This window comes from Giraffa tippelskirchi, chromosome 1 (assembly GCF_054371585.1).
Source record: "Giraffa tippelskirchi isolate mGirTip1 chromosome 1, T2T-mGirTip1v1.2.pri, whole genome shotgun sequence".
Taxonomy (NCBI): Eukaryota; Metazoa; Chordata; class Mammalia; order Artiodactyla; family Giraffidae; genus Giraffa; species Giraffa tippelskirchi.
Window position 1 is genome coordinate 128,098,235 of NC_137275.1, and position 60,948 is coordinate 128,159,182.

General features: G+C 41.3%; 2 protein-coding genes and 2 long non-coding RNA genes across 10 annotated transcripts; 3 read left to right on the plus strand and 1 right to left on the minus strand.

Annotated features, from left to right (window-relative positions):
• The first annotated feature begins 2,754 nt into the window (after positions 1-2,754).
• LOC145508278 (beta-defensin 43-like) lies at positions 2,755-9,708 on the plus strand. Its single transcript, XM_081495567.1, has 2 exons — positions 2,755-2,812; positions 9,554-9,708. The coding sequence occupies exons 1-2, from the start codon at positions 2,755-2,757 to the stop codon at positions 9,706-9,708; spliced, it is 213 nt and encodes a 70-aa protein (XP_081351693.1).
• A 696-nt stretch (positions 9,709-10,404) lies between these two features.
• Positions 10,405-59,632, minus strand: LOC145508237 (uncharacterized). 6 transcript variants are annotated; one of them, XR_014055444.1, is made up of 6 exons: positions 59,501-59,632; positions 47,560-47,726; positions 26,168-26,300; positions 19,192-19,249; positions 16,646-16,801; positions 16,059-16,185 (listed from the first exon to the last, which is right to left on the minus strand). It is a non-coding gene; the product is annotated as an uncharacterized LOC145508237 (long non-coding RNA). The 6 variants fall into 6 exon arrangements; XR_014055447.1 differs by lacking the exons at positions 26,168-26,300; positions 47,560-47,726; positions 59,501-59,632 and adding exons at positions 10,405-10,653; positions 45,376-45,785 and having other exon boundaries at positions 16,023-16,185; XR_014055445.1 differs by lacking the exons at positions 26,168-26,300; positions 47,560-47,726; positions 59,501-59,632 and adding an exon at positions 45,376-45,785 and having other exon boundaries at positions 15,271-16,185.
• Positions 33,780-41,820, plus strand: LOC145508294 (uncharacterized). Of its 2 annotated transcripts, XR_014055451.1 has the most exons (4): positions 33,780-35,077; positions 35,567-36,129; positions 37,700-38,040; positions 39,007-41,820. It is a non-coding gene; the product is annotated as an uncharacterized LOC145508294 (long non-coding RNA). The 2 variants fall into 2 exon arrangements; XR_014055450.1 differs by lacking the exon at positions 39,007-41,820 and having other exon boundaries at positions 35,567-37,441; positions 37,700-38,228.
• DEFB136 (defensin beta 136) lies at positions 52,074-52,757 on the plus strand. The gene is made up of 2 exons (XM_081573631.1): positions 52,074-52,128; positions 52,585-52,757. The coding sequence occupies exons 1-2, from the start codon at positions 52,074-52,076 to the stop codon at positions 52,755-52,757; spliced, it is 228 nt and encodes a 75-aa protein (XP_081429757.1).
• Positions 59,633-60,948: the final 1,316 nt, after the last annotated feature.

Below are 60,948 nucleotides of genomic sequence, written 5' to 3' on the forward strand. Positions count from 1 at the left end.
GGTGGTAGAATAATGCATTGTGTTTATTACCATCTTAATAATTTTATGAGTTTTCCAATTTTAAAATAAAAATCTATTATTTAGGAATCAGAATAAAAAACTATAAACACATATAGTATATAGGTATCTATGTACGTATTTATATGTATATCCAGTACTCTTGCCTGGGAAACCCCATGGATGGAGGAGCCTGGTAGGCTGCAGTCCATGGGGTAGCTAAGAGTCGGACACGACTGAGCGACTTCACTTTCACTTTTCACTTTCATGCATTGGAGAAGGAAATGGCAACCCACTCCAGTGTTCTTGCCTAGAGAATCCCAGGGACGGGGGAGCCTGGTGGGCTGCCATCTATGGGGTCGCACAGAGTCGGACACGACTGACGCGACTTAGCAGCAGCAGCAGCAGTATTATATATATATATATATTTGATTTTATACAGGGGAAAATTTGTTAGTGATTTAGCAAAAGTATATTCAGTACAAAGAGATGTCAGAAATCTTCAGGGTAAGAAGTTAATTGAAAGAAGTGGAAATAGAGAACATATTATTATTTTCCTGAGACAAAAGGGGAAAACTTAGAGCCTCACATAAAAAGTAAACTAAATAAAGGAAGTTTACTGTATCTGTTGCTTTTAAAGCCCAGGAACTTGCTTTAAATAATAATGTTTCAATACTACTGAGTACAGAAAAGGAAGGTAAACAACGAACACTTGATTATAAAGTATCTGAGTATCTACTGCCCTTCTGGAGAGCTAAATTCAATAATAAAACTCAATAATTCCTAAGTCTAATTTATTATCTCATGGTAAATTAACTCCTTTCTCCTGCTGTGACAGTCTGTACTTTGATAGCTTGATAGCTGATTTTCTTCTCTGTGTTCTCCTAAGGAAAGGCCTTTATCAAAGTGCTTTCTGTTTCTGTGCCGAGGCCCTGAGCAATCTGGTGATAAGCCTCCTTTCAACACTCACTAGTGCCCACCAATCCACCCACAGAATGTAATGAACCTTCTTCTGACCTTCCCTTTAATGATGTCCCTGACTACCAACCCATGGATCACTCAATGTTCTTGGGCTTCCTGGGCAGCCTTCCAAGCCCATCCCCTGGCTCCAAATCTGTTTGGATGAGAAATAAATTTTATAGAAAATGATAAAATATCATTGAAGATTCAGCCCTTAGCATTCCATTAGGGAACTCAATGATTTGTGTTCATAAATGTGATTCCTTTGCAATGTAAACTATACTTCCAAAGCCTTTCATGATTGGAGGAGCTGAAGATTCCCAGCCAGTCAGGTTTAAGTAAATGGAATAGTCATCAGTAACCAGCACACTCCCCTGACCTGAACAACCCCTCCATGAGTTTTTAGGGTGCTGAGAGGGGCTTGTCCCCAGGTGCCACTGTCACAGCAACTTCAGAGGAGAAAAAATCCTGAGCCCAGGCTTAGAAAAAGCCATCCCCAGAGCTTTTGGCCCCTACATTGGCCCTCCTCAGGCTAAGGCCTGTGAAATTGGCCTCTTCCAGGACCTCAGTCCCTATCTCTCCACCAATCCTCTGTCCCTGATTTAGTTCCTGATGTCATTTTCAAGGCATCCATCGCCATGGAGGGCCTGCTCAAAGAGTGTGACTACATGCTTCATTAGGAGTGGAAGGAGTATCCAGAGGAAGCCATGGAAGAAAGGAGCTTTCTTCTGGACACTGACAACTAGAAGGAAGTTACTCAATGTAGAGTAAGAGCATCTAAGAAATTGTGAAGACCAAATTAGATCATGAATGTGAACGCACTCTGCAGCTTCTAAAGGTGGCATTCTTATTCATGTTTTCTTTAATCATTCCCTAGGTCATCCAAACTACTCCAGTGTTCCTCTGTGCTCATTCCTTAGTGTCCACAAGGTAATTGCTGAAGGAGGAAATGGGAACCCACACCAGTATTCTTGCCTGGAAAGTTCCATGGACAGAGGAGCCTGGCAGGCTACAGTCCATGGGGTCCCAAAGAGTCGGACATGACTGAAAATGCATACACACAAGGCAATTGTGCCACTTTGTCAGAGACATGCTCAGATTGCATTGCCATTGTCACTCCTGTACTATTTGCTTTCCCAAATGCACCTAAGTTCCTTTCTTCCTTTTTGGTCTCCCTCACATTGCATATGACAGTGATGTATAACAATGTGTGTTCACTAAGATTCTAGACATAAAAATAAGCTGATCTCATTAGTTGGCTGGACAAAGAGACAACCAAACTTAAGCTTCTGTATATCTCACAAGCCTGTGTATGGTTTCAAAAACAATTCCATTGCTGAAGTCTGCTGACATACATTCCCCAAAATATTAATAAATAAGTATGTTATTATATCTAGTGCTTCTTTTATTGTATTACTGGGGAAACAAATAGAATGTTTATAGTCTATAAATGTTGCCTTAGCATAGCATAGCATAGCATAACCTCCAGGAACCATAAGACAATGATTTTTCAACAGAATATCCCCTCCTCCCTTTATCATGGCTGCTATTTCTCTGTAAGTGCTGTACATTCCTCTGTCACTGCCCACACCCTGCCAACACTTGGCAAATGTCCTGTGAATGACTGATGGTCACGTCCATTGTGTGGTATCTCCTGATATGAAGGCTCATTGGAACACAGAAATGTTCTTGCCACTGAAAGGTTCAATAATCAAACAGCAACTCACTTCTTGAGTACTGAATGTAGAAAGAAGTTTTCTTCATCCCAGCTACAGATTCTCTCTGACTTATTCAACTATGAAGGTCTTGCTTTCCCTCCTTGGGGTTCTTGCCTTACTGTCCATAGTTCCTCAAGGTAAGATGGAAACCTTTCATTCCAAAGTTATGAAAATATAAGTGAAAGAGAATACAAGGTCTTTCAAGAGTTTGAAAATAAATTAGACAAGAGCAGATTGTACCATATAACGAAGAATGGGAGAGTAGTGGAGAGTTGGTGGTTAGGGCAACAGCCGTAAGGTGGTGCCCTCCAGTGATTTAACCTATAAGCTCTTACTTGAAGATTGTGTTTGATCTAAAGAAGGTGGAAGGAGGTTACAGAACACAGAAAATTTGGGGAACTGAATAAATGGTAAATGAGTGGAGATTAGAAGGGCCAGCGTGAATAGGAGGCTGCTCCATCATAATCTGTGGTTTACACAACACTCCGATCATTGATCTAGGTAAGGGCTTATGTGGAAATTACTTTATGTATGGTGGGACTTAAGATTCCATCTTAACACTTAACCAAGTAACCAATTACACAGGCCTACTTATTGAATAATCAATCTAACCCTCCCAAATTAACTTTAAAATCCATCAATACTATGTGTTAAATATATATTAATTGTTGGGCTTATCAGTGGGATTTACATTACTATCAAGTGACATCTTTTATAATGCACTTACTACTTTAAGATCATCTTTTAATACCTAAAGAAATTCAATAAATTAAAGATTTCCTTCATTATTCTTGTTTCTTTTATGAGATAAAATTCATTCTTTTAAAGTGTACCATTTATGCGATTTTCTATATATTCCTAAATTATTCAGCATCATCACTATCCAATTCCAGAACATTCCATCACTCCAAAAAAGAAACTCCATATTCATTAGCAGTCATTCCCCATCTTTCTCCTCCCCTGGCAACTATTTATTTATCTTCTGTTTCTATCCATTTACCTAATCTGGATATTTAACATAGTTAAACAACATGTAACCAACCCTTCGTGTCTGTTTTCTTTCACTTAGCAACAGGTTTTTCAAAATGTATCCATATTGCAGCATGCATCAATACTTAATCTTTTTCAACTGATAAATAGTATTATAGTAAATGCATATACTACCTTTTATTCATCCAGTCATCAGTTGATGGACATTTGGGTTGTTTCTAGTCTGGATCTTGTATCAATGATATTGCTCTGAACATTTACATCTAAGCTTTTATGTGGATATATTTTCAATTCTGTTGGAAATATACCTGTGTTTTATGGTTACACTATGTTTAAATTTCTGAGGAACTGCCAAACTATTTTTCATAGCTTCACTCTTTATTTTAAAATCCCACCAGCAGTGCCTGAGGGTTCCAATTTCTTCACATAGTCACCAACAGTTGTTATTATCTGTTTCTTTTATTATAGTCATCCTAGTTAATGTAATGTGAAATCTCATTGTAGTTCTAATTTGTATTTTAATTTGCATTTAATTTGTAACATTAATGATGTTGAGCATTTTTTAAGTGTTTTATTGGCCACGTGTTTATTTCTTTGTAGAAATATCTACTCAAATTCTTTACTTATTTCTTAATTTAGTTACTTTTCACTAGTCTGTTCTTCATATATTCTTGACACTACACCTTTAGCAGATACAGTTTTGCAAATATTCTCTCCCATTCTTTAAGCTGTTTCTTTTTAAATATATATATATTTGACTGACATTGCTGTATCACTGGGAGAAGGAAATGGCAATCCACTCCAGTACTCTTGCCTGGAGAATCCCAGGGACAGAGGAGCCTGGTGGGCTAAGGATCAGACACAACTGAGAGACTTCACTTTCGCTTTTCACTCTCATGCATTGGAAAAGGAAACGGCAACCAACTCCAGTATCCTTGCCTGGAGAATCCCAGGGACAGAGGAGCCTGGTGGGCTACTGTCTATGGGGTCGCACAGGGTCTGACACAACTGAAGTGACTTAGCAGCAGCAGCAGCAGCAGCTCTATCACTGAATATGCTTCCAGGCTTGAGTTAGAATCAACTCAGACTCAGTTACCTCCGTGGGCAAATGACATGATGTTATATGTAGAAACCCTAAGATACCATAAAAAACTTAGAACTAGTACAAAAATTCAGTAAGTTACAGAAAACAAAATCAATAAGCAAAAACCAGTTGCATTTCTACATATTAACAATGAACTATTCAAAAGAGAAATTATGAAACCAATCTCATTTATAACAGCATCAAAAGAACAAAGTACTGAGGAATACAACTTAACCAAAGAGGTAAAAGACTTGTACACTGAAAACTACAAAATAGTGATGAAAGAAATTAAAGAAGACACAGATAAAAGGTTATCCCCTATTTAGCAGCTGAAAGAATTAATACTGCTAAGATGTTCATAAAACCTAAAGCAAATAATAAATTCAGTAAAATCCCTGTGAAAATGCCAGTGTTATTTTTCACAGAAATAGGGAAAAAAACAATTTTAGAACAGCTTTTTAAAACTTTTAAACAGCTGAAAAATTTTTTTAAAGAAAGGAAAGAGAGAAGGAAGAAAGAATGAGTCCTAAAATTCTTATGGAGCCACAAAATTCTCTGAATAGAAAAGCAATTTTGAGCAAGAAGAACAAAGCTGATGGCATAGCAATTAATGGCTTCAAAATATATTACAAAGCTATAAAAATTTTTAAAGTATGGTACTGGCATAAATACAGATATGTAAGGACTTCCCTGGTGGTCCAGTGGCTAAGACTCTGCACTCCCAATGCAGGGGGCCTGAATTCCATCCCTGGTCAGGGAACTAGATCCCACATGCTGCAACTAAAGATCCGGCATGCCGCAATGAAGATCAAAGATCCTGAATGCTTCAACTAAGACCTGGTACAGCCAAATAAATAAATATTAAAAAAAAAAAAAGTAAAGACATGTAGAACAGTGGAAGAGAATAGAGACTTCAGAAATAACCGCCCCCCCCAAAAAAAACACAGAGGGAACTGATATTCAACAAGAGTACTAAGACTACACAATGGAGAAAGGAGAGTCTCTTCAACCAGTGATGTTAGGAAAACTCCATAGCCATATGCAAAGAGTATATTTATAGAAAAAAGTCAATTCAAAATAGATTAAAGATTTAAACATGAGACCTGAAACTGTAAAATCTCTAGAAGAAAACACGAAGGAAGAGCTTCATGACACGTCTTTGCAATGATTTCTTGGATATGCACAAGCACCAAAGGCAAAATGAGATAAGTAGGACTACATGAAACTAAAAAGCTTTTGCACAGCAAAACAAACAATTAACAGAGTTAAAAGACAACCTAAGGAATAGGAGAAAATATCTGCAGGCCCTATACTCAATAAGGGTTTGCAAGTTCCTTGGAGAACACATGAGGAGCTCACACAACTCAATAGCCCAAATAATAATAAAGCAATTAAAAATGGGCAAGGGACCTGAACAAATATTTTTCCAGAAAAGATATACAAGTAGCCAAAAAGAAAACAAAAAGGTGTTCAAAGTCACTTATCATCAGGGAAATGCAAATCAAACCCACAATGAGATATTACCTCACACCTGTTACAATGGCTATTATCATAATAATAATAATAATAATAAGTATTGGTAGGTATATAGAGTAAACAGAAACCTTGTACACTTTTGTGGAAATGTAAATTGGAAAAGTAATTATGAAAAAAATATGAATGCTCCTTTAAAAATTAGAACTAGAAACCACCATAAGATTCAGCTATTCCACTTCTGAGTATATAGCCAAAAAATGATATTGAATAGAGATGCTGAAGAGACAACTGTACTCCCATGTTTAATGCAGCATTATTCACACTAGCCAAGATAAAGAAACAACCAAAGTGTCTTGTCAATGTATGAATGGGTAAAGAAAATGTCTTATACATATGTGTGTGTATGTGTGTGTGTATTCATACAACAGAATATTATTCAGCCTTACAAAGAAATTTCCTATACCATTTGCATTGACATAAACAAAGGTCCTGAAGGACATTATGCTAAGTCAAGTAAGTGAGACACAGAAGGATCAATACTGTGTGATCTCATTTATGTGTGGAACATAAAACAGTAAAAGTCAAAGAAGTAGCAAGTAAAATGGTGGATGCCAAGGACTGGAGGGGCAGGGAAATGGAGAGATGTTAGGGTACAAACTTCCAGTTATAAAATGAACAAGTTCCAGAGACTTAATGTACAATACGCTGGCTATAGTTAATATAATGTATTATACACTTGAAATTTGCTGAGAGTAGATCTCAAGTGATCTTATGATACAATAAAAGAGGATGACCACATGAAGTGTTGGATATGTTAATTATCTTGTGGTGGTATCAAGTCAATGTATATTATATCATAATATTGCATTCAGTTCAGTTCAGTCGCTCAGTCATGTCTGACTCTTTGCGACCTCATGAAGCGCAGCATGCCAGGCCTCCCTGTCCATCACCAACTCCCTGAGTCCACCCAAACCCATGTCCATTGATTTGGTGATGCCATCCAACCATCTCATCCTCTGTCATCCACTTCTTCTCCTGCCCTCAATCTTTCCCAGCATCAGGGTCTTTTCCAATGACTCAGCTCTTCGCATCAGGTGGCCAAAGGATTGGACTTTCAGCTTCAACATCAGTCCTTCCAATAAACATCCAGGACTGATCTCCTTTAGGATGGACTGGTTGAATCTCCTTGCAGTCCAAGGGACTCTCAAGAGTCTTCTCCAACACCACAGTTCAAAAGCATCAATTCTTTGGCGCTCAGCTTTCTTTACAGTCCAACTCTCACATCCATACATGACTACTGGAAAAACCATAGCCTTTACTAGACGGATCTTGTTGGCAAAGTAATGTCTCTGCTTTTTAATATGCTGTCTAGGTTGGTCATAACTTGCCTTCCAAGGAGTAAGCATCTTTTAATTTCATGGCTGCAAGCACCATCTGCAGTGATTTTGGAGCCCAGAAAAATAAAGTCAGCCACTGTTTCCACTGTTTCCCCATCTATTTGCCATGCAATATTGCATTGTATACCCTAAATGTATACAATTTTTATCAGTCAGTCATTCCTCAATAAAAGTGAAAAACATATATACACATAAGAAGAAAATGTGATATATATATACAAGACAAATTCAGCATTAAAAAAAGGAGGAAATCCTGCCATTTGTGACAACATGGATGGACCTGGAGGGTACTATGCTAAATGAAATGTCAGACACAAAAAGACAAATACTGTGTGACCTCGCTTATATGTGGAATCCAAAAATGGCAAACTCATACTAACAGGGCCTGATGGGTGGAGGAAATGGGGAGACATTGGTCAAAAGGTACAAAGTTTCATTTATGCAAGACAGAAAATTTCTGAAGTTCTACTACACACAGTACCCACAGTTAACAATACAGAATTGTATACTTAGATTTTTGAGTCTAGATCTTATGCTAGGTATTCTTACCACAGGTAATAACAACAACAACAACAATAATAATAGAGGAAGTGAGAGGAAATTTTCATATGTGATTAAAGTGTCTTATGATCTTGATAGTAGTGATGATTTCATAAGTGTAAACTAGTCACCAAACTTACTGAGTCATGTACATTTCAACTAAACAATGAAAAAGACATATAACTACAGTGTCACCAACATACAACCCTCATTATTAATGAATCTAGCCATTGGGAATCAGTAACTGCTATTATCTCCAAAAGATAGACAACCAGACATTAAGGACCTCCTGATAAAACACACACACACACACACAATCACCAACAACAACTGCAGTACAGCCAGCTAAAGGAATCAAACATGAGTCTGGTCAAGCATCTGAATCCAGTTGCCAATTTGCTGAAAATACACAGGACACAGGAACATGCTGACTTCTCTAAAAGTATGCAATCAGAAAAATATAAACTCTAGGAAACACTACAGGTTAAACATCCCAAGGTCTTCAGCATAAGAACTGTAAGAAAACTATATTAAAAAAAAAAAAAGGATTTGGGAAAAATCTGTAGGTTTAGAAGGAATATCAAAAATTATAAAGAGAAAAAACTAAACTACAGTATCTAGGGATGAAATTCAGGTAATAACACTATTTTTAAGTAAAGAAATGCATGCAAGTGATTCCTATAAAACTTAGGCTTCCTTGGGGTAAAGGGATAGATGGAAACACCTATGATCAAGAACTGGAAACCAAGGTGAGCGGCCATGGCATGTGGGACCCTGTGCAGGTCTCAAAAACCTCCTCAGTAAAGGAGGTAATGGCTCTGAGCCTAAACACACTGGAAAATGGAAACCAAGACCCAACTTCCCCATCCAATTCTCATTCTCAATTGATGATTTCTTTTTTCACCAAGACAGGAAAAGCAACAAGTGACAAAATCCCCATTTCCCCACCACCATGAACCTTTACCTAATTTTATCTCACCCCACCTTCTAAACTTGATACTCTGACCTAAGGCCAACCCCTTCACCTGTACATGAAATTTCATCCCCACTCACTTTCAGAGACTTCATTTCTGCAATTAAATACCCTTTCCTGAATCATGAATCCCCACGCTTAAATGGATCATTAATTTTAGCATAGCCAAAAATATGCTGTGACAGTTCTTATCAGAAACACTGCCCCTTTTCAGCCTCACCTCACTAACTATTCTAGAGAAGAAACCCTCATTTATCTTTATTCAGTACTGCCACTTTTCTCTTCTCCATTCTTTTTTTGTCATTTTTTCTGGGAAAGTTCTTTGTTGTTGTTGTTTTATTATGAAACACCTCAAATATTAAAGTGTTCAAATATTAAAATATACAAACACACAATACAATGTTTTCTCTTTTCAAAGCCAGAAGCCTCCTTTTTCAGGAAGGATGTCCTCCAGGATACTATAACTGCAGAATGAAGTGCAATGTTAACGAATACGCAGTTAGATACTGTGCTGACTGGACCATCTGCTGCAGAGAGAAGAAAAAAGGAGTTAAGGAAAAAAAGAAGTGGTGAAAAGTCTAACTCCATCCTTTTCAGAAATCTAAAAATGTTTAAAACTCCCTTGTCTATATAAGAATAATTAATATGATGGATAAAGGAAACTCATGGTAATTATATACGTAGATGGTCAAGTTAAAGTAAATATTTCATAAAAGCTCACACTCTGTTTTCATGTGTGCACTTTTTCATTAATTTCCTCAACTTATATCCACCACATTGTTATTTCATCTATAGTACCATATCCCAGCCCAACCAGTTTCAAACTATTTGACCTTGGATAAGCTCTTTAGTCTCTCTCTATCCTCAGTTTCCTTATCTATACAACGGGATAACCATGGTACCTACATCATAGTGTTGTGAGAATTACATGAATTGTGTGTATGTGTGTGTGTGTTCAGTTATGTTCGACTCTCTGTGACCCCATGGACTGTAGCCTGCCAGGCTCCGCTATCCGTGAGCTTTCCCAAGCAAGAAGACTGTTGCCTGGATGTGCTACATTTGTGAAATTTGTTAAGAAGGTCACTTATGATTTTTACATTTTTCTGAGTACATGGTATATTTCAAAAAAAAGTTTTTAGGAAAATTTTAATGGGAAAAATTAACAAAGAAGAAAAATATTGAAGACAAGGAATTCGACTAAGGAATTATTTTCATGGGAGAGACAACGAACTCCTCTAAATAAAGAGAAACACAGCCAACACAGAAATATTGATAGGCTAAAGCCATCATTTTAATGGTATAGTACATCTCAGAAGGTCCTCAGAGGAAGTCAGCAGGAACCTCAGATACAACTATTTCCCAACCATTGAAGGCAAATACTTTTTATCAATGCAGCAAAGCATTGACACTTCACAGAATATATGAAATATTTCACCTTTTGTACATGATTTCTTGCAAACACCTTTTGTTCGCCAGCATGTATTAAAGAATCTTCTTATAAATGCATTTGCTCCACTTCTAACTGCCAACAAAAACAGAATTAAACACACAGTGCTTGCAGGGTCATAATGCCTTGGATAAGACTGAAGACTACACTTTACAACTTTTTAATGGTAAATTGAATAGGCTCTAAAGACCCCAGTCATGTTATGGTTGGGTGTCCCTTTTTCAGTAGCTCTTAAGTTATTTCCCAGAGATGTATTATGAGTCACTAGTTTCCACAGTCCCAACTCATGTGAATCACTAATCAACTATAGACAGGTAACAGGGCCCAGCAGATTCACTTGGAACTATTTGCAATGGAAAACATTTAGACCCCAGGAGTCTGTCAAGGCCCCGTGCCAGGAGACATGCAGGATCTCGAACAGGAGCAAGGTAATCTGATTATCAAGTGTCGTTTAAAGAAGGAAAGATCACCAGCACAGATGTACAGAAGCCCCTGGTTCTAGGCCTGCCTCTAGTTGACTTTTTCCTGCATCCCTGACTGCCTGCCAAGGCTTAATCACAGAGTAGTTGAAAGCATTGGTGGCTGGTGAGTTTTAATGGGTCTGGAGTACCTGAGACTTAGATTTCAATCAGTTACTAGTATTTCTCCTAACCTTAAGACCTGGGCACCTCTGGAAGCTGAGGGATCAGGAGGAGTGGTAGGCAGGCAGCTTAAGAGGGTGAGGGTGAGTTATCCTACTGAATTCCCCACTCTTGTGTGTTAAACCTTACCAGTCTCTCCACCCAGCCTGCCCAAGGGCCTTTGTGGTGTAAGAGTAACCAATGTGGTCTGACCAAAGGCCACTGGCAAGTGAATTTGCCTTTCACCCACCCATTATCCCTGGGGCACCCCCTGGGGACAAAGGAGTCCAGTGGAGACATCATGAGTCCAAAGGTCCTGCCATCCAGGACAGCGGCAGAAATCTCACAATTCTGATATGCCTCTAGAATACTTACCTATGGCCCTTAAATGATACCTTTAGAATGTGAAGCTTTCAGACAAAGAGTAAAAGCTCTCTGCAGACTTTAGCAAACCACAAGCAAAGTTGTTGACTTGCCACTTCAGTGACTTAAGTGGACCCTTCTCAGTATTAAGTTGCTGGGTTTTTTTCCATAGGACATAAATTTTGACCCCTCAAACCGATGTTCCATAGGCTCCTATCATGCTTTAAAGTTAATATAGTTGAACAATTTGCTCTATTTATTGATTCTTCTCAGCATCAAATTTGCCTTGGTTTCTAACTGACTTCGAAGTGCAAGTTCTAAGAGTCCTAGAGCAACAGTTCCTCTTCCACCCTCTATGTATCCTCTAAAGGTCTCATGCTTTTGCTCTGCCAATGCCATCAGTTCAATTCCCCCACAAACTTCACAGATTCCCTAGACCAAAATCCAGAACGAATGTCTTCTTTGAAACTATTATGTGTCCTTAGCATCTTATCTCTGTTCCTTGGAACAGCCTGGAGCATCCATCTCTGCTTACATCCCTCCCTGTTCCAATTTTCTTCATCCAAGTCCAGCTTCCTCCTCACTGTTGTAGGAGCTCATACCCTTTTTCCCTTGATGGTTCATAATTCCACAGGGAGGAGATTCCGTTTTACCTGGTGGAACATAGGAGAGCAAGACAAGGACCACAAGGACCAAGAGTAAGCTCCTCATAGCTGAACCAATCAGCAAAGGGACAGCTGAGAGCAGGGGAGAGTCACTCTATATGTAGGTCTTGAGCCATAGTGAGCTGCGTGACTAGTGAACCTTTTAGGAACAAGAACATCTACTTGCTCCACTGAGCAGTTCAATCAAATAAAGGTCTGTCTTTGAACATAATGTCTCACCATTAAAATACACTTCTTGAGTACCACTTGCAAAGTGCCTTACCACTGTGGGAACATCCCTAATGGCCTGGTAGGATGTTATGTAGGTTTCTTTGTATCCTTACTGTACATTCATTTAACAAATGCTTATAGTATGCAGAGAACTGTAACGCTACCCTACTTAGCTGACAGTGTGTTTTTGATAGCTGTCTTCAATCTCTCACCTTGAAAAAAAGAAATGCCAGGTAGATATCTCTCTTTGTTTTAAAATGCAAAGAACATGAAGCTTGAGTAGAAAAAAGGACTTTCTCGAGTTTATACGTATCACAAATGGCAGCAACACAATTTACATGGCTTGTGCATACAGAATAATTAAAGAATGGTCCAGCCCAGTTATAATGTGGCTGAAATCTATTTAGGGAAATCAGAGCTTCCCACAGAGCAGGGCAAAGTCCTATAACACCATCAACATGAGTCTTCAATGCTGGAATCTACAAAGAGTTTGTGTTAGAACTCTTGCTTTGAGGGACTGAAGGTCAAGAGTGCCTGAGAGTTTACAGTGCATTTTAAGCTTTACAAAACCTTTATCTGATCTTATCTAAAGAATACAGAACCCAGAATCAGACAATCCAAGTTTAGATCTGGACTCAGCTTGATGAGCTTTCAGTAAGGCACTTGCTTTGCCTTTCCAAATGTCAGTTCTCTCCCCTGTAAAACAGGCTGTACACCATTAATGCTTCCTATTACAGAGGCTTGTGGTGGGGCCAAGCAAAGCAATTCTTGTAAAATGTCATTTGTAAAATGTACACTTCGGGGACGGTTAGACTCAGAGACAGAAGAAGACATTTAAAACTAAAACTAGAGAAGAAAAAATCTAGAGATGGGAGAAATAGGGCTCCTCTAACAGGAGAGCAAAAGGACCAGGACAGGAACAAATTCTTCCATCACTCCCTCCTGTGTGCTTTTCACACCCATGAAAATTTATATACATGTATCACTTTGGCCTCATGCATTCCAGCTTCAGGAAGTGTGTGATATGATTTTGATTACAAAGCTGGGGAAGACTCCTAAAAAGAATTGCAGAACAAAAAAAAGTAAAGAAAAAGTGAAAGACACGAATTTGGGGAAATGACCAAGTGAGCATGAGTGCACTTAGGGATATGAGAACCACTCTCCAGCCTGGAGCAACAAGTGCAGCCAGAAATACGTTCATGCACCCCATCTGGCTCTGATCTCCTCTTCTCCAGCCAAGCTTCTTGGCCTCTAACTCTTGCCGCCACGCCCTGAGAACCCCCAGCTCCTGCTGCTTTACACCTTCTCCCAGCACAACTTGCTGCCTGCATTCCAGTGAAACGGTGACTTGTCCTCTGGAGGGTATGGCCTCCCAGGAGCCTGCGGTGACTGTGGTCCCTCATCTGCCGAGGCTCCATGCACCATGGAACAGGCAAGGAGCATTTGTCGTAAGACTAGGGAAATGGCCTCTTAACTGGTGTCCCATGTCATTTTTACATATTTATTGCTCCTCTTTCATGCAGTTATCAAATGACCTTTATAGAACTGAAATTGGATCATGCATTTGCCACACGTAAAACCTTTCACTGTCCTCCCATTGGGCTAAAGTAGAAACTGCCTCCATGGACAACAAGCCCCCCACCTGGCCCAACTGCCTCCCTCAGCCCTACCCATCTCATGTGCCTACTTGTAAGGAAGCATTTAACAGGAGGCTTCCTGTATGCTGTTTTTGGTCTTGCATAAATCCTTTGTTCCTCATTAGCACTTGAATGCAGATGCTAGATGAACCACACACGGTTCCCAGAATAATAGGAATTTATGTATCTCATTTGTATGGAAAGTAGCCTTTCCATACGGTGAAAAGTAGCCATTTACAACTCTCTTCCCTTCTGATATGGCAAGTAACTTTTACAATCCCCTCTCTTGAAAATGATTCTAAGTATGTGTACTATTAAAAAAAAAAGAAAGAAAATGATTCTAGCCTCAAGCTTCCTGAATAACTTGTAAGATTTTTTTTATCCCTGTCTCTGCTGAAAAGGCTATCTTGTAAGACAGTATATATATGCCCACAATATGCTGAATAAACAAACGCCTTTGTTCCATCAGAACACTGGTCCCCGTGTCTTTCTTCATTTCTCTCTCTCTCTCTCTCTCTCTCCCCCTTTCAGGCTGCTTCCACGGAGCACAGGTGTCCTCTATGTCTACTTAGTCACCCGAGCTTTCAAGACCTCTTCGAGAGGGCGCCCCGTGCCTATGTAGATGGAACTAACTCTTTGTCTAGACTTACAATGACACGCTGTGTAAATTAGGGAATATCAGCCTCTTTTCTTCCTTCTTTCACTTTCTTATCATTGACTCTGTACCCCCAAGTTCCGGTCCATTAAAGGACCACAACACCCACCGTCTCACACGGTCCACCTGACTGGGCTTTACTTTTCTGAAACAAGCTCACCTCACAGCTTCTACCCATGCTGTGCACACGTCCTGGAAATCTGCATCCCTGCCCCCCAGTCTTCACCTAACATTTACTCATTTAAAGAGATATTCTCAGTGTTCTCCATGGAAAAAATTTTCCTGGATACTCCCCACCTAAATTATTTTCTCCCCTGTTAAATTTTCTCACAGGATCTTTTTTCATTATTAGCATATAAAATATTAGAATTTGTGTATATATGTTTTTTGATTTAGTAGTTGCTTCATCACTTGACTACAAGTTCAATGAGAGCATGGCCCATGTACATCACATATCCATCACAACACCCAAACCCAATATTTTTTCTAGAGCACTGGATTAAGTCCTAAGGCTGCCATAATAAAGCAATACAACCTGTGGGGCTTAAACAGAAGAATTGTATTGTCTCACAGCTCTGGAGGCTAGAGGTCTGAAATCAAGCTGTCTTCAGAACTGCTTCTTTCTGAGGCCTGTGAAGGAAGGATGTGCTCCAAGCCCCTCTCCCAGCTCCTGGCAGTCCCTGGCATTCCATGGCTGGTAGATGGTGTTCTCCCCAGGTCTTCATATTGTCTTCCCTCCGTATGTGTTTGTACCTGTGTCCAATTTTGCCCTCTTATACGGAAACAGTCATATTGAATTAGGGCCCATCCTAATGATTTTTCAACTCAAACATCTGCAGAGACTTCATTTCCAAATAAGGTCACATTCACAGGTACCAGAGTTTAGGACTTCAACATCCTTGGAGGATCGCAATTTAACCCATGGCAAACATTAACTTTTCATCTTTCATTTTCCTGGGTAATTCTATGACCCAGATGGCATCACAACAATTTTTTTTCTAAGACACTAAGTTATTTTTCTTCTATCACATTACATGGAAGAAGATTCAGCCACAGATCCGCCCAGTAGAAACTCCTGAGCTTCTGAAAGCCACTGTAGAATACCATACAACACTGCAAGCAAGCTGAGTTTAGACATGAGGTCACTCCTCTCACTTCAGAGGCTATTTGACCTCCCCATCCACCACAGTCCATCCTACTCTCGGCACGTAACTTGGTTTCTGGTTCAGAAAAAAGAGATGTCAGAGGGTTTTAAATGTTTACCACTGACCCTATTACCAGCCTACTCACTCAATAAGCAAGCATATGTCTGTAAATGTATATGTATTTTTCTTCTTTTCTTTCTTCTTTGGAGGAATAAGTGTCACTTCTTCTGCCATGTCTCATCCTTCCAACCAGACTCATAGCATATGCACACACATCTCCTAAGTTATGTTGCTTTCTCATTAATTCCCTTTTAAAAAAAAAAAATAGAACTTTTTGTTGTAAAATATATAACACATATATGAAAAACCTACAAGACAAATGCAGAGCTTCACAAATTATTATATGCTTAACCCCATAGTAAACACTACTCAGATAAAAAACACATCTCTGCAGCACCCCAGAAATACCTCCTTACAACCCCATCCCAGTCATAACCCCCTCAAGTTACCACAACCCTTGACTTTTATTGTAATCATGTCCTTGAATTTCTATTTCTACCAGACAACTCACCATTCTTACAAAAATAAAATTTCATCTTGCTTATTTTTTACTTGATATATCTTTTGGTCTCTTTTTATCTGAGTGTTCTCCCTCCTGCTCTCTTACAATTTACCTGTTAAGTAGCCTAGGACACCTGACCTGTAGATTTACCCACAACCTGAATTTTGCTGAATGGGTACTCACTCATGGTGAGGTTTAACTTGTACCTCTGTCCTCGTATTTCCTGAAGATAGGCAACTGGATCCACAGGCTTGATCAGATTCAGGTTCAATCCGTTCAGCAGAACTGCAAGTTTTCTTGTTTCATCAAAACTTCATAATATCTGGTTGTGTCTCTGATTGTGCCCTCGGTAATTATGGACACTTAATGCCAAGAACCATTCATTCATCAACAGTTGAAAAGGGGTTATATGCTAATTTCCAATGGCATTTTTACAGAATAGAAATAACAATTCTAAAAATAATATGGAACCAGAAAAGATCTCAAATACTCAAAACAATGCTGAGAAAGAAGAACAAAGCTGGAGGCATCATGCTTCTTAATTATAAACTATATCATAAAGCTATAGTAATCAAAACAGTATGGTACTAGAATAAAAACAGGCACATAGATCAATGGAACAGAAATAAGAGCACCCCAAAAATTTTAACATTTTTCAGCTGTTCTCTAAACAAGAATTTTTAAGTATTTTTCTTTTGTTCCTTTTCACTTTTATGGGGAAAAGACAAATTTTCCCTAACAAAATCATCTTACAAATTATTTACCACCAATCAGTGTTTTCTTAAACAATTACTTCAATGGCCTATGTTCTTCACATTGGGAGAACTGTAGACCTAAAATTGATTCCAAATAGTGGTATACCTGAAATACTGTCCATCAACTATACTTCAGTAAAAAGTAAAATTAAATAAATTAATAAAATTTCACTCATAGACCTTTGTAACATGTCTCTACCACCCACTACAACCTCATCCATAACCACACCCCATGGTCCAATAATACCTAAATATGTGTTCACACCTGCACACCAGACTTTTCTACCTCTGCACCCTGAGTCTGTGGATCTACCGATCTTTCCTAGAGCCCTCTTTCCTGTACTTCCTGGATAATTCCTACTTACCCTTAAAGATTCAACTCCTCCAGGAAGCCTTCCCTGCTTCTCTCAAAGCTCAGTTTGGTGCCCCAAGTTTCCATAGCATTCTGTACATAATTCCTTTTCACAGCTTTTACTTCATTATGTGTGTATTAGTTGAGTCACTCAGTCATGTCTAACTCTTTGCAACCCCATGGACTATAGCCCACCAGGCTCCTCTGTCCATGGAATTCTCCAAGCAAGAATACTAGAGTGGGTAGCCATTCCCTTCTCCAGGGATGAAACCCAGGGATGGAAACCAGGTCTCCTGCATTGCAGGAGGATTCTTTACCATCTGTGCAACCAGGGAAGCCCTTTACCTCATTATATGAAAATTATAACCTATGACCCATGCAACTGTGAGTGTAGGAATCTTCTCTATTCTCTATGTCCCTGGAACCCAGCAAAGGGCCTGGCATAAAGCGCCACTAATGTTGGCCACCCTGAATTAAACTGAACTGAACCTTCCTGGTTTCCTGCTCTCTAGAGCTCTCCATTTCCATGCCCCATGCTAGATTTCCCCTCCACGCTCACAGTGATCATGGCCCTTCTGTATTTTCCCCACATTTGGTCTGTAACTCACTTCTTACAGACACGAGTCTGAGTAAGGGCAGGGTGGGCTGCTGATCTGCTCAGAGTTATGCGTAAGGCTGAGGATTTGTCACACACCAGGTCCATGACCAGTGTTGTAGAACTGCCTTTCTCGCAGCCCTCACAGAAATCCATGGCGATAAGGACAGCCCCGTTTGCTACAATTGTGCTAGGAAATTCAAGGACCAGGAAGAGACTCAAATGCCCAAAGGAAAAAGTCATGTTCTATATACAATCTGTCTGAAGCTAAGGAAGAAGGCAAACTAGCCCAAGGGACTTCTGGGCATCTGGCCAGTGGCATAAGGGCATCTGATCTTGAAAGAAAGCACTGAGAACATTCTTCCTTGCGTGTGGCCAGGGACCAGTTCCAAGCCAACATCTCCTCACAGAATGTCCTAAGACTTCAAACGTAATCGAATCTTGCTAAAGGCAATAATGGATTCACCTGATTACACAGCCCCTTCCAGGCAGAAGTGTCTCTTGATTGCTTGCGACAACCAGACCCCACTTTCTTCTCTGAACTTCTCCAGGTCCAAACAGGGATTTCTTTAGTATCCTCATGTCATGGTTATATGTAACCAGCTGGTTAAATCTTTTTTCCTACATGGGTTTGGACTTATGTTTTGGTCTGAAGTTCTTGCTCAGAGCTTGCAGGCTGTTAGACACACTGAAACTATGATCTTAATCCTCACTCTAAGTCCCGCCCCAACATACAGTTAGAGGAACCTGGTGAAAGAGTGGAGGGTTCTGGACCATGCCCAAGAAGAGCCAAGATTTAGGTCAAGTTTCCCAGTGATCACAGAAGCTGCTGTGCTCACACCCTTTGTTCCTCTGGTCTGATGTCCCCCAGTTGCTAAGGAGATGGCAGCAATGGACTTCCATGATTCTGACTTCCATGGATTCTCCCATCAGCCCTATATGGCAGAATGGGTCACACTGAACTCCAACCATCCACCTCAGCTTGAAACAAGGCTCTTCCCATCTTCTGCTGGGAAGTTCTAGGATCAGAAACATGTCCCTTCATCATACCTGAAAGGCTTCCTCCTTTCATTGACCTTGATCTTCCTTTTGATATGTGTGCTTCCACCTAAGGGGATGGGTGTATGTTAAGCTGGGCCATGGCAATATGCCTCAGGCCTTCCCCAGGAGTGAGATCTCCTGGGATTCTCTAAGGATGAGTGGTTAAGACAGGTGGCTTATCAACAAAAGACATTGATTTCTCACAGTTCTAGAGGCTGGGAAGTCCAAGACCATGGTGCAAACAGATTCAGTGTTTGGTGAGGGTCTGTTTTCTCACTGTAACTTCACATGGTGGAAGGGACAAAAGATCTCTCCAGAGCTTCTTTTGTAAGGGCACAGATTCCTTTCAAGAAGGCGCCTCCTTCACAACCTAATCATCTCCCAAATACAATCACAACAGTAATCAAAATAGTATGGAACTAGCATAAAAATAGATACATACCAATGGAACAGAATGAACAGCCCAGCTAAGCCCAAATACATTCAGTAAACTAATATCTGACAAGGTTGCCAAGGAATACACAATAGGAAATCTATGATGTATTTAATAAATAGTGTTGAGCAATCCTAATCCTGGGCATACAACCATCTGTAAGTCTGGGGTTAGCATATGCAAATTATTATATATGGAATGAATAAACAACAGGGTCCTACTGTATAGCACAGGGAACTATATTTTACATCCTGAGATAAACTATATGGAAAAGAATTTTTTAAAGAATGTATATATATATATATATATGTATATATATATATATATAAAACAATCACTTTGTCATATAGCAAAATGAACATAACATTGTAAATCAACTATACTTCTATAAAAAATAAAATGATGTTGGGAAAATTGGATAGCCACATGCAAAAGGATGAAATTGGACCCTTATCTTACAGCATACACAGTAATTAACTCAAAATGTATTGAAGACTTAAATGTAAGACCTGAAAGCATAAACTCCTAGAATAAAACATGAGGAAATAACTCCATGGTATTGGTCTTGGCAATTATGTTTTTAACATGAAATCTAAAGCACATACAACAAAAACAAAAATAAGTAGGACTACATCAAACTAAAGAATTTCTGTAGAGCAAAAGAAGCTATCAACAAAATGAAAAGGCAACCTATGCAATGGGAGAAATGGTTACAAATCATATATCTACAAGGTATTAATATCCAAAATATACAAAAAAGCTCACACAACTTGACAGCAAAATTTAAAAAGCTAATTAAAAATAGGCAAAGGACCTGAATAGACAGTTTTCTACAGAAGACATACAAATGACCAATGGGCAGATAAGCTTCTCAACATCACTAGTCATCAGGGAAATGCAAATCAAAATCCAAGGACATGTTTCCCTGGTGGCTCAGTGGTAAATGCAGGAGACTGGCACACCACAACTATTGAGCCTGTGCTGTAGAGCTCAGGAGCTGCAACTACTGAGGCTTTGTGCCACAACTACTGAAGCCTGAACACTCTAAAGCCTATGCTCCACACAAGAGAAGCCACTGCAATGAGAAGCCCATGTACCATGGCTAGAGAGTAGCCCATGCTCCCTGCAACTGGAGAAAAGGCTCCCACAGCACAGCCAAATAAATAAATAAATAATTTTTTAAAATCCAATGATATTTTCACACCTGTTGGGATGTTTATTATTAAAAAGACAAGAGATAGCAAATATTAGCAAGGACATAGAGAAAAAGGAACATTTGAGCACCACTGATATAGCCTCTATAGACAACACTACAGAGGTTCCTCAAAAAAACAAAATTAGAACTGCAATGTGATTCACCAATTCCATTTCTCAGTACGTATTCAAAGTAAATTAAAATGATATCTCAGAATCATCTGCACACTTACATTCATTACTAACAATAGTCAGGATATAGACACTACCTCAGTGACCAACAACACTAAGTGGATAGAGAAAATGTACATACCTACCACTCAGTATGTACATACATACTGAATGATATTCAGCCATAAAAAGAAAGGAAATCATGCCACTTGTGACAACATAGATAAACCTAGAGGACATCACACTGAGTGAAAAAATACTCAACATAGACAAATACCATATGATCTCGCTTAGATGCAAAATCTCAAAAAACTCAAATTCAGAAAACCAGAAAGTAAAATGGCAGTTTCCAGGTGTCTGGAAGGGAGACATGTTGGTCAAAGGGAACAAACTCCCAATCACAAGATGAAGAAGTACTGGGGATCTAAGGTACAGCATGGTGACTCTAGCTAATAACACCATATTGAATATTTAAAATTTGCTGCAAGACTAAATCTTAAATATTTTCACCACACACACACAAAATGGTAACTATCTGAGGTGAGAGATATGTTAATTAACTTGATTGTGGTAATCATTTTGCAATGTATACATACTTAAAATCATCACATTTTACTCCTTTAAATACATGCACTTTTTCTCATTAATTATACCTCAGTAAAACTGGTGAGGAAAAAGTCATGAAGAATGGTTGGAAGAAGCAGATATGTTCATTATCTTGAATATGATGATGGTTTCACATTCAACAATGTATGTGTCAAAATTTATCAAACTGTACACTTTAATATCTGCAGTTTTGTCATCTCTACTTCAATAAAGATGTTTTTTAAAATAGTGACAGCTATTTTAAAATGGTCTTAATAAAACATTGCACAGCTTTTTTAATTTTATGAAGTTTAAAATGACACAGAAAATATTTATGCACATATCACCTTATCATGATGCATATATCATGTGAAATGTCAGGCTGGATGAAGCACAAGCTGGAATCAAGAGTGCCGGGAGAAATATCAACAACCTCAGATATGCAGATGACAACACCCGTATGGCAGAAAGCGAAAAACTAAAGAGCCTCTTGATGAAAGTGAAAGAGGAGAGTGAAAAAGTTGCCTTAAAACTCAACATTCAGAAAACTAAGATCATGGCATCCAGTCCCATCACTTCATGGGAAATAGATGGGGAAACAGTGGAAACAGTGTCAGACTTTATTTTGGGGAGTTCCAAAATCACTGCAGATGGTGGCTGCAGCTATGAAATTAAAAGAGCTTGCTCCTTGGAAGAAAAGCTATGACAAACCTAGACAGCACATTAAAAAGCAGAGACATTGCTTTGTCAACAAAGGTCTGTCTAGTCAAAGCTAACGTTTTTCCAGTAGTCATGTATGGATGTGAGAGTTGGACTATAAAGAAAGCTGAGCGCTGAAGAATTGATGCTTTTGAACTGTGGTGTTGGAGAAGACTCTTGAGAGTCCATTTGACAGCAAGGAGATCCAACCAGTCCATCCTAAAGGAAATCAGTCCTGAATATTCACTGGAAGGACTGATGCTGAAGCTGAAACTTCAATACTTTGGCCACCTGATTCAAAGAACTGACTCACTGGAAAAGACCCTGATGCTGGGAAAGATTGAAGGCAGGAGGAGAAAGGGACAACAAAGAATGAGATGATTGAATGCCATCACCAACTCAATGGACATGAGTCTGAGCAAGCTCCGGGAGTTGGTGATGCACAGGGAAGCCTGGCATTCTGCAGTGCATGGGGTCGCAAAGAGTTGGACGCATCTGAGCGACTGAACTGAACTGAACCTCACAAAAGCAGAACACATAAATATGGGTATATCATGTCTGTAATTATACAAGATAAAATATTAAACAAAAAACTAGATATAAAATCAACTTTCTTGAGAAACACACAGGTTGTGTCTGAAGAGGTGGGGCTCAAGTGTAACTTCTTTCCTTGTAATTCTCAATATTTTATGAATTTTCTAAAATTGCATTTCTGTTGTAACATAAAAGTCAAACAATTAATTTTATTTATTTAAAATAGATAAAAATAAAAGAAATTTTTAAAAACAGGTCTCTGTTAGTCTTTTGGAAAACCCAGGTTTTCCAAGGGGTGAGCAGTGCCTTTGCCAATAGGAAAAGCTGTCAAACAGGAAAGGGCTGGCTGTTTTTTCCTCATATAAACATTGCCAGCTCAGCTGCCTCAGGGGAGGTCGGTGTAGCATATCTACCTGGAGCAGATCATTCCCCGACCTGAGAGGTTTGTGCTGAATGGCATGCTCATATTTCCCTCTCTGCTCTAGGACAGCCTGCATCAGACCCTGCCAGGAGCCTCCTCAACAAGAAAGTGCCAGCCATGGAGTCTCCCTTCACTGTGTTTGTGTTTCTCATCTTTTGGGCTACAGCACTAGCAGGTAAAATGGGAATCTTCCTGGGAGAATCCTTGTCTAGAATAGCAATTGCACTACATAAACCTATGAATGTACTCCCACCATAAACCCTTTAATTTTTGAAGTAGAAAAAGCATCAATCATCTTTGATGTCAGCAAGGCCTGACCTTGAATCTTGGCTCTCCAAACTGCAGCTGTACAGTTTGAGGCAAAAGTCTGAGCATCTCTGAAATGTAATATCTTCATTTACCAAATGGAAATAATAATAACTTCAGAGTCTTGCAAGGATTAAATAAAATAATGTATAGAATATGCCTATACATATGTATAGTTCCTGACTTATGAGAGTTATCATTATATTTTTATTAGTAATACTCCATTTTGTTTTGCTACTATTGTTGTATCTCTACTCAGGAACATGCCTAGGTATAGTAGTCAATACCAGCAAATAGTAATAACATAATTTTTAAAGCTTTCTAATATACTCAAATTACTCATAGTTAACTTATCATTTGTAGATCCCTCAGGTACACAGGAAAACAGATTAGGAACTGCCATCAATCCAAGAGATTTGATGGGCTTTATGTGACATAAGAAATGTCTGATTAGATGAGGTAGCAGCTGGAGAAATGTGGGGGAGAACACCGGCCAGCCTCATACTCTAGTTTGACCGCATCCATTACTGACTTTGAAAATCTTATCTTGAGAAGTCTCTTCATTTAGTGTTATTGAATCAGTTCACATCCATATGTTGAAGGGTCCTACTTAATTTCTCAATCTCTTATGTATTCTCTAGGCAGATGAACCAGATGTTCAGATCATGTGACTCAACAGGCTAGATTTAAGAATCTATAGAATCCAGACCTCTAGAAGCTCTACAGGCCACTACAATTCCACTATGGCTCATGTCAATGAATCCATGGCCTCTAGATGGTGAACAACTGCATAGAGTCTACACTATTCCCTTCAGTGCTGTATACATGCCCATAGCTTATTATTTTTATAGGAACTTCTTGTTTCTTTATAGAGATCATTACAAATTTCACATATAGACCACTTACTTCACATCTTCTTAGGCATCCATCTTGCTAACCTAGTAACCCTGACCTCCTCCTTTTTTCCGGTGTGTGTTAGTCACTTAGTCATGTCTGACTCTTTGCAACCCCATGGACTATAGCCTGCCAGGTTCCTCTGTCCATGGGATTTTCCAGGCAAGAATACTGGAGTGGATTGCCATTCCCTTCTCCAGGGAATCTTTCTGACCCAGAGATAGAACCTGGATCTCTTGCATTGGCAGGTGGATTCTTTATGGTCTGAGCCACCAGGGAAGCTCCAGGCAAAATAAATGGGGTAAACGCTTACTCAAAATTTCCACAGATGGCCAAATTTTAGCATTCTTTCTCCTTTCAACACTCTCTTACATATGAAAAGAAACATTCATATTCTGACAATTCTATAGAGTTACATGTCCACTAACTGTAGGCCCAGCTCAAACGCCTTGGGCTCCAGTAATACATCCCATCCTCAGAATTGCTTCCATCCTCCTCTGAACTCACACCACCACTCCATGTTGCATATATCTCACTGGACTTGTCATATTTTCTTCTCTCTCATGCATCTTTTGTGCTTCCTTTTTTGCCAAGACCAAATATTCTTTGCAGTATCATACTCAAATCTGAATCTAAACAGCATCTGGACTTATAAAAAACTGGCTTGGGAATGAACAAATAATTAAATATTTTGTTAATGACTATATACATAGGTAACTTGTTTATAGAGTTTATTATTCAATCAATTTGGGCAAAGTTCCAAGTTATTAATTGTCTCAGTCAGTTCAGACTACCATAGCAAAATATCATGCATGGCAAGGCCTAAACAAAATTTATTTTCTCACAGATCCAGAGGCTGGAAAGTCCAAGAGCAACTGAAGACCAACTCAGTTTCTGATAAGAGCTACCTTCCTAGATTGCAGGCAGCCATCTTCTTTCTGTATTTTCTATCAAAAAGGCCACCAATTCTATTGGACTAGGCTCCCCCTCTTATAACCTCATTTAACTTTACTGTTACCTCTAAAGTTCCTATCTCCAAGAACAGTCACATTGGGGAATTATGGTTTCAATATATGAACCTGGGGAGGACATAATTCAATCCGTAGCTTTTTAAATTTTTTCAATTATAGTATCAGACTATGACCAAGTCTCTTGGAATCCACTTTGACAAAAATGGAAGGGCTAGTCATTCTATAGTACAGAAAGGTCTATAGTGAATAATCTTTCCATTCACTTTCTTTCCAGGCTTGAATCCATTATCATCAGAATTATACAGAAGATGTTATAAAAATGGTACCTGCAGACTTGAGTGCTTTGGAAGTGAAATGTTAGTTGCTTACTGTATGTTTCAGCTGGAGTGCTGTCTCAAAGGAAACCCTGACCCCTGACTCAAGAAGCAAGTAAATACCAATTAACTTGACAGAGAATTTAAACTGAACTGTGACACTGTGATGTGCCCACAGTTGTTGTTTTTCAGCATTTTTATAAGCCATCAGAACATCAAAATCTTATAATCTTAGCTTTGAAAAGCTGAGCTGATGTTTTCCTAAAGACAGTTAAGGTTCTCATGAAAACAGGTTATAATATATTTTTTCTTGCTTCAAAGTGATATTCACACTCTTCTCAGTGCCTATTTTTATCTTTACTCATAGAAACGTTGTCTACATTATTTACAGAGGCCCCCAAATTACAGAAACATCTTTTCTCACCTAGGCTTTACCTTACCATATCTTCAGTCCCCTATTCACCTTTTCTTTGATCCTCTCATCTGTAGAGGAACAGACCTGCTCCCGCCTCTAACGACCTTGTATATCTCTCATTTGGACCACTTTGACTTCACTTAAGGCTGCACGAGTCTTGACTGGGTCTGACCCTGCAGGTCTTGAAACACAAGGACAAAAGCTATGTTACAATAGGCTGTAACAAAGCAGGTTCTCATCCACCTCCCTGGTTTCCGAGAATGAAATCATGTGACTTTCCACCTCAATCCCCTTGGGTTCAGCTATCAGACCACTTGGCCATGGTTGAGAGTTGGCTTCTCCACAGCTGAGTGGCTCACCACCTCTGCCATCCACCATCTGGCCACTCAGGGGAAGTGCCATCCTGTGAGACTAGGAGCTAACACACAACTGGTCTTGCTTTGCTGTGTATAAGTAATAAACTGTCCCATTAGAATTTTATTGTTTTGTTTACCAGTGAGCCTTACAAAAGTACAACAGGCAGGGACTTCCCTGGCAGTCCAGGATCCCACATGCCCTGCAGTGTGGCCAAAAGAGAAAAAGAAAGCAGAAGGAAAAAAAGTGTGACAGGCAAACCTAGCAACTTCCACTAGGGTACTGGTTGTCCCACTGACTACTGTGGTGCTGCTGCACATCTGCCTCACCGCTCAACGTCATCAACCCATGTACAGATGCACCAATAAGTTCTGCACATGCTGCTCAGGATAAGGGGTGCAGCGGTGGAAAGGGGCAGATTCTGAGTGCGCAGCAATCTTCTTCAGCTTCACTGCTGAATTCAGCTCAGACTCTCTCATAATTCTGAGAGGGCAGGGATCTAGCTGCAAAGAGCCAATCACTGACCTAGAATAGGACTGAGAAAACAGTGCTGAAGTCCTGGCCTGAATGACAGCACTGCCTTTCCAGCTACTCACTGATACTGAGAAAAGACGAAAGGAGAACAGTGGTTGAAACGAATGAAGGGTTGTAAGGGGTTCCACATTCCCAGACACTATTCAACCCTTGGTAAAATCCAGTGTTGGTGTCTTTAGCAGGAAGATACTAAAAATCCTCTTCTCAGAGGCCCAAATTCTCCTGTGGAGTCATTAGGGAACAGGGGATAAAAAAGGGATGGGATTAGACATGACCTGGAGAGAGAACCATGGTTCAGTATCCAGAGTAAGGAAGGCATCCAGACAGGACCCAAGGAAACTCTCAGACTCTGAAGGAAGCAGGGGATCCTTATATGAGCACATTGACTCCTCTGGAAATGTCCTCAAAATACTCCACAATCCTTAGGCTTGCTTCACATTTTACTCTTTCAGTTAAGATGTACATTCTTTATACACAGAGATAAACTGAAACTTGAAAATATCCCAGCCTGCTGACTATCTGAAGAGCCTCTCTTTTCAGCTGGATGAGGGAGCACTGTTAGAGACCCATTAGAGAGGTGATCTCCAAAGCAAGAGCGAGAACCTGTATCTCTCTTGATACTTAATGTCAAGAGACATTCATTCATCAAGGGTTGAATAAAGGTGATAATTGTCAATGGCATTTTTTTACAGAATAAAAATAACAATTCTAAAATTCATACGGAACCACGAAAGATCCCAGATAGTCAAAACAATGTTGAGAAAGAAGAGCAAAGGTAGAGGCATCATACTTCTTAGTTACAAACTATATTATAAAGCTACAGTAATCAAAAGAGTATGGTACTGGCATAAAAACATACACATAGATCAATGGAACAGAAATAAGAACCCAGAAATAAACCTATGCATATATGATCAAGAACATAGTCACTCCCGGTCATCTCTAATCCCATTCATTTCACATGAAAGCCAAGAACACTCAATGGAGAAAAGATAGTGAAACGAAAATTAAAAAACACAATAAGATATCACTTCACACCTATTTGAATCAGCCATCTGATCAGGTGTGAAATGATATCTTTTTTATGACTAATATTCCATTGTGTGCTGTGTGTGTGTGTGTGTGTGTGTGTATATCACATCTTGCTAAAGCTCAACGTTCAGAAAACTAAGATCATGGCATCTGGTCCAATCACTTCATGGCAAATAGATGGAGAAACAGTGGAAACAGTGTCAGACCTTATTTTTTGGGGCTCCAAAATCACTGCTGATGGTGATTGCAGCCATGAAATTAAAAGACACTTACTCCTTGGAAAGAAGGTTATGGCCAACCTAGATGGCATATTTAAAAGCAGAGACATTACTTTGCCAACAAAAGTCCATCTAGTCAAGGCTATGGTTTTTCCAGTATTCATGTATGGATGTGAGAGTTGGACGGTGAAGAAAGCTGAGCGCCAAAGAATTGATGCTTTTGAACTGTGGTGTTGGAGAAGACTCTTGAGAGTCCCTTGGACTGCAAGGAGATCCAATCAATCCATCCTAAAGGAGATCAGTCCTGGGTGTTCATTGGAAGGACTGATGTTGAAGCTGAAACTCCAATACTTTGGCCACCTCATGCAAAGAGTTGACTCACTGGAAAAGACCCTGATGCTGGGTAGGATTGGGGGCAGGAGGAGAAGGGGACGACAGAGGATGAGATGGTTGGATGGCATCACTGACTCGATGGACATGGGTTTGGGTAGACTCTGGGAGTTGGTGATGGACAGAGAGGCCTGGAGTGCTGCAATTCATGCGGTCACAGAGAGTCAGACATGACTGAGAGACTGAACTGAACTGAACTGATAAACATATACACATACATACATATATGTGTGTATATATATAAACAAAATATGCTATATATATGCATGTGTGTGTGTGTATCTATACATACACATAAACATACAATGGAATATTACTTAGTCATAAAAATGAATGAGATTTTGCCATCTGCAGCAATATATTGGACCTGGAGGGTATTATGCTAAGTGAAATAAATCAGGCAAAGAAAGACAAATACTGTATGATATCACTTATATGTGGAATCTAAAAAATAAAACAAACCAATGAATATAATAGAAAAGAAACAGAGTTATAGATATGGAGAACATACTAGTAGCTACCAGTAGGGAGAAGGAAGGAAGGAAGGGCAAGTCAGGAGTAGGGGATTAAGAGGTACAAACAACTATGTGGGAAATAAATAAGCTATAAGAGTATATTGTACAACACAGGAAATATACTCACTATCTTATAAATAACATTTATAAGAGTATAACATTTAAAAAATTTGAATCACTATATTGTACACCTGAAACTCAGATAATATTGTACATCAACTATATTGCAATTAAAAATAATCACTAAAATAATTACTAAAATATGTTCTTCATAAAGCAGTAAATTAAGCAAAGAGAGAAGAATTAAGATGAAAAAGCAGTAATAAGTATGCAATAAGTTAATTATTTACATTAGAGAATACAAATAAGCAAGGACTATTAAAAATAAAATGCATGTATGAGTAATTTAAAAGTATAAAAATAAGGTTAAAACATTAAACAACATGAAAAGGGGGAAGAAAATTACTACAAGAAAACATTCCACAGTCTTTGTATTATTGGAGGAACATGAAGATAATGATTAATTTTAGAGACATTTTTTAAGATAGGTTTACTGATTAAAAATAGCTCATTGCTATAAGAATAAAAACAGAATGTGTAACTTCCAAGCCAAAGGAAGCACAAACAATACAAGCAAAAATCAATCAATAGATCAATCAGTAAAATGGTAAATAAAAAGTACAAAAAATACTTTTAAGATTGAATTTTTAATCTGGCAATAACCTATTTATAAGAGTGACAACAACACCTAAAGACAAAGAAAGGAGGGATATAAAAGATGGAAAAAATACGTCAATTCTAGCAAAGACTGCTTATTGTATACCCCAGTATACTCTTCTCCTATTTTTCTTTAGTGATGAGCCAGAGAACAGGGGCCCCGAAGCCTTTCACTCTATAGATGCAGCTCAGCAGTCCATTCACTAATGTGCTTTATCATTCCATATCTCTTAGCAGACATAAATACTGAGGCCTGTAAAGTAGATATGCACTGCCGGGCAGAAATACCTCCTGGTTTACAAAGATCAGGGCTCTGATACGTGTGTGGCTGTGTCCTTTAGCTTTGTATTTTAACGCTGTAAGAGTGGGTACCTACAACTGGTGGCTCAATGGTAAAGAATCCGCCTGCCAAAGCAGGAGATGTGGGTTTGATCTCCGGGTCAGAAAGATCTCCTAGAGAATGAAATGGCAACCCACTCCAGTATTTTTGCCTGGCAAATCCCATGGTCAGAGGAGCCTGGTGGGTTATAGCCCATCTGGTTAAAAAAGAGTTGGACATGACTGAGTGTCTAAACAACAAGTTTAGACTTATTACATCTCCCTGTTTCTTATCATTAGTGTAAGTAAATGTAAATTTTAGTCGCTCAGTCATGTCCAACTCTTTGCGATCCCATTGTTAGCTAGTTAGAATAGGAAAAAGAAGTCCAAAATGGCAGTGGCTAAAAGACAAAGAAGGGAAAAGCCCACGAAAATAGAACAAAGGAGGTTCCAGGACCAGAGTGAGGACCTCAGGGAAAACAAACAGCCATACCGGCTAGCCCAATTTACATAGGGCAGGCTCAAGGGGTAGGAGACAAATGTATGAAAGGAGGAAGTCTATAAGGATTGAGGCCTCTCTTCTCTTGTCTTTTGGTTGGCCTGCCCTCACTCCTCAAGGGTGTACTATCAAGGGTGTACTATCCTTTGTTTTTCCTAATAAAACTGAGCTATAACGCTGCTCCGTCCGTCGCTTTAAATTTTTGCTGTGGCAAGACAGAACCGAGGAAATTACACGCTCCCCCAATTGAGGGACTCTGGAGAGGCTCCTCCCCAGCATGTCCCGAAGGCTCCACTATCCTCTGCACCCCAGTAACTGTTGTCCAAGTGAGTCAGGGTTCGTCTGTCCTTAATCTTCTTTGTGCCAAGAATCAGGCCAATGAAAACTGTGAGCACAGGTCAGGTATTTAGCAGATTTTCTGGCAGGTTATGAAGGGGATTCCTCAGCACGTTTTTCCCACTTCTTTTTCCTCCCATCCTTCAGCTCCTCTCTCCCAGGACTTGAGCCAGGCCAAAACCCATTGTTCAGATTCAGAGAGAAGCACGTTCCACAGGGTGTGGGCCATCACAGAGGAGAGTGCAGTGGCCATGGAATTTTCAGGCTGGGTGATTTCATATGCTAATGAGTGGGAGGATCATTCCAACAATTAGAGAACCACTCACTCCTCCGTCTTTTGACAGTGCCTTGGAACTGTCTTGGTGCCCCTGGGTATGTGTTTAGCTTGCACATTGAGGATCAAGGTTTAGTTGAATTTGACTTGTCATCTTGGACCCATTTGATTTTAATCGGTTTATGTTATTCCCTTGGGCTATGTCATTCTCTCAAAAGTTGTGCCCTGCCCCCTTCCCTCCTGTTTCATGCTCTTTTCCTGAGCCCCGTCTGGGTCCACAATGTTGCCTTTACAATCTTCTTGAGGGACAACCAGAAAATAGCTGGCCCTGGGAGGGAAATACTGTATAATATCCAATCCCTCTAGATATTCAGGCCTTCATCTTCCGTGTTTCCTACAACATGTGCAATAACAGCATCTCTCAGTGAACACTAGGGTGAGTGACAGGCACACAATGCCTGCTAGAAGTCCATCTGTTTGTGGCATCGTTTCAAGAGCAATTGGGCTTCCAAGGATAATGTTTGCTACTTTGGGAGTTAGCCCTGCAGGCTGATTGGGCCCAAACTCTTACCATCTTTCTCCTAAAGTTACAAACATACCCCTGGATCAAATCTCCACTCCACTTTCATGGAACTTCTGGTCTATTGCCTCTTATCAATTTGTTTTTAAGCCACTTACTAACTCCTACAACCAGGACCTTGCCCTCTTGTAGGCAATGTCTCTCCAGCCAGCCTATTATTAAAATGCCCCTAACAGAAGCAGAAGACATTAAGAAGAGGTGGCAAGAATACACAGAAGAACTATGCAAAAAAGATCTTCACGACCCAGATAATCACGATGGTATGATCACTCACCTAGAGCCACATCCTGGAATGTGAAGTCAAGTGGGCCTTAGGAAGCATCACTACGAACAAGGCTAGTGGAGGTGATGGAATTCCAGTTGAGCTATTTCAAATCCTCAAAGATGATGCTGTGAAAGTGCTGGACTCGATATTTCAGCATATTGGGAAAACTCAGCAGTGGCCACAGGACTGGAAAAGGTCAGTTTTCATTCCAATCCCAAAGAAAGGCAATGCCAAAGAATGCTCAAACTACCGCACAACTGCACTTATCTCACACACTAACAAAGTAATGCTCAAAATTCTCCAAGCCAGCCTTCAACAGTACTTGAACCATGAACTTCCAGATGTTCAATCTGGCTTTAGAAAAGGCAGAGGAACCAGAGATCAAATTGCCAACATCCGTTGGATCATCGAAAAAGCAAGAGAGTTCCAGAAAAACATCTATTTCTGCTTTATTGACTATGCCAAAACCTTTGACTGTGTGGATCACCACAAACTGTGGGAACTCTTAAAGAGATGGAAATACCAGACCACTTGACCTGCCTTTTGAGAAACCTGTATGCAGGTCAGGAAGCAACAGTTAGAACTGGACATGGAAAACCAGACTGGTTCCAAATAGGGAAAGGAGTATGTCAAGGCTGTGTACTGTCACCCTGCTTATTTAACTTTTATGCAAAGTACATCATAAGAAACGCTGGCCTGGATAAATTACAAGCTGTAATCAAGATTGCCGGGAGAAATATCAATAATCTCAGATATGCAGATGACACCACCCTTATCGCAGAAAGCTAAGAAGAACTAAAAAGCCTCTTGATGTTAGTGAAAGAGGAGAGTGAAAAATCTGGCTTAAAGCTCAATATTCAGAAAACTAAGATCATGGCCTCTGGTCCCATCACTTCATGGAAAATAGACGGGGAAACAATGCAAACAGTGACAAACTTTATTTTGGGGGGCTCCAAAATCACTGCATATGGTGTTTGCAGCCATGAAATTAAAAGAGGCTTGCTCCTTAGAAGAAAACTTATGACCAACCTAGACAGCATATTAAAAAGCAGAGACATTACTTTGCCAACAAAGGTCTGTCTAATCAAGGCTATGGTTTTTCCAGTAGTCATGTATGGATATGAGAGTTGGACTATAAAGAAAGCTGAGCACTGTAGAATTGATGCTTTTGAACTGTGGTTTAAGAGTCCCTTGGACTGCAAGGAGATCCAACCAGTCCATCCTAAAAGAAATCAGCCCTGAAGAAGGACTGATGTTGAAGGTGAAACTCCAATACTTTGGCCACCTGATGTGAAGAACTGACTCATTGGAAAAGACCCTGATGCTGGGGAAGATTGAGGGTAGGAGGAGAAGGGGACAACAGACGATGAGATGGTGGATGGCATCACCGACTCAATGGACATGATTATGAGTAAGCTCCAGGAGTTGGTGATGGACAGGGAGGCCTGGTGTGCTGCAGTCCATAGGGTTGCAAAGAGTCAGACACAGCTGAGCAACTGAACTGAACTGAATCCCCCTAACAGGACCGGATAACCCACTCCTTTGTCATTACTTCTTTTATTACCTATAATGAATCTATGACAATGAAATGTTTACCATTGGAAACACCCTAAACTGCTCTTATGGAGGAGTAGGGGAGGAAATCAGTGACTTACATTCTCTCAGAGCAATAAGAGGATAAGGTTTATGGCTGTTTGACCAGGTTCCCAGTCTCAGGGCAACGACTTGGATTGTTTTACATTATGATATCTATTCCCATCTGCAGTGGACAAACCAGCAATGAGTTAAGATTACAACCCCTGAATCCTACCCAGCACTGGTCACATTGGAGACCTTAGGGACACCCAACTCCAGCCCGGGTGTCCCAGGAGGTCAACCTGCCTTGATCTGCCTAGGGATCTGGTCCCTAGGAAGTTGTCACACCTCAGCCTACTGAGGGATCCACCAGTTCGGTCATCCCAGGAGGTCGATCTGCCTTGACCTGCCTAGGGATCTGGTCCTCGGGAGGTTGTCATGCTTCAACCTGTTCGGGGATCCACTAGTCCAGAGGTCCCAGGAGGTCAACATGCCTCAACCTGCCTAGGGACCCAATTCTCAAGAGACCGACGTGCCTCAACCTGCCCGGTGATTCGATCTCCAGGAGACTGTCACACCTCAGCCTGCCTGAGGATCTGCACCCTGACTTGGGGATGCCTGGCTCTCAGGTTGTAACAGTACTGTGTAATATAGGCTTCAAAAAGACTCACTCCCTAAGGAAGTCCACCCATGAAAATAGAAGAAAGCCTATTAGCTGTGGGACTATGCCCAGTCTCAGCAATAACTCAGGAACCCAGCTGCCTTTCTGGAAAGTCTAAAAGAGGCCCTCTAAAAGTTTACCAATCTGCACTTAGACTCTTACAAGGGACAGGTGATTTTAAAGGACAAATTCCTGTCCCAGTGTGCATCAGACATCAGGATAAAGTTACAACAGCTACAACAGCAGGACGCTGCTGCCTCTCCAGATGAGATGATCCAGACAGCCACCTTTTATAACAGAGAATGGGAGAGGAGGCCAAGGCCCAGGAAAGGGAGGAAAGGAAAAAGACAAGGCATGCCCAGATGCTGGCTGACCTCCGGGGAAGCCCTATGGCAAACCCCGAGTCCTTAAAGGACAAGGCACAGGACAAATGCCTCATCTGTAGACAGGCGGGACACTGGGCCAAACAGTGTCCAAACCATGACAAGTCTCCTCAAACGGCTTACTACAAATGCCATCAGTTGAGATATTGTGTGGCACTCTGCCCTCGGGACCCAAGAACCTCAAGGTCAAGTGCCAAGCCTTCCCTCACAATGGTTCAACAGGACTGAAGCGGCCCGCTCCAGCCAGCCCACCTGTCACAGATAACCATCACGGGACTAGAGCCAAGGGTGCAACTGGATATGGCAGGTAAATCCAAGAATTTCTTAGTTGACACAGGGGCTACCTACTGTCCTGACCTCCTGCTCCAGAACCTTCTCTCCCCAAACCTGTACCATTTTGGGTGCTACAGGAAAAACAATTACAAAAAGATTCACTTGAGCACTTTGTTGCTGGGATGGACAAATATTTTCCCACCAGTTTCTAGTGGTCCCTGATTGTCCTTCTCCCTTATTGGGAAGAAATCTCCCCCTGACTTTGAAACCTTGCAGCTATTGCAGTCCTGATTTAGAATATGCTTTAAAACTCTCTTTGGGGGGCACACTATTTTTACCAGCCACCAAGTGTAACAACTTCTGAATGGGAGAAGCCACTTATGGATATCTGATCAAAGAATCTTCAGATATCAACTAGTGCTGATGGAAAATCCAGGCCTGACTATATCCCCTTGTGAGGTTCTTAACCCAGCTACCTTCCTGCCTACCTCTGAAGGCTCTCTGCCCTTTCAATCTTCCCTAGAAACTTTGGACCACTGGACAAAACCCCGAGAGGAACTGTCAGAAGATCCTCTGACCAATCCTGAGAAAACCTAGTACACTGAGTGAGGCAGATTTGTCTTGGAAGAAAAAGAAGAGCTGGATATTCAGTAGTCTCCAATTTTGAGACCATAGAGGCTAAACCTTTGTCACCAGGTACTTCAGTCCAATTAGTTGAGCTCATAGCCTTGACTTGAGCTTTAGAACTGGGTAAGGGGAAAAAAGTAGCCATTTACACTGACTGCAAGTATGCCTTTCTGGTACTACATACACATGCTGCTATTTGGAAAGAAAGAGGCCACTTGACCACCTGAGGGTCCCCAATCAAATATGGTGATCAAATCCTTAGATTCTTGGAGGCAGTTTATCTGCCCGCTAAGGTTTCAGTCCCCATTGTAAAGGACACCAAAACGGGAGCATGAAAGTGGCATAAGGGAACCAAGCAGCTGATCAGGCACCATCTGAGCAGCATTACAGAACAATGACCTAATAGGTGCTCCTTAGTTCCACAGACAAATTTGCCAGAAACTTCTTCATATACTGAAGGTGAGACTCTTAAAGCTAAGAGTGAGGCCTTTCAAGATCATATGGAGTGATTCCACAAGGAGGGACTCCTTTTTCTCCCTGGAACCTCCAATGGAAGTTGGTTAACTCCTTACCTGCCACCACTCATTTAAGGGAAAAACTCCTCCAAAGATTACTAGAGAGATCCTTCAGAGGAACAGGCCTCCAAATGACTATAAGACAAGTAGTCTCCTTCCCACTTGCTAATTGAACAATCCCCAAAGAGCTTGAAGACCCCAGCTGGCCCAGCCCATCCAGTGACGTGAGACCTACCCAGGAGAGGACTGGCAGATGGACTTCACTCAGATGCCAGTTTCTCGAGGGTATAAATACATATTAGTCATGATACATTCATAGGATGGGTTGAAGGCTTTCCCACCCAGACTGAGAAGGCTGAGGAGATGGTAAAAAAAACTGCTCCATGAAATCATTCCGAGATTTGTCCTGCCCAGGTCATTGCAAAGTGACAATGGGACATCATTTACTTCTAAAGTCACCCAACAGGTCTCTAAAGCATTGGGCATTACTTATTATCTCCATTGTGTCTGGAGGCCTCAGTCTTCAGGAAAAGTAGAAAGAGCCAATAAATTCTTAAAATTAGCGATAAAAAAGATAACCCAGGAGACCTCCTCAGGATGGAAGGAGGCTTTACCAATAGCTCTCCTCTGCACCCGCATTGTCCCTAAGGAACAGGTTGTTCTTTGTCCTTATGAGATGCTATATGGGAGACCTTTTGTTTATGTCAATGACTTCTTCCCAGATCCAGAGGCTCAGATCCTCTGGTCTTATACCATGGTCATTGGACAATTCCAATAAAATATATGCTTGTGGAGTGTCAACCAGGACCCAAAAGATTCTAAAGAGCCACCACTTGAGTTCCAGGGACTCAAGTCCTAATTAAAATCTGGAAAGATGGGTCTCCAAAGGCTCAACTCCAGCCCAAATGGAAGGGCACCTACCCTGTAATACTTTCTACCCCTACAGCAGTCAAGGTACCAGGACATGATTCCTGGATTCACTACTCACTAATCAAGCCATGGAAGAAAACAGGAGTGGACACTCAATACACTTATGAGCCCCAGGGAGATCTCAGATACTTATTCAGGACTACAAATGGGTGTCATTCTAATGAACACCCCCAAAATTAAGTTTCTGGAGATAAGATTTCTCATACAGCTCTAAAGAGCCAACACAGCTTGGCAGGGGTTGTACTCCAAAATAGACAGGAGATAATCTCTTGACCCCTGAACAAGGAGGGACTTGACCCATCTTGAATGAGACGTGTTGTTTCTGGGTAAATACCTCCAGCTAAGTTAAAGAAAGTCTCACAGTCCTCAAGAAAAACATTCAGACCCTACAGGATCTCAAAAAATGAGATGGAGAGGTCTTGGGTTGGCTACAGTCTCTTTGGGGGGTCCTTCTCCTGGTGAGGGGGAATTTGGAGTTGCCTAACGCCCCTACTAATCCTTGTTATCACCATATTGATGCTGCTTTTGATTGCTCCATGTATTATCAATTGTCTAACCCATTTTGTCTCTGCCGAGGTCAACAGGCTACAACATGCAGTGCCAGTTTAACAAGAATATATAAAACTACAGCTGACCATGGAAAATATCACTCACCCTTAGATGGACACCACTATAAAAACTCAAGCCTTGAGACTAGCAAGAGGTGGAGTCCCAATGCCCCTCACCATCCCAGTTCAGCAGGAAGTAGCCAGAGAGATCGTGATGTTCCTATTCCCCAAGAATTGGGCCTCCCATCTCTTGAGGGGGGAAGGTTAGGTAGAATAGGAAAAAGGAGTCCAAAATGGTGGTGGCTAAAAGACAAAGAAGGGAAAAGCCAGCGAAAATAGAACAAAGGAAGTTCCGAGGACCAGAGTAAGGACCTCAGGTAAAACAAATAGCCCTCTTGGCTAGCCCAGTTTACATAGAGCAGGCTCAGGGGGAGGAGATAAATGCATAAAAGGAGGAAGCCTAGAAGGATTGAGGCCTTTCTTCTCTTGTCTTTTGGGCCAACCTGCCCTCATTCCTTGAGGGTGTACTATCCTCTGTTTTTCCTAATAAAACTGAGCTATAACACTGCTCCGTCTATCACTTCAATTTTTTCCTGCAGCAAGACAGAACTGAGGAAATTACACACTCCCCCCACACCACGGACTATAGCCCACTAGGCTCCTCTGTCCATGAAATTCTCCAGACAAGAATACCTGAATGGGTTGCCATTTCCTTCTCTAGGGCTCCTGTATAGGAAATTAGAATTAGATGCCTCAAGTCCAAGGGAGCCCCCAGGGCAGTTCATTATCAGAGTTTTCCTCTCTTTTATAAAGCGCTTCTGACTGCCAGATTAATTGTGAGCCATTCAGGGGCCACTTCTCTTCTGATCTTAACATATCTGATATGAACCCCAAAGAGCTTTCCTTCAGGATAGATGAAATAATTTCCCATTTTTATAAGCTTTATAATGCCAAAACACAAAAGACCCTGAAAAATTCCAACAAAAAGACCACAAACAGATTCCAGCATCGAAGCATGTAGACAAACTGATTCCCTGGTAGGGTAAAATTTACCATATAAAACAAATGAATTAAATCCAACTAGGCTAACCACCCCCACAAGAACAAGTTAGCTCCCAAATGAACTGCTTCCGAAGTAGTGACATTCTTTCCTTTTTTGCCTATAAACACTGTTATATTTTTTGGTTTCCTCTGTTTGCTAATGTTCACATAGCTTGACCAGTTTTCTATTTAATATAATTTGCCTGTGGTGACAGTTAGGATCTGGTATAATGTAAATAATTAGAAACCTCTAAATAAAAGTGACTTAAATAAGATGGAATTTCATTTTCTCTCATACAAAGAAACCTAGAAGGAAGCTGAAATGGCTACCATATACAGTAGTGGGAAAAATGCTAAAAACCCTCGTATCTCTGATGCCACCAGCAAATTATGTTCAACTTAGCCTAGGATGAGACCATCTGCATCACACAGCACCAAACTGCTGGACACTGTGAGGAGCCTTTCTGTCTTTAAAAGACAGGTACAAGGTTTAGACATGTACTCCAACTACCAGATAAGCCTCAATATAAACATTATTTCAACTTTAGGATGTATTAGGACACAAACCAAGGAAAACCAATCTAAGATGAGCAGACATCAAACTCATATCAATAAAAAGCATCATTTTCTGGCCAGCCCCTTACCAGTGTAATCATGATCATAAAATACTCCAACCATGTTCATCCTCCAACAGTGCATGAGGGGCTCAAAGTACCCCATGCTGCAATCCAGCTGACATAGAATATTTCAACCCCATGATGACTGTTTCTTATCATAAAGCTATATATTGTGAGACATGCTTTGCAAATAAATCAGATGAGGAGCCTGGTTTATGTGAATCTTGTCCTTGGGGGATTGATAAGCTTTGGGAGAGTGGAAAACCAAGAGACAGACCCTGGATTACACAAACACACAAGTGTAATGAGTACCCCTCATTACAAGTAACAAGATGGTGGAGTAGAAGGACACGCACTCATCTTCTCCTGTAAGAACTCCAAAATTACAACTTGCTGCTGAACAACCATCGACAGGAGAATGTTAGATCCCACCAAAAAAAGATAATCCACCTCCAAAGACAAAGGAGAAGTCCCAGAAAGATGGTAGGAGGGGCGAAATCACATTTAGAATCAAACCCCATACCCACCAGAGATGCTTGGAGGGCTCAAAGAAAACCTTGTGTGCACCAGGAGACTCCACAGAGACTGAGCCAGACCTGCCTTTGAGTGTTTGAGTACAAGAGACACTTGCAGAGGTATGGGTCATCAGTGGCCTGCTGCAGAGGCAGGGGTTCTGGGTGCAGCAGACTTGGGTGTGGCATAAGCCCTCTTAGAGGAAGTCGCTATTAATCGCATCATAGAGCTGCCAGAACTTACACAGGACTGGGGAAACAGACTCTTCAAGAGGACAAACAAAATCTTGTGTGCACCAGAACCCAAAAGAAAGGATCAGTGACCCCACAAGAGACTGACCCAGACTTGCCTGTGAGAATCCAGGAGTCTCTGGCAGAGGCGTGGGTCAGCAGTGGCCTGCTGCACGGTCAGGGGCACTGAGTGCAGCAGTGCGTGCATAGGACCTTTTGAAGGAGGCCGCCATTATCTTCATTACCTCCACCATAGTTTGGTCTCAAGTCAAACAACAAAGAGAGATACCCGCGCCCCCCCCCCAGCAACAGAAAAATGGATTAAAGATTTATTGAGCTGGCCCTGCCCATCAGAACAAGACCCAGTTTCCCCCTCAGTCAGTCTCTCCCATCAGGAAGCTTCCATAAGCCTCTTATCTTTATCTATCAGAGGGCAGACAGAATGAAAACTGCAATCAAAGAAAACTACTCAAACTGATTACATGGGCCACAGCCTTGTCTAACTTAATCAAACTATGAGCCATGCTATGGAGGGCCACCCAAGATGAATGGGTCATGGTGGAGAGTTCTGACAAAATGTGGTCCACTGGAGAAAGGAATGGCAAACCATTTCAGTATTCTTACCTTGAGAACCCCATGAATAGTATGAAAAGGCAAAAAGATAAGACACTGAAAGATGAACTCCCCAGGTCGGCAAGTGCCCATTATGCTACTGAAGAAGAGTGGAGAAATAAGTCCAGAAAGAATGAAGAGATAGAGCCAAAGCAAAAACAACGCACAGTTGTGGATATGACTGGCAATGGAAGTAAAGTCCAGTGCTATAAAGAGCAATATTGCATGTGAACCTGGAATGTTAGGTCCATGAATCAAGGTAAATTGGAAGTGGTCAAACAGGAGATGGCAAGAGTGAACATCGACATTTTAGAAATCAGTGGACTAAAAAAGACTGGAATGGGTGATTTTTCCTCAGATGACCATTATATTTGCTACTGTGGGCAAGAGTCCCTTAGAAGAAATGGAGTAGCCATCATAGTCAACAAAAGAGTCTGAAATGCAGTTCTTGGGTGCAATCTCAAAAATGACAGAATGATCTCTGTTCATTTCCAAAGCAAACCATTCCATATCACAGTAATCCAAGTCTATGCCCCAACCACTAACACCAAAGAAGCTGAACGGTTCTAGGAAGACCTGCAAGACCTTCTACAACTAACACCCAAAAAAGATGTCCTTTTCATTACAAGGGACCAGAATGCAAAAGTAGGAAGTCAAGAGATACCTGGAGGAACAGGCAAATTTGGCCTTGGAGTACAAAACGAAACAGGGCAAAGGCTAACAGAATTTTGCCATCAGAATGCACTGGTCATAGCAAACACCTTCTTCCACGACACAAGAGAAGACTCAAAGCATGGACATCACCAGATGGTCAATACCAAAATCAGATTGATTATATTCTTTGCAGCCAAAGATGGAGAAGCTCTATACAGTCAGCAAAAACAAGACTGGGAGCTGACTGTCACTCAGATCATGAACTCCTTATTGCCAAATTCAGACTTAAATTGAAGAAAGTAGGGAAAACCATTAGACCACTCAGGTATGACCTACATCAAATCCCTTACAATTATACAGTGGAAGTGACAAATAGATACAAGGGATTGCATCTGATAGACAGAGTGCCTGAAGAACTATAGACGGAAGTTCGTGACATTGTACAGGAGGCAGTGATCAAGACCATCCCCAAGGAAAAGAAATGCAAAAAGGCAAAATGGTTGTCTGAGGAGGCCTTACAAATAGCTGAGAAAAGAAGAAAAGCTAAAGGCAAAGGAGAAAAGGAAAGATATACCCATTTGAATGCAGTATTCCAAAGAATACCAAAGAGAGATAAGAAAGCCTTCCACAGTGGTGAATACGAAGAAATAGAGGAAAACAATAGAATGAGAAAGACTAGAGATTTCCTCAAGAAAATTAGAGATACCAAGGGAAAATTTCATGCAAAGATGGGCACAATAAAGACCAGAAATGGTATGAACCAAACAGAAGCAGAAGATATTAAGAAGATGTGGCAAGAATACACAGAAGAACTATACAAAAAAGACGTTCATGTCCCAGATAACCACGATGGTGTGATCACTCACCTAGAGTCAAGACATCCTGGAATGTGAAGTTAAGTGGGCCTTAGGAAGCATCATTACAAACAAAATTAGAGGAGGTCATGGAATCCCAGTTGAGCAGTTTCAAATCTTACAAGATGATGCTGTGAAAGTGCTACACTCAATATGCCAGCAAATCTGAAAAACTCAGCAGTGGCCACAGGACTGAAAAAGGTCAGTTTTCATTCCAATCCCAAAGAAAGGCAATGCCAAAGAATACTCAAACTATCGCACAATTGCACTCATCTCACACGCTAACAAAGTAATGCTCAAAATTCTCCAAGCCAGGCTTCAACAGTACATGAACTGCGAACTTCCAGATGCTCAAGCTGGTTTTAGAAAAGGCAGAGGAACCAGAGATCAAATTGCCAACATCCACTGGATCTCTGAAAAAGCAAGAGAGTTCCAGAAAAATATCTGCTTCATTGACTACACCAAAGCCTTTGATTGTGTGGATTGTTGAATTGTTGGATCACAACAAAATATGGAAAATTCTTTAAGAGATGGGAATACTAGACCACCTTAACTGCCTCCTGAGAAACCTGTATGCAGGTCAAGAAGCAACAATTAGAACTGGACATGGAACAACAGACTGGTTCCAAATAGGAAAAGGAGTACGTCAAGGCTGTATATTGTCACCCTGCTTATTTAACTTATATGCAGAGTACATCATGCAAAATGCTGGGCTGGATGAAACACAAGCTGGAATCAAGATTGCCAGGAGAAACATCAATAACCTCAGATATGCAGATGATACCACCCAATAACCTCAGATATGCAGATGATACCATCCTTTTGGCAGAAAACAAAGAAGAACTAAAAAGTCTCTTGATGAAAGTAAAAGAGGAGAGTGAAAAAGTTGGCTTAAAACTCAACATTTAGAAAACTAAGATCATGGCATCTGGTCCCATCACTTCATGGAAAATAGATGGGGAAACAATGGAAACAGTGAGAGAGACTTTATTTTGGGGGGCTCCAAAATCACTGCAGATGGTGTTTGCAACTGTGAAATTAAAAGAGGCTTGCTCCTTAGAAGAAAACTTATGACCAACCTAGACAGCATATTAAAAACCAGAGATATTACTTTGCTGAACAAGGTCTGCCTAATCAAAGTTATTGTTTTTCCAGTAGTCATGTATGGATGTGAGAGTTGGACCATAAAGAAAGCTGAGCACTGAAGAATTGAAGCTTTTGAATTATGGTGTTGGAGAAGTCCCTTGGACTTCAAGGAGATCCAACCAGTCCATACTAAAGGAAATCAGTCCTGAATATTCATTGGAAGGACTGATGCTGAAGCTGAAACTCCAATACTTTGGCCACCTGATGTGAAGAACTGACTCATTGGAAAAGACTCTGATGCTGGGAAAGATTGAAGGCGGGAGGAGAAGGGGACGACAGAGGATAAGATGGTGGATGGCATCACCGACTCAATGGACATGAGTTTGAACAAGCTCCAGGTGTTGATGCTGGATAGGGAACCCTAGCGTAATGGTGTCACAAAGAGTTGGATACACCTGAGCAACTGAACTGAACTGAACTTAATGAGTACTCTAGAGTCAGAATCAGACCACTCTTCTTCAGATACTGACATTACCTCTCCTTCAACATCTGCATAAGCTTCGCCTGTACCATATGACTTTCCTATTAACAGTTCTACAGTGGCCACTACTCGCTTGAGCAATGTTTCACTGTAAGGGATAATAAGCCAACAGAGGTGGTGCCTAAAGAGTTGACTGAACAGTTAAAAAACTATCTTCTGGCTTCTTTATCTTATCTTCCCTGACATCCACCCCACACAGAACTGCTCGATGGGTCCATTCAAAGACAAGTCAGACTTCATCACTTCCTCCCTCTGTCAGTAGTGGCTCTATAACACCCAGTCTTCATTTGTTAAAATATCGCTCATGGTGGGGAGGGACAAATTGGGAATTGTGATTAACATATACATGCTGCTATACAGAAAATAAAAAACAAGGCTCTATTTTATAGCACAGAGAATTATATCCAATATTTTCTAATAACCTGTAATGGAAAAGAATATGAAAAGAACGGATATACGGATAGAGATACATTTAGATATAACTGAATCACTTTGCTGTATACCCAAAACACTGTAAATCAACTATACTTCAATGAAAAATAAAATTAAATAAATTAATAAAATTTCACTCATGACCCTTTGTAACTTGGGTCTACCTCCCCCTCCAGCCTCATCTGTAACCACATCCCACCTTTCAGTGACACCTAAATATGTGTTCATAACTGCACGCACCAGACTTTTCTACACCTCTGTGCCCTGATCTGTGGACCTATTGATTTTTCCAAGAGCCCTCTTTCCTGTACTTCCTGGATAATTCCTACTTACCCTAAAAGATTCATCTCCTCCAAGAAGCCTTCCCTGCTTCTCTCAAAGCTCAATTTGGTGCCCCAAGTTTCCATAGTATCCTGTACATAATTACTGTCCACAACTTTTTCCTCATTATATGAAAATTATAACGTATGGCCCATGCAACTGTGAGGGCAGGAATCTTCTCTATTCTCCATGTCCAAGCGCCACTAATGTTAGCCACCCTGAATTAAACTGAACTGAACCTTCCTGGTTTCCTGCTCTCTAGAGCTCTCCATTTCCATGCCCCATGCTAGATTTCCCCTCCATGCTCACAGTGATCATAGCCCTTCTGTATTTTCCCCACGTTGGGTCTGTAACTCACTTCTTACAGACACGAGTCTGAGTAAGGGCAGGGTGGGCTGCTGATCTGCTCAGAGTTATGCGTAAGGCTGAGGATTTGTCACACACCAGGTCCATGACCAGTGTTGTAGAACTGCCTTTCTCGCAGCCCTCACAGAAATCCATGGCGATAAGGACAGCCCCGTTTGCTACAATTGTGCTAGGAAATTCAAGGACCAGGAAGAGACTCAAATGCCCAAAGGAAAAAGTCATGTTCTATATACAATCTGTCTGAAGCTAAGGAAGAAGGCAAACTAGCCCAAGGGACTTCTGGGCATCTGGCCAGTGGCATAAGGGCATCTGATCTTGAAAGAAAGCACTGAGAACATTCTTCCTTGCGTGTGGCCAGGGACCAGTTCCAAGCCAACATCTCCTCACAGAATGTCCTAAGACTTCAAACGTAATCAAATCTTGCTAAAGGCAATAATGGATTCACCTGATTACACAGCCCCTTCCAGGCAGAAGTGTCTCTTGATTGCTTGCGACAACCAGACCCCACTTTCTTCTCTGAACTTCTCCAGGTCCAAACAGGGATTTCTTTAGTATCCTCATGTCATGGTTATATGTAACCAGCTGGTTAAATCTTTTTTCCTACATGGGTTTGGACTTATGTTTTGGTCTGAAGTTCTTGCTCAGAGCTTGCAGGCTGTTAGACACACTGAAACTATGATCTTAATCCTCACTCTAAGTCCCGCCCCAACATACAGTTAGAGGAACCTGGTGAAAGAGTGGAGGGTTCTGGACCATGCCCAAGAAGAGCCAAGATTTAGGTCAAGTTTCCCAGTGATCACAGAAGCTGCTGTGCTCACACCCTTTGTTCCTCTGGTCTGATGTCCCCCAGTTGCTAAGGAGATGGCAGCAATGGACTTCCATGATTCTGACTTCCATGGATTCTCCCATCAGCCCTATATGGCAGAATGGGTCACACTGAACTCCAACCATCCACCCCAGCTTGAAACAAGGCTCTTCCCATCTTCTGCTGGGAAGTTCTAGGATCAGAAACATGTCCCTTCATCACACCTGAAAGACTTCCTCCTTTCATTGACCCTGATCTTCCATTTGACAGTGTGCTTCCACCTAAGGGGATGGGTGTATGTTAAGCTGGGCCATGGCAATATGCCTCAGGCCTTCCCCAGGACTGACATCTCCTCAGATTTTCTATGGATGAGCTGGACATGGGAACAAAGACCCTATAGGAGGACTGGTCTAGGCACATGCATCTTTAAACCTTGTGATCCTGTGGTCTGCTGTGAGAGATCTTGGGTTCCTGGTCAGAACCTGGGGCACTAGCCTTCCGTATTCCTGCATTCCCAAGCCTCACAGATTAACCACGAAGAGAAGGGATAACAGATCTGTGTCCACTGCTATCTTCCAGGATTGGTGTGATGGGGAGACCTTATTTTAATCCCAGGGGTTTTCATATAGGCAACTCTTCCAACTTGATTCTCGGTAAAGTATTTATTATAACTTGAATATCCTGAGTATTAAGCAGTCCATGAAGGCAAGTGTACAGCAGACTGCACATCACAAAAGAGAACATTCCAACAATCAAGGCTGTAGCAACATAACGATTCTGTTTTGAAAGAGGGACAAAATTCCTTGGGGAGACCTGGCAAAGCAGTACCCTCAGAAGACATGCCTGGGAAAAAAATATTTTTTGCACATCCACCCCTGACCTTCTTCTAAATTTTTTCCAATCAAACAATGTTCTGTGTGCCTGCCTGAACAACCAGATTTTCAGTTACTCCATCAGAGGCGGGGAAGTGGAGACCAAGGAGGCATCTTGCAGAGAAACCCAATTTCTACAAGTCTCAGTGAAAACCCACAGGGCACTAGGGAAGTGCCAGCCTGCCAAAGTCTCTCCGGCTGTCTTCCCATCCCTCTCCCCTCACAATTCTTTTGACTCACTTTTGTCTCTTCTCCTGATACAAAAAGGAAGAATAATCACTAAAAACCCACAGTCCCTGTATTTTCTGTGTGTCATCTCCATTTGTCCCACAACAACTTATAAAGAGGTACATTGATTCTCATTTTACAGATGAAGACCCCGAAATTCTGACACATTAAGTGACTTATCCAATATCACATATCTCAGAAGTAGCAAAGCACAGAGGCCAACTTGAATCTATCAGAAGCTAAGGTCTTGGTTCTTTGCACTAAAACACATAGCCTGCCTGTACCTCGGAAGAGAAGTTTTGGTGGGAATTGTCAAAGAAACCATTCTCTCCCATTTATTCCCATTTGGAGAGCTGAGTTGAAGTACCTGAGCTTGGACCCCAAATACAGAGTCTTCTGTAAGCTTTTTCAGCCAAACATACTCCCATTTCCATGGCTCTCACAAACCTCAAGCTCTTTGATGGCATCTTTATTTCTGTGCCTTACTTTTTTTTAACAGCTTCTTGTTTTTCAGTCACTAAGTCGTGTCCCACTCTTTACAACCCCATAAACAGTAGCCCAACAGGCTCCTCTATCCATGGAATTCTCCAGGCAAGAATACTGGAGTGGGTTGCCATGCCTACTCCAGGGGATCTTCCCCACGCTGGGATGGAACCCGCATCTCCTGCATTGGCAGGTGTGTTCTTTACCACTGAGCCACCAGGGAAGCCCTTTTAGCGCTTACCTGTCTTGAAAATCTTCTCCCGTTCCTGGATAGCTTGACTACTCTGATGCTTAGTTCTAATAAAAGGCCAACCTCTGTAGCAGACAGTAAAAGCAAATATTTGAGAAGAATAATTGGTAAGAATGTATTCTTTGCTCTCTCCGCCTCGTCTCCGCAGGCTTTCGGGCCTATAGGCCAGAAGGAAGAAAAAAAGGGGAAAAAAACTTTTAAAAAGCCTAAAAATCCTTTAAAATCAACAAAGCGGGGGTTGGGAGTTGGGGGTGGGGGAGTGCCAGAGCATCCTCCTCGGAGAATCCACGAGGACGTCACTTTGGCATGCTTGCCACACCTGGGTGACCACTGGTCCCAGTCCCTAGGTCTGGCGGCGAGCCAGAGCCATCCGCATGCCTGGGTCCACGTGCCTCCGCTGGCCGTCCTCACCCGCACACAGCACGTGCCTGAACACTAGGCGTCTGTGCACCACGTGTACACCCGTCACGTATCTGCCCACCACGTGTCCCACACCAGGCATGCACACACCACGTGTCCATACATCACGTGTCCCTGCACTGGCATCTGAGCTGTCCCGCACAAGGGGAGGGAGTGGGCTGCAGTCACTAGTGGGACATGGGACGGTCCCTCGTGCTGGAGAACATTTGTTTCCTTAATCTGAGTGGTGGTTACACAGCGTTTGCTGTATATTCAGTCACTAAGCTAAGTCTGTGATGTTTTTCTTTATGTGTATTAAATTTCATCTTTTATCAATATTTTATGTTAAAAGTTTAAGAGTAAGAGCCAGCTAGAGGACAGAGGATTTTTAGGATGGTGTGAGGTTTCTGTATGATACTACAAGAGTGATGAAATGTTACACATTTGTCAAAGCTGACAACATAAATCCCACAGGTGAACCTTAGCATAAAGTACACATTTTGAGTGATAATATATGTCACTGTGGGGGGGTCATCGTTTGAAACAAACATATCACTCTAGTAGGGGTGGTTGACAGGAGGAAGCTGTCTGAACTTTACACTCAATTTAGCTGTGAACCTAAAACTGTTCTAAAATAGATGGAGTCTGTAGATTTACAGACCTATAGAACAGATTATGATTGTCAAGAGGGAGGGAAGAGATGCATTGGGAGTTTGGGATTAGCAGATGCAAACTATTACGTATAGGATGGATAATAAGCAAAGTCCTACTGTATAGAATGGGGAGCTATATACAATATCCTATAATAAACAATAATGGAAAAGAAAAGTATAATTTTAATAGCTTAATAATTTTTAAAATGTAGTTACAAAAATGTAATAATCATCAATTTTAAAAATAAAAACCATGGGAGAAAATAAATTTTCCCATGGAGAAAAATAAACAGTGAAGTCACTGCATTCAGAAACTGTCTGACTAGTAAAATGAGACAGCTGAAAAGGAAGCATAATTCAATTTGACAGGGTAATTCATTAAGGTTCTGTAACATGTGCAGTGGACATTTTTTTCTCAAAGGTAAAGGCAATCGTAAGGCGAGCATGAGAATTCTAGAAAACTAAGATAAAGGAAGGGAGAAGGCAATGGCACCCCACTCCGGTACTCTTGCCCGGAGAATCCCGGGGACGGCGGAGCCCGATGGGCTGCCGTCTATGGGGTCGCACAGAGTCGGACACGACTGATGCGACTTAGCAGCAAGATAAAGGAAGAAAGCACCAATACAGCAATACTAAATGGAAGAGAATGAAGCCGTTTCTGTTTCCCTGGAAGCTTTGTTCAACAAGACTTCAAGCAGAAGGTGGGAACACTTAACTCACTTAGGAGAAACTCCTTCCCCAAGGCTGGAATGGTGATTTAATAGGACACCTGTGGATGGAAAGGAAAGGGTCTGTCCTGAACATATACTGATTCCCAGACACATGTTAGATCTGTTTTTTTCCGGAACTGTGTGTAGGAGGGACTCAGAAGTATTTAGAAAATGTTAGGTTCATACTTCCCATCTTCCCTAAAGCACAATTGAACAATTTGAAATATATGGAAGATAGAGTTCTGAACTGAGTATCAAGACAGCTGAATATTTGATGCCAGCACAGCCCACAGCTTGCTTCCTTCCTTTGTGCAAGTCCATTCACAAATCTGAGCCTTGTTTTCTCCATCTCTGAAAGAATGAAGTGTCTATGCTTTGTCTATGTCTGTGCTATGGTCTACACTATGTCTATGATAGCAGATGGTTAGCATATGGCCTGGGCTCTATGGGCCGGAATCATATGCCCACAAGGTCTCTTGGGAGCCTTTCCTGGGATCTTGCAAGGGAATCCTCAGCCCTGACCTAGCACTGACCTCGGTACTTCTAGTCCACTCGCCCACCATCTCTCTCCCATCCCCATTCCAACTTACAGCCACATTCTCAACCATATCCATTGTTGTAAATCAGAATAAAACTTTCCCAGTGATGTCTTGCATTCACTAAGAAGTCTCTTGGAGAGGGTCCATAGAAGAGAAAAAAAACACAGCTATAGTGGCAGAATTTAATAAAGAATAAGGAAGAGGAGAAGAAGAGGAGAAGGAAAGAGCACAATGCATTTTGTAAGCTTTATCTCATTTCATTCTCAAAAAAAACCTCTTACAGTGCACTTTTAGAGAAAAGGAAGATTATCTGAAAAAAACAACAACAACACTGATTCAAAAAGATACATTCACCCCAGTGTTTGTAGCAGCACTATAGAAGCAACCTCAGTGTCCATCAACAGAACATGCCTGTGCACTCAGTGGTGTCTGACTCTTTGTGACCCACCTGGACTGTAGCCCACCAGGCTCCTCTGTCCATGGAATTTTTCCATGCAAGAATACTGGAGTGAGTTGCCATTTCCTACTCCAGGGGATCTTCCCAACCCAGAGATTGAAACTGTGTCTCCTGCATCTCCTGCATTGCAGGCAAATTCTTTACTGCTGAGCCACCAGCAAAGCCCCATCAACAACAAAAAAATGGATTAAAAAAGTTATGGTATATATAAATATAAATATATACACATGCAGTGAAATACTATTCAGCCATAAAAAAGAATAAAATTTTGCTATTTACAACAACATGGACTTGGAGGGTATTATACTAACTGAAATAAGACAGAGAAAGACAAATATGGTATGATATCACTTATATGTGGAATCTTTATAAAAAGATACAACAAACTAGTGAATATAACAAAATAAAGCAGATTCACAGATAAAATATATATAGTGGTTCCAGTGGGGAGAGGGAAGAGCAGAGGGGTAATACAGGGGTAGGGAATTAAAAGGTACAAACAGGTATAAAATCACATAAAAGACTATGTTGTACAACACAGCAAATCTAGCCAACATTTTATAATAACTAGAAATGGACGTTTAAAATTTGTGAATCACTATATTGTATGCCTGTAACTTTCATAATATTGTACAGCAACTCTACCTCAATTTTTTAAAAATCCTAAAAATAAAAAAGAGGGAAAGAAAGAAAGAGAAAAAGAAACAAGAAAGAAAAGAGGAAGCTGAAACTCAGAGATGCTAAATAATTCATCCAAGGGCCTGTGACAGCAAAACAGAGTGTAACCAATAAAACTATGCTCTGTTGCCACTTTACAGACTCAGAATCCCACAGTCTTGGATCATTCGGGTATAAGTCTGGCTCAGGGGCAAGAATAAAGCCTAAGTTCATGTCTTCTTCTTTCCCACCATCCCTCCAGGGAGGCAGACCTAATGACCCTTCCCAGGAACCACGTCCCTCTAACCACGTCCCTCTAGCTCCAGGGAAGCGTTGTTCTGCTCCATTCCTGACAGAGGGCAGCCAACCCTGAACCAGCTCTTCCTGCTCTCAGGGGCCAGGAGAGAATTCTAAATCACCCACTTCAAAAACAGAACCTTCCCCATTACTGGTTCCCAAAGTCCAGCTGACTTTCTACATCAGCCATCTAGAAAACAAAGTCATTCAGTGAACTGTTCTGGGGAGTGAGATTCCCTGCAGCGCGGGCCTCTGATAGGCAAATAAGCTTTCCCCTCTTCACCATGTCTGAACACCTACCTAACTCTTGGTCAGGCAAAGAGTTGATACCCTGAGATCCTTTGCTTCTTGGAACACTGTAAATTCTTGCTGACATCCTTTCTGGCCTTCAATTAAGCCTGTGTTTTATCACATCACCTCTCTGGGCTCCTGTGTTCTCAGTGGGACTGCAAAGAATGGGAGAAACAAGCAGACATTTCCCTGCCATTTTCCCATCAGTGTCCACTCGAAGTGACACAGGATAGTGCCCAGTCCTGAGCATGATGATGCTTGGTCTCTCCCTTTCTTCTACCTTGACTGAGTCCTTTCCTCTCCCATGATTTGTAGAAGAGGAAGTCGCACAGGATGGCCCAGGGATTCTTTTTCCTATAATCCTGAAAAAGCCTGTCTCCCCTGGGTATCCCTCCAGATAGAATGAGGCCAGTGTCCAGCCCCACCCAGCCTGCCCAGCACTATAAAGGAGCCTCCCAGATAGCCACCCCCAGGAAGCTGTAGCTCTGTGTCCTCATCAACTATGAGACTCCGTCTCTCTGGGTTACTCTTCCTCCTGGTGATCTCATTGCCTTCAGGTAAGTAATGATGGGTATGGGTCATGAAAATTGAGGGTCTTCCGAGGACTGAGGCACTTGAAAAGCCCCACTGGTGTAAGTCCAGCAGGGAGACCACAGTATCAATCAGCAAAGGTGCTAGAGGCAAGAGGTGAGTGAGTGTTATTCAGCCCCTGCCCTGATCCTCGGTTGCTACCTCCTGAAAGTCTGCCACAGCTTAAGAGAGGGGAGCCCTTTTCACCACATGCATAGATCACTCTCCAGCTATTTACAATCCTGTTTCCCTCAGCTTCCTCTGATTAGTGCTGGACTCAGTGGCCCTTGCCAAGATGTAACAGCAGATGAGAGGGTGGAGTGTAGAAGGAAAACCCCAAATTGAGAAGCCATTCACCAGGAAAGAGAGGACAGCCCTAAGATTTCCCCCAGGCTCTTGAAGACTGATTTTTCTTTTGTGTGTATGTGTTTTTTCTCCTTCAGGGTACAGTTTGTTTGGAAATAATGGAGCGACAGTCCGAACTTGCACTAAACTTGGTGGCAATTGTTACTTCGGCTGTAAGTTGGGATGGAAATGGGTCGCCTTCTGTCACAATGTATTGTCTTGCTGCATAGAACTGAAGAAAAATCTACCCCCTCAGGTCAAACTACCATGACCCTCACCTCATGTGTCCAATTAAAAGGATATACAAATGGCTAAAAGGATGAGTCCTCCAATTTGTGTGTAAGGATGGTTAACTGGGCTCTGGGTAACAAAAGGGGGCCAGATTCTAACCAATTCACTGGCAAAATTCCAGACATGCTTTCTTAAAGGGGCATTGTGGTAATATGCATTCCTACTCTCTTTTCTGCCCTCCAATCTCCAATAAGTAATTCCTACATCCAATTCAAAATCAGTTGATTAATACATGACTACAGGCCCAAGTATAAGACATCCATTGAGCCTAATAATGGGCTTCCCAGGTGGCACAGTGGTAAAAAAATCTGCCTGCCAATTGGAAGAATCCTGGGTTCTATCCCTGGGTCAAGAAGATCTCCTGGAGTAGGAAATAGCCACCCACTCCAGTATTCTTGCCTGAAAAACTCGCATGGACAGAGGAGCAACTGAGCATACACACACAAGCCTAATAACAATAGCTGACCACATGCCAGTCCCATTTTTAAGTGGTTTCAGTCAGTTCAGTCACTCAGTCGTGCCCAACTCTTTGCAATCCCATGGACTGCAGCACCCCAGGCTTCCCTGTCCATCACCAACTCCTAGAGCTTACTCAAACTCATGTCCATTGCATCAGTGATACCATCCACCATCTCATCCTCACTCATCCCCTTCTCCTCCTGCCTTCAATATTTCCCAGCATCAAGGTCTTTTCCAGTGAGTCAGCTCTTTGCATCAGGTGGCCAAAGTATTGGAGTTTCAGCTTCAGCATCAGTCCTTCCAATGAATATTCAGGACTGATTTCCTTTAGGATGGACTGGTTGGATCTCCTTGCTGTCCAAGTGACTCTCAAGAGTCTTCTCCAACACCACAGTTCAAAAGCATCAATTCTTCGGCACTCAGCTTTCTTTATAGTCCAACTCTCACATCCATACATGACTACTGGAAAAACCATAGCCTTGAATAGACGGACCTTGGTCGGCAAAGTAATGTCTCTGCTTTTTAATGTGCTGTCTAGGTTGGTCAATAACTTTCCTTCCAAGGAGCAAGCATCTTTTAATTTTATGACTGCAGTCACCATCTGCAGTGATTTTGGAGCCCAAGAAAATAAAGTCTATCACTGTTTCCATTGTTTACCCATCTATTTTACATGAAATGATAGGACCAGATGCCATGATCTTAGTTTTCCGAATGTTGAGTTTTAAGCCAAGTTTTCCACTCTCCTCTTTCACTTACATCAAGAGGCTTTTTAGTTCTTTGCTTTCTACCATAAGGGTGGTATCATCTGCGTATCTGAGGTTATTGATATTTCTCCCGGCAATCTTGATTCCAGCTTATGTTTCATCCAGCCCAGCATTTCTCATGATGTACTCTGCATATAAGTTAAATAAGCAGGGTGACAATATACAGCCTTGATGCACTCCTTTCTCTATTTGGAGCCAGTCTGTTGTTCCATGTCCAGTTCTAACTGTTGCTTCTTGACCTGCATACAGATTTCTCAGGAGGCAGGTCAGGTGGTCTGGTATTCCCATCTCTTTCAGAATTTTCCACAGTTTGTTGTGATCCACACAGTCAAAGGTTTTGGCATAGTCAATAAAGCAGAAGTAGATGTTTTTCTGGAACTCTCTTGCTTTTTCGATGATCCAGTGGATGTTGGCAATTTGATCTCTGGTTCCTTTGCCTTTTCTAAAACCAGCTTGAACATCTGGAAGTTCATGGTTCACGTACTGTTGAAACCTGGCTTGGAGAATTTTAAGCATTACTTTACTAGCATGTGAGATGAGTGCAATTGTGCAGTAGTTTGAGCATTCTTTGACATTACCTTGCTTTGGGATTGGAATGAAAACTGACCTTTTCCAGTCCTGTGGCCACTGCGGAGTTTTCCAAATTTGCTGGCATATTGAGTGCAGCACTTTCATAGCATTATCTTGTAGGATTTGAAATAGCTCAACTGGGATTCCATCACCTCCACTAGTTTTGTTCATAGTGATGCTTCCTAAGGTCCACTTGACTTTGCATTCCTGGATGTCCGGCTCTAGGTGAGTGATCATACCATCGTGGTTATCTGAGTCATGAAGATCTTTTTTGTATAGTTCTCCTGTGTATTCTTGCTACCTCTTCTTAATATCTTCTGCTTCTGTTAGGTCCATACCATTTCTGTCCTTTATTGTGCCCATCTTTGCATGAAAATTTCCCTTGGTATCTCATTTTCTTGAAGAGATCTCTAGGCTTTCCCATTCTATTTTCCTCTATTTCTTTGTATTGATCACTGTGGAAGGCTTTCTTATCTCTCTTTGGTATTCTTTGGAATGCTGCATTCTGATGGGTGTATCTTTTCTTTTCTCCTTTGCCTTTAGCTTTTCTTCTTTTCTCAGCTATTTGCAAGGCCTACTCAGACAACCATTTTACCTTTCTGCATTTCTTTTCCTTGGGGATGGTCTTGATCACTGCCTCTTGTACAATGTCACAAACCTCCATCCATAGTTCTTCAGGTACTCTATCATATCTAATCCCTTGAATCAATTTGTAACTTCCACTGTATAATTGTAAGGGATTTGATGTAGGTCATACCTGAGTGGTCTAGTGGTTTTCCCTACTTTTTTGAATTTAACTCTGAATTTGGCAATAAGGAGTTCATGATCTGAGCCACAGTCAGTTCCCAGTCTGTTTTTGCTGACTGTATAGAGCTTCTCCATTTTTGGCTGCAAAGAATATAATCAATCCGATTTTGTATTGACCATCTGGTGATGTCCATGTATAGAGTCTTCTCTTGTGTTGTTGGAAGAGGGTGTTTGCTATGGCCAGTGCATTCTGATGGCAAAATTCTGTTAGCCTTTGCCCTGCTTCGTTTTGTACTCCAAGGCCAAATTTGCCTGTTCCTCCAGGTATCTCTTGACTTCCTACTTTTACATTCCAGTCCCCTGTAATGAAAAGGACATCTTTTTTGGGTGTTAGTTCTAGAAGGTCTTGTAGGTCTTCATGCAACTGTTCAACTTCAGTTTCTTCAGCGTTACAGGTCAGAGCATAGACTTGGATTACTGTGATATTGAATGGTTTGCCTTGGAAATGAACAGAGATCATTCTGTCATTTTTGAGATTGTACCCAAGAGCTGCATTTTGGACTCTTTTGTTGACTATGATAGCTACTCCATTTCTTCTAAGCAACTCTTGCCCACAGTAGTAGATATAATGGTCATCTGAGTTAAATTCACCCATTCCAGTCCATTTTAGTCCACTGATTCCTAAAATGTCGATGCTATCTCCTGTTTGATCACTTCCAATTTGCCTTGATTCATGGACCTAATATTCCAGGTTCCTATGCAATATTGCCCTTTACAGCATCGACTTTACTTCCATCACCAGTCACATTCACAACTGGGCATTGTTTTTGCTTGCTCCATCTCTTCATTCTTTCTGGAGTTATTTCTCCACTGATCTCCAGTAGTATATTGGGCACCTGCCGACCTGGGGAGTTCCTCTTTCAGTGTCCTATCTTTTTGCCTTTTCATACTGTTCATGGGGTTCTCAAGGCAAGAATGCTGAAGTGGTTTGCCATTCCCTTCTCCAGCGGACCACGTTTTGTCAGAACTCTCCACCATGACCTGTCCATCTTGGGTAGCCCTACGTGGCTTGGCTCATAGTTTCATTAAGTCAGACAAGGCTGTGGTCTATGTTTTAAGTGGTTTACATATATTCAATCACTTAATCCTCCCCCAAAAATCTATTATTTCTCCCATTTTGCAGATAAGGGAACTTTTCCAAGGTCACACAACTAATAAGATAGTTAGCACTGGATTTGAACCCAAACAGTCTTGACCCAGTGTCAAGAGGTATACCACTTGTCCTTCCAGGCTCTTCTGTCCATGGGATTTCCCAGGCAAGAATACTGGAGTGGGTTGCCACTTCCTTCTCCAGGGGGTCTTCCCAACAGAAGGATTGAACCCATGTATTGTGTCTCCTGTATTGGTAGGCGGGTTCTTTACCACTGCACCACTTTGGAAGCCCATTATATATATATATATATATATATATATACACAAATTTTTAATATTCTTTTCCATTACTGATTATTATAAAATATAGTTCCCTGTGCTATGCCCTTGTTGTTTATCTATTTTATGTATAGTAGTGTGTGTTTGTTAATCCCAAACTCCTAATTTATCCCTCTGTTCCTTTCCCCATTGGCAACCATAAGTTTGTTTTCTGTGTCTGTGAATCTGTTTCTGTTTTGTAAATAAGCTCCTTTGTATCATTTTTTTTAGATTCCACATATAAGTGATGTCATATGATAATTGTCTTTCTCTGTCTGACTTACTTCACTCACTATGATAATCTCTAGATTCATCTATGTTGTTGCTAATGGAATTATTTCATTATTTTTTATGGCTACATAATATACAATTTTACATATATATATATATATATATATGTATATATATCTCACATCTCCTTTATCTATTCATCTGTCGATAGACACTTGCTTCATTGTCTTGACTATTGTAAATACAGCTGCAATGAACATTGGGTAATGCATGTATCTTTTCAAATAAGAGTTTTCGTCTTTCCTGGATATATGCCCAGAAGTGGGGCTGCTGGATCATATGGTAGCTCTATTTTTAGTTTTTTAAGGAACAATCATGCCATTTTGCATAGTGGCTGCACCAATTTACATTCCCACTAACACTGTAGACAGGTTCTTTTTTTCCCCACACTATCTCCAGTGTTTATTATTCATAGACTTTTTGATGATAACTATTCTGATTGATGTGAGGCAATACCTCATATAGTTTTGATTTGCATTTCTCTAGTGATTTCTAGCTGGATGTATTGATTGGAGATTATAATCCAATGAGGAATCAAGGATCCAACTAGATTCAATAGCAAGTCCCTCAAAACTTCCTATGACTTCAGACTATAATGTCTCTGGCTGTTAAGTTGTATCTTTGATGCTACTCAGTAACTTTCATGATGCAAGACCAGTGTGGCCTTAAGATTTCATATGCCAAACATTGCTGCTTTTACCACTGCAGTGGAAGCAACGGCCCATCCATACCCACACAAAACTTCTAGCTCTCTAAGAGGGGTGCTGGTCCAGCAGCCCTTCCTCACCTCCCCTCCAGCACCCCTGACCAGGGGCAGACATCACAGATCTTCATCAAGACCCCTGTCATCCAGAGGAATGGGTAAAGAAGATGTGGTACATATATACAATGGAACATTACTCAGGCATTAAAAAGATGAAATAATGCCATTTACAGCAATATGGATGGACCTAGAGACTATCATACTGAGTGAACTAAGTCAGATAGAGAAGGAAAAATATTGTATGATAACTCTTATGTGTGAAATCTAAAAAGAAATTGAAAGGTTGCTGCTACAAGCCATGAACAATGCCAGGATTCTTGGCCTCCAGAGGAGAAGAATTCGATCCAGGGCCAGTGATGAGTCTTGATTGCTCAGAGCTTTTTGTGTAATAAAGCTTTATTAAAGTATAAAAGAGATAGAGAAAGCTTCTGACATAGACATCAGAAGGGGACAGAAAGAGTGCCCCCTTGCTAGTTTTTAGCAAGGAGTTATATACCTATCAGCAAGCTGCTAATTAGAGAAAGGAAACACCTCAAAACTAAGAGAGTTGCACCAGGCTCCTCACCCACAACATGCATTTTGAGGTAGCGTTGGCACAAGGTGAGTCATCCCAGACCATAAAACAATTGACGTGAATCTTGAAGAAAGGCAAATACATGGTTCATTAACATAGCTTAAGGAAGAAATTTCCATGAGAAAAACGCATTGGTTAGCTCAAGGTTTGAGATAAAGTTAAATTCAGGCAGAACCAGCTGTCACCGTGACAACACAGCATTAGAAGAGAAAAAAGAAATAAAAATGTCTGTCACTTGCAGTTTTATTTCCTCCTGCCGCCTGGGGACCTCTGGCCTCCCTACCAAGGCTATTAACACTCTCAAAATGATACAAATGAACTTACTTAGAAAACAGAAAAAGACTCCTAGACTTAGAGAAGGGACTTGGGGTTGGGTGGGGCGGAGGATGGGGAGGAAGGATGGGGGAAAGGGATACTCAGAGAGTTTGAGATGGACATGTACACACTGCCATATTTAAAATGAATAACCAACAAGGTCCTATTGTATAGCACATGGAACTCTGCTCAATGCCATGTGGCAGCCTGGATGGGAGGGGAGTTTGGGGGAGAATGGGTACATGTATATGTATAGCTGAGTCACTCTGCTACCCACCTGAAACTATCAGCTATGCCGCAAGAATTTAAAAAAACAAACAAACAAATAAAGACCCTTGTCATCATCTGCTTAGGAAAATAAAACCCAGCAGCTGGGTTTCAGACTTTCCCTTTTCCAAGGACAGGCCTGAAGGAAACGTATCTGCTCAGACTCTTTCCTGCCTCCGATCCTCAACATTTCAGAAAAAAAAAAAGCCAGAAGTCGTCCCTGGTGCACAGGGTATTGTATTTTAGCTTGCCCATTGCGTTCTGTCTAGAGAGGTTCCCAGGTGTTGGGCTATTGTATTTGCTCTCTTAAGCCCACCCACTAACCAAAAGAAAGGGAGAAGAGGTGTGAAGCTCACAAATGCCTATAAATGCAGTGAGATTAACATAAAAGCAGAAAATAAGACAGACAACTAGGTGAAGGAAAAAAGCAACCTTCTTTCACCAAATTTCAAAAGGGTCCACAGGACCCCATCCCCACCCCCTAAAAGACTAAAAATCCCTACCCTTTTCTTGTGGTTCCTAAGGCTGTCATTCCACCAGCCTGAGGGGAGGAACAGCTCTCACTTGACAAAAGAAGACATCAAAGAAGACGTGACCTTGTCTTTGATTTTCTCCCCTGCAGCTTAGATAAGACTAGAACGTTCAGAGTCATTCTTGCTGAAAACTGCATGTGAAATGAGTAAATTGTCACACACAAAGGCCATTATGGATTCACCAGGGGCTCCATGGGTGTAACTTAGAGGTGGCGGCCACCCACTCATGGAAACCAAAGCATCCAGTCCTGGCTCCCCATCCCACAGCAGTCATGAAGAGGGTCCCAGATTCTCCACTCTGTCGTCTCTGCCTGTCTCTGTCTCTCTCCCCTAAGTAAAGTGGAATCTGGGAGGATACAAGAAGGTAATGACTAATAAATCCTGGGTCCTGCCGGCCTGGGGTCACCTAAGGCCAGGACTGGCCCTGGAGCTGCTCTTCTGGAGGATGCTAGTCATGCTAGTTCTGCTCCTGCCCGTGGTGAACAACCGCAAGAAGACTGCTTCCCCCACCTTCAGTTAGGGCCTGCAGGACACCTGGGGCAGGACCTGATAAGAGTCTGATGACAGAACAGCTGAGGAGCAGCGGGACCCACTGAAGCATAAAGACTCATGATGTTCCCTGGGCTGCCGGCCGCCTGGCTCGCATCAGAGGCTCTGATGCCATCAGGACTCATTAATGGGAGCAGGGCTGTGTACTCATTCAGAATGGGCCTCAGTATCAGACAATTTGGATTTAAATTCAGGTCCTTCCAGAACCATGTCTTAGTTTGGTGACCTTGACCAAGTCGTTTAAGCTCTGTTAGCCTCCATGTTCTGTTCCCTGGGAAGGGAGTACCAAAGGGAGAAGGAGGAGGAGGGGAAGAGGATAAAGGGGAGGGAGAGGGGAGAAGGAGAAAAGAGGGGAAAAGAAGAGAAGGGAATAATCAGAGAAGTTAGTCTCCACAGGATGGTTGGAAACTTGAGTAAGATAAAAAGTGATTAGCATGGAGCCTGACACACAGTAAGGTTAGGCGAAGCACACTGATTGAAACCGCCCACCCTGGCCAGGCACCATAGTAACCCTTTGCATGAGTTGTTTTATGACAGGAGGTCCTGTTAAGGAATACGGAACTAATAAGCCACCAACCGCCACCAACCAGAAGAGTTCGGAAAAGGTCAAAAAGAGACACTGAGTGTCTGTCCACTTCCCAGAATCCCTCTCGCTAGCATCCATCTTGGCTGAACGATGCGTGCGCCACCAGGAAAGACTGAATTAGAATGATTGGCCAAAGACCACCCAGAAACTAATCCCATCACCATAAAACCCGAGCCTACGAGCCATGTGGCCGAGCTGTTCTCCTGGGTTCCCTTACCCTACTGCTCTCCACCCGGGTGCCCTTTCCCAATAAAATCTCTTGCTTTGTCAGCACATGTGTCTC

Coding starts and splice junctions, on each gene's coding strand:
- LOC145508278 (XM_081495567.1), top strand. CDS start 2,755: ATGAAGGTCTTGCTTTCCCTCCTTGGGGTTCTTGCCTTACTGTCCATA. Junction 2,813..9,553: donor ACTGTCCATAGTTCCTCAAG/GTAAGATGGAAA, acceptor CTCTTTTCAAAG/CCAGAAGCCTCCTTTTTCAG.
- DEFB136 (XM_081573631.1), top strand. CDS start 52,074: ATGAGACTCCGTCTCTCTGGGTTACTCTTCCTCCTGGTGATCTCATTG. Junction 52,129..52,584: donor GGTGATCTCATTGCCTTCAG/GTAAGTAATGAT, acceptor TTTCTCCTTCAG/GGTACAGTTTGTTTGGAAAT.